Source organism: Miscanthus floridulus, chromosome 7, assembly GCF_019320115.1.
Source record: "Miscanthus floridulus cultivar M001 chromosome 7, ASM1932011v1, whole genome shotgun sequence".
Classification (NCBI taxonomy): Eukaryota; Viridiplantae; Streptophyta; class Magnoliopsida; order Poales; family Poaceae; genus Miscanthus; species Miscanthus floridulus.
The window spans coordinates 99,795,063-99,865,437 of NC_089586.1; the positions used below are offsets into that span (position 1 = coordinate 99,795,063).

At 45.7% G+C, this 70,375-nt stretch overlaps 5 protein-coding genes across 9 annotated transcripts; 3 read left to right on the forward strand and 2 right to left on the reverse strand.

The window, feature by feature from the left end:
- The first annotated feature begins 10,401 nt into the window (after window positions 1–10,401).
- On the forward strand, window positions 10,402–24,385 carry LOC136467424 (probable enoyl-CoA hydratase 2, mitochondrial). 2 transcript variants are annotated; one of them, XM_066466115.1, is made up of 13 exons: window positions 10,402–10,594; window positions 10,725–10,894; window positions 12,130–12,204; window positions 12,414–12,504; window positions 12,607–12,658; window positions 13,291–13,394; window positions 13,480–13,556; window positions 22,689–22,763; window positions 22,976–23,066; window positions 23,168–23,219; window positions 23,567–23,670; window positions 23,775–23,851; window positions 24,039–24,385. In XM_066466115.1, the coding sequence occupies exons 1-13, from the start codon at window positions 10,423–10,425 to the stop codon at window positions 24,213–24,215; spliced, it is 1,317 nt and encodes a 438-aa protein (XP_066322212.1). In that variant the 5' UTR covers window positions 10,402–10,422; the 3' UTR covers window positions 24,216–24,385. The 2 variants fall into 2 exon arrangements, with proteins under 2 accessions (XP_066322212.1, XP_066322213.1); XM_066466116.1 differs by having other exon boundaries at window positions 10,477–10,605.
- LOC136467425 (probable enoyl-CoA hydratase 2, mitochondrial) lies at window positions 14,628–22,681 on the forward strand. Of its 2 annotated transcripts, XR_010761564.1 has the most exons (5): window positions 14,628–15,254; window positions 15,348–15,517; window positions 17,177–17,224; window positions 17,317–17,451; window positions 17,564–17,620. XR_010761564.1 is itself a non-coding variant. In XM_066466118.1 (4 exons), exons 1-3 carry the CDS (start codon window positions 15,089–15,091, stop codon window positions 17,198–17,200), a joined length of 360 nt encoding a protein of 119 aa, XP_066322215.1. In that variant the 5' UTR covers window positions 14,628–15,088; the 3' UTR covers window positions 17,201–17,224; window positions 19,780–22,681. The 2 variants fall into 2 exon arrangements, 1 of the variants encoding a protein (XP_066322215.1); XM_066466118.1 differs by lacking the exons at window positions 17,317–17,451; window positions 17,564–17,620 and adding an exon at window positions 19,780–22,681.
- Window positions 24,386–27,162: 2,777 nt separating the features above from the next.
- On the forward strand, window positions 27,163–32,852 carry LOC136467427 (ubiquitin carboxyl-terminal hydrolase 3-like). Of its 3 annotated transcripts, XM_066466121.1 has the most exons (10): window positions 27,192–27,255; window positions 27,327–27,399; window positions 27,518–27,649; window positions 27,768–27,824; window positions 28,954–29,059; window positions 29,767–29,825; window positions 29,916–29,990; window positions 30,361–30,409; window positions 30,525–30,601; window positions 32,572–32,852. In XM_066466121.1, the coding sequence occupies exons 2-10, from the start codon at window positions 27,349–27,351 to the stop codon at window positions 32,653–32,655; spliced, it is 690 nt and encodes a 229-aa protein (XP_066322218.1). In that variant the 5' UTR covers window positions 27,192–27,255; window positions 27,327–27,348; the 3' UTR covers window positions 32,656–32,852. The 3 variants fall into 3 exon arrangements, with proteins under 3 accessions (XP_066322219.1, XP_066322217.1, XP_066322218.1); XM_066466120.1 differs by having other exon boundaries at window positions 27,164–27,399; XM_066466122.1 differs by lacking the exon at window positions 30,361–30,409 and having other exon boundaries at window positions 27,163–27,399.
- A 267-nt stretch (window positions 32,853–33,119) lies between these two features.
- Window positions 33,120–35,764, reverse strand: LOC136467426 (protein ROLLING AND ERECT LEAF 2-like). Its single transcript, XM_066466119.1, has 3 exons — window positions 34,971–35,764; window positions 34,724–34,869; window positions 33,120–34,283 (listed from the first exon to the last, which is right to left on the reverse strand). The coding sequence occupies exons 1-3, from the start codon at window positions 35,512–35,514 to the stop codon at window positions 33,249–33,251; spliced, it is 1,725 nt and encodes a 574-aa protein (XP_066322216.1). The 5' UTR covers window positions 35,515–35,764; the 3' UTR covers window positions 33,120–33,248.
- An 8,066-nt stretch (window positions 35,765–43,830) lies between these two features.
- On the reverse strand, window positions 43,831–45,239 carry LOC136463959 (ethylene-responsive transcription factor 2-like). Its single transcript, XM_066462925.1, has one exon. It carries the CDS (start codon window positions 45,152–45,154, stop codon window positions 44,177–44,179), a length of 978 nt encoding a protein of 325 aa, XP_066319022.1. The 5' UTR covers window positions 45,155–45,239; the 3' UTR covers window positions 43,831–44,176.
- Between the last annotated feature and the right edge of the window lie 25,136 nt (window positions 45,240–70,375).

Genomic DNA, 70,375 nt, shown 5'->3' on the forward strand with positions numbered 1-70,375 from the left:
TCCACACATGTAAGTGGTTTAGTGAGGGTACTCTTCCTATCCATAACTCATACGATGTTTTGGGCACCGACTTACTTGGTACTCTATTGAGAATATGAATGGCGGTTTTAACGCCTCCATCCACAGGCTCAATGGTAAGGTGGAGTAACTTATCATACTGCGCACCATATCCATCAGGGTACGATTGCGTCTTTCAGCTACTCCATTCTACTGAGGTTCGCCCGGTATAGAATACTGGGCTACTATGCCATTCTGCTGTAAGAACCTTACAAAAGGTCTAGGAACTTGGCCATCTGGGGTATGCTGACCATAGTACTCCCCCCACGGTCGGACCTGACTGTCTTAATCTTTAAATTGTGTTGGTTTTCAACTTCTACCTTAAATATCTTAAATTTATCTAATGCTTCTGTTCTTTCTTCGATTGGATAAATATAGCCATAATGGGAGTAATCATCTATGAATGTTATGAATAAATCATAACCATCCATACTCTTTATAGGAAACGGACCACAGATGTCTGTGTGGATAATCTGTAAAATTCTTGTGCTTCGTTTGGCATCTTTCTTAATTTTCTTTATATACTTTCCTTTTATGCATTCTCTGCATTGTTCTAAATCTGAGAGCTCTAATGGAGGAAGAATATTATTCTTAACTAGTCTTTCTATTCTCCCTCTCGAAATATGGCCTCAACGATAGTGCCATAATTTCGACGACGCATCGTGAGCTCTCTTATCCATCATTTCCTTGGTAAGACACCATATGGGTTGCTTAATGGGAAGAAGCCGGACATCTCCTTCTTTTGGGTGTTTGGTTACAAATGCTACATCTACAAGAAGCGGCAACACCCAGGGAAGCTTCAAAGATGTTGTAATATTGGTTTTCTTGTTAGTTATTCATCAAAGTTCAAAGCATATAGAGTATTTAATCATGCCACCGGCTTGGTTGAAGAAACATATGATGTGGAATTTGATGAATCTAACGGCTCCTAAGGAGCACATGAGAATCTTGATGATGTAGATGATGAACTATTGAGGGAAGCTATAAAGAACATCCCGGTTGGAGACATCAAGCCTAAAGATGATGAAGATGATGTATAAGTGATTGATCCACCTTTATCAAGTGTGCCATAAGGTGATGATAAAGATGTAAGAGTAGAAAATAAAGACACACATATCTCCCATGATCAAATTGTGATACAAGCATAAGATGTTGATGCTCTACAACCTCCTCCTCAAGTGGTCAATAGAAGAAATACACCTCTACTACAAGATCATCCACAAGATCTCATCATAGGGAGTCCATCAAAGGGTGTAATAACTCGCTCACAAAAACTTGCTTCATTTATTGCTCATCACTCTTTTATCTCTTGCTGTGAGCCTACCAAGGTAGAAGAAGCTTTTTAAGATCTGGATTGGATAAATGCCATGTATGAAGAGTTGAACAACTTCACCCGCAATGAAGTTTGGACTCTTGAAGAGCGGCCAAAAGGTGCAAGAGTCATTAGAACAAAGTGGGTGTTCCGCAACAAGCAAGATAATCAAGGCGTAGTTGTGAGGAACAAGGCAAGACTAGTTGCAAAAGGGTTCTCTCAAGTTGAAGGGTTGGATTTTGGAGAGACCTTTACACCGGTTGCAAGACTAGAAGCCATTCGTATCCTCCTTGCATATGCATCACATCATGAAATGAAACTATATCAAATGGATGTGAAAAGTGCATTTTTAAATGACTTTATTAATGAACTAGTCTATGTTGATCAACCTCATAGGTTTGAAGACCCTAGATATTCTAATCATGTTTATAGGTTGTCTAAGGCATTATATGGGCTTAAACAAGCCCCAAGAGCTTGGTATGAGCGTCTTTGAGACTTCCTCATTAAGAAGGGCTTCACCATCGAGAAGATCGATACTACACTATTCACCAAGAAGCTTGATGGGTATATCTTCATTTGTCAAGTGTATATTGATGATATCATCTTTGGATCATCAAATGAAGATTCTTGCAAAGAGTTTGGTGAATTGATATCGAAGGAGTTCGAGATGTCAATGATTGGAGAGATTACATTCTTTCTTGGTTTTCAAATCAAATAAATGAGAGAAGGGATTTTCATCTCTCAAGAGAAATATACAAATGATCTTCTCAAGAGATTCAAGATGGATGAGTGTAAGCCAATCAAGACACCAATGCCAACTAATGGACATCTCAACCTAGATGAGAAAGATAACACGGTTGATCAAACTATCTACTGCTCTATGATTGGTAGCTTGTTATATTTAACCACATCTAGGCCCGACATCATGTTTAGTGTGTGTATGTGTGCTAGATTTTAAGCTAATCCTAAGGAAACTCATTTAATTGCCGTAAAAAGAATCCTTATGTATCTTAAGCACACACCAAGCATTGGCCTTTGGTATCCCAAAGAAGCTATATTTTAGTTAGTTGGCTATTCTGATTTGGATTATACCAGTTGCAAAGTTGATAGAAAAAGCATATCTGGAGGGTGCCATTTGCTTGGTAGATCACTTGTGGCTTGGTCCTCCAAGAAGCAAAATAGTGTGGCTTTGTCCACCGCCGAAGCGAAATACATTGCTGCGGGTGTTTGTTGCGCACAAATACTTTACATGAAACAAACTTTGCTAGACTATGGTGTAGTTCTAGATAAAGTATCTCTTTTGTGCGACAATGAAAGTGCGGTAAAACTTGCAAATAATCTGGTTCAATACTCTCGCACCAAGCACATAGATATCCGCCATCACTTTCTTAGAGATCATGTTGCTAAAAATGATATATCATTAGAAGGTGTAAGGACTGAGGATCAATTTGCGGATATCTTCACTAAACCGCTAGATGAGGCAATATTTTGTAGACTGTGGAATGAGCTCAATGTTCTTGATTTTAGTAACTTCACTAAAAATAAGCTTGTGTTGTCCCTTGCATTGCATTGTAATATACAACATGTTTAATTTTTTATAATGCATATAGGGCTTGTCTAACATGGTTAAGATAACTGCCGTAAAACGTGTGAAGAAGCTTAACCTTAGATCAAACTTGACAAGCAACTAGTTTTACTTTCAAGTATTGCATTGCATATGCATGAATATTGTTTTGTCGTTTATCTTCAATTGCCCTCTTGTTGCCTACTTTTATAAAAAGAATAATAGCCTAAGGTAAAATATTTTTGAAAAATATGAGGGTTTGAGAGAGAGGTCACTCATATCAGTCTCAATTGGTGTTTATTTGGATCTTATTAGAGTTGGGACTTGATTGAGAACAAGCAGCACGAAGGACTTTGAAGATTCACTAGAAAAGGAGTGACTAGATGCTGCATCGGACTCTGATGTCCAGCATCTGGTCAGTTCACAGGTGGTGAAATGCTGCTGCGAAGGAGTGACCGGACGCTGAAATAGTGTTCTCCCAGCGTTCGGTCAGAAGGCGATCCAACGTCCGGTCGATCGAAGACGAAGGAGACTACTTGCACCGGACTCTGGCTGCGTCCAGTTAGTTGGGATCAGACACGTCTGGTCGCGATTCCAGGGGATTTTGACCTCTCTGGAATCGACCGGACACTGGGTGGCAGCGTCTGGTCGCTGCCACCGGAGCGTCCGGTCAGTAGAAAATATGCGGGACCCGGATTCTTTCTCCTTTTCCTTTTCTACTCTACGGGGGACCCCCATATAAGCCGTGCGCCACTTGACCTATTCCCGTACCACGCGTCGACATCGCCGTCCCAAGCTGCATCGCCTCCTTTGCCCGAGCCACCGACCTCTAGAGCCCGCGCGCCGCCTATCCACGCCACAGTGCCCATGCTCCCGAGCCCTGGCCGTGCCACAAGCTTCACCGAGCCATCCTCTGCCGGCCCGCGCACCACCGCTCTGCCGCCCTAGCATCGACGCACCCGCGTGCTTCAGCCGCCCGTGCGCCCGTAGTTCTCAAGCGCTGCCGAGCAAGCCCGTGGCCTAGCATCGCCAAGTCCCTGCCCTAGCGCCGTCAGTGCCCTAGTTACTGTTCACCACTCCTATTCATCATAGTGCATCGCTGATCCATGCCACTACAAACCCTAGCCGACCCGGTGGTTCCCCGCGTGTTGCTTCTTTTATCTTTGGATCGCTGGTTCATCGGGTAGCAAGCCCCCGTTTCAATTTCGTACCTAATTACTTGCTTTCTTAGGGTTTTGTATCTATAGATAAATAATTAAAATTATTTGTATATCATATCTATTCTATCGTGCAACGAGTCGGTGCTGTTGAGGTTATATTTGTAGTTGTCAGTCAACTCAGGGCCAAGCTCGAGGGTACGGATTGAAGCCAAGCCTCGAAAGTGATAATTGACAGTTGTTTCTTATCAGCGGCAGTTGTTCTTTTTAGATCCAACCGATGGTTCACATCAAGAATGTTGGAGGTGGTCCCAGAGATGAGGATCTGAGGCGTCCACCTCGCTTGCCTATAGATCCAAAAGACAAGGCGACAAAGAAGCTGGCAACAAAGAAGCGGAAGTATCTAGATGTAGACATAGCTAGAGCAGTCGTAGTTGTAGAGGCCGTAGATCGTGCTGAGAGAGGAGGCGCTCGCAGTAGTGTAGTTATTGTAGATCAGCTCTCTCCATCTACGAGGGCCGCACTGGAGCAGGTTGATTGCTGTCATGGTGGTCCAGCTGGGACCGTCATGGTTGTGGGACGGCGAGTTGTCTTGGATGAGAGTCAGCCGCAGGGGGAGTCACAGCAGGAGCCATAGGCAGCAAAGCAGACTTAGGAGGGACAGCAGGCCTAGGAGATAGAGTAGGCACCTCAGCCACAGCTTTGCCGCTCTGGTCGTACTCGTGCTCCAGTCACACCGAGGGCAGATACATAGTGGAGGGGTTCTCATCCACCACCTAGACCATAGGGTCCGCCTCCAGTGACTCATCTAGATCTGAGGGCCACCACAGCCAAGTAGGTGCAGCAGCTTAGATTTGTGGAGTTTGAGCAGTGGTTTCCGTCGAGGCAAGATGAGCATGCATCAGAGGGCTTTCTACACACCACTGCAGGAGGATTTCTACAATGCATATCTTAACAGTAGAGATATTTTCAAATCTTAGAGGATGTGCAACATAGAGTCTATTGTTGCAGTAGTTGGAGAGCACATTCGCCCCTACCTTTCTTACCTGCCAGGGTTGACAGACTTACTTGGACGGACAGGATTGTATGTTCTATCTTAGGTCCATTAGTTCTATGCTTCTCTCTGGATTGACCCGCAGCACAGATTCATACACTTTGCATTCAGTGGCAGAGATTATAGGCTGATGAGCACTAGGGTCAGAGAGATACTCAGGCTTCAGGAGCAGCCCATTCGGCGAGGGGTCTAGCAGGACACACAGTGATCTTACTCCCACTGCTAGAGTGCTTGATGCTATTATGAGGAGGACACTGTTTCTGAGGATGGGGTATCACGAGGGCTTGACTCGCATACAGTTGTGGCTACTAAACTATCTAATATAGCAGCCAATGTTTGATATTTAGGATCTCCTTCTACCAGAGATGGATGACACTATTGCTGAGGGGTTCAGAGGTCACCGACAGTTGCCCAATGCCCACTAGATCACGTTTCTGATTCACAGGGCAGTTACAGTGAGGTCGCCTGAGATGCTAGCTGAGTACAGTGGTGCTACGACAGAGTTCCCTATATATAACCTGACTCAGATGATCCGCCATAGTACACCGACTGCACCTAGCCAGCCGCGTCGTCGTCCAGATGTGCTAGAGACAGCAGCCCAGTAGGATGATACTATTAGGGGCATAGCAACTATTGAGGAGGAGCAGTTAGATGCTCAGCAAGAGGGGATGGTCGAGAGCGACTCCAGTGACAGCTCAGATAAGGACTACCATGATATCCCTCAGATGCCTCCTCGACGACATGATCATGAGGCTGGTAGCTCTAGTTCAGCTCCACCTGCACCGTAGACTGACCCTGCTCTACTTGCCATACTTGAGCGGATGAGGCAGGATCAGGCCCGCCAGGCTCAGGAGACCACCGCTACCTTTACACAGTTCTAGGCTCAATAAGATGAGTTTCATCGACAACAGTAGGCCATACAACAGCAGCAGGCCATGCATCAGCAGCAGCTCCTCATGCAATAGTAACTTCTTGGTTTTATGTAGCATGTATTGATAGCTATTGGGGTTCCACCGCCATAGTTTTTACCCTAGCTTGGTCAGCTTGCCACCACTTCTATGACTACAGCATTATAACCTAGTGGGCTTCGGAGTCAGGGACAACCACCAGCATAGTTTGCTTCACCTACAAAGCAGGTGTCCTAGTGGTTTGCTCTGCCCATGTTAGCCCTACAGTTTGCACCTCTCCAGATAGGATTCACATCAGCTCAGACTTCCTCGCTGCTAGTGCTAGAGACTACAGTGTCTAGGAGCCTTGGTGCATCCTTCTGTGAGTTGACATGGCAACCTACTCCACCATATTTGCATGTCATAGGTCCTTCTATCGTTGCACCTATTACCAGGACTACAGAGACGCTCCCTTCATCAGTGGCATCATCAGAGCCAGCTGCTCTAGTCATACCTACATAGTCTATAGTAGCTCCAGTTGTTGATCCGACCCAGACCGCTTCAGTGTCGCTTCTAGCTCCAGAGGGTCAGACAGCTTAGTGCTCAAGGTCAGATGATGATGGCACCTAGTTTTAGCTTGCTCCTCGTACCTCAGCGCCCGACTTGTCCGCTGCAGCCCCGCCAACCGACCCTTAGGTTTTGGTGTTTGACGCCAAAGGAGGAGATGGATCGAGTATGCTAGACTTAGGGGGAGATTAGTTTACTTAGACTATCTATTATATTTGGTTTTTATGTGTGATACACTATTATGCATTCGTCGTGTGTTTACTTTTATGTATTAAACTATTTATGTGATAGTGATATCTATGTGATTGTGATATATGACATGTGTGCTCTCTACTTTGAATTATTTACATGTCATATAAGTTGTGCTAAGCTCATTTGCTCTTGCTTTCGCGTTTTACTCCGATGCGAATGAGCTTTGTTACTTGTACTCATGCTTATTTCATATCTTTTGAGTACATCATGTTGGCTTGGGTCATATAAGCTTGCCTAACATTTTTGTTCTTATTGCCAAAAGCTTATATGAACCAAGCATGTTAAAAACCTCATCTCTTTCACATACTCGAGGTAGTATTGTCATCAATCACCAAAAAGAGGAAGATTGAAAGCATCTAGGTCCCTAGTTGGGTTTCGGTGATTAATGATAATACGTGATTACTGTGACTAATATATGTTTTGTAGAGACAATTAAGTTAGGTTACGGTAATGGAGATCGATTGGGCAATCATGGTGGTCATGCCCCTACGATGAAAATTGTTTCGGTTTTCAAAGGATGGACGACAAGGTTAAGGATAGACTAGTTATAAGTGTCATTTGAAGTTGAAAACACACTTAGAGTAGTTTAGGACTTTATTTTTTCTTTAGCTGTACTATTAAGGGAGGTATGGATGGGTAGCTTGACCTAGGTGAGTCTAGTGAATTAAGTGTGGTGCACACTTGCTAAATTTAGCACTAGGTAGCTCCAAAATAGCCATTAGATCCAATGGAGCAAACTTCATTCATGTATGATCGAGAGTTTGAAGTGAATATAGGGTCAAATATTGACTGGATGCTGGCTTCGGTGTGATCAGACGTTGGCTCAGGATCCGGTCAGTTCATTTGATCGAGGTGTTTTTCGTCTGGTGCGACCGGACGCTGAGGGCCAGCGTCCGGTCGACTTCAGTAAGGTTCCAGAGAGGGGAAATCACGACCGGCCATGTCCGGTCAGTGCTGACCGGACGCTCACTAGCGTCCGATCACACTGTAAACACTAAAGTTCGGGGTGAACTGACCGACGTGTCCGGTCAACATGACCGAAGCGTCCGGTCACCCCGCAGAGGCACATAACGGTTCATTTTTCAGCTCATGTTACAAATACTTCCTCCATTCATGTGTGGGGACACTTTTGCTCATTCCAACAGCTGAGAAACACCTTTGAGAGTGCCAAAAAGAGCAAGGTCCTAGTGAGATGATTGAGATTTGAGAATTCCAAAGAGAGCCTCCATTAGTGAGATCAAGAGTAGCAAAGTGTGCATCCACCCTTCTCATTAGGCTTGTCGTGGTTAAGTGAGAGTTCGTGCTTGTTACTCTTGGTGATCGCCATCACCTAGACGGCTTGGTGGTGATTGGAGAGCTTGGTGATCATCCGACGGAGCTTGTGGATGACCCAACTCAAGTTATGAGCGGTTGTGGGTGATTCACCGCGACAGAGTGTCGAAGAATCAACCCGTAGAGAGCACTTGATCCTTGCACAGATCAAGGGGGAGCTACACCCTTGCGCGGGTGCTCCAACGAGGACTAGGGAGTGGCGACTCTCCGATACCTCGGCAAAACATCGCCGCGTTCCTCCTTCTCTCTTTACTTCGAGCATTTACTTTGAGCAATTTAATTCTTATCATTTATATTCCTAGAATTGCCATGCTAGAGTAGGATTAGAACTTAGGGTGCTAAACTTTTGTACGTTAGATCAATAGAAACACTTTTTAGGCACAAGGGGTTAATTGGGCTAACCGTAGAGTTTATTTATTGGAAGGAAATTTAGAATTAGCCCAATTCACCATTCCTCTTGGGCATCTTGATCCTTTCAGTGTGTCCGACGGATACCGTCGCTGTAGCTTACTTTCGGGGTATTTAGTGTCTGGTGGAAGACGAACGCCTCTGTAAGTGTGCTATTTCAGACGGTTGAGCCGTCCCGCGCCATCACCGGAAGAAGAAGGGGAGGGAGGGGAGAGGTCGGATCCGGCGCGGCGGGAGGAGGGGAGGGAGGGAGGGGGCGACGGCGACGGAGGGGGTCTCGCCGGGGCTGGGGCGGGTGCGGGGGACTGGGGATGGGAGGGGTGGGCGGGACGAGGGGTCTGGGAGGGGATTTTTTCTATTACGGGTGGGTTTTTTTTCTATTTTTGTTTACTTTGCCGAGTGTTGATTTTAAGACACTCGGCGAACCTTCATTTGCCAAGTGTTTTTTCGTGACACTCGGTAAACCCTCTATTTGCCGAATGTTTTTTGTTTGACACTCGACAAACTCCCCTCTTTGCCGAGTGTTTTGTTTGCCGAGTGTTTTTAGGATAGCACTCGGTAAAGAATTTGTTTGCCGAGTGCCCGAGAGAATGTACTCGGCAAACATAAAAACACTCGGCAAATTTAAGTTTTCCGAGGGCCGTGAGTACTCTAATCACCAAGCAAATATGTTAACCCATACACGTATACATGCATCAACGGATGTATTTGATTAATGTACTCTGTAATAACTAGCTTTGTCCCACAAATCATTTTAGCCAATCAAGCAACCTTCTCGTAGGTGCAAGTTCACATAGCATGTATACATATATACCACACGTACCCTACACACGCATCATCTATATATGCACGAAATTATTCCAGGTACCTACATAATGGTGTGCTCACATGCAAATTAAAATACGTGTACTATGAACTCTAAAATATTTGGTAATATTCCACTAGGTATATTCCTTGCATAGGAAGTTAAACTTAGGTTACATTTTTTTCTTTTGCAAGAAATCTCATATATAATACTTGAGTACATGAACTGTGATCTATTTAGTTAACTCCATCACTTAGTAGCACAACTAATAACCCATAAAAATATGGGGTATTACAGGCACGACATCTGTCGGGTTACGCACAACGGACTGACAACACGGGATAAGGCTATGCGTATAGAGATAAGAAGGCATGGGCATTTTAGACCTTTCCACAATATATGTTGCTCTTATTAGTTACAATTACCTGGTTTTGGTCAAATAGTTGGGTAATAACTTAGAAATTTGGCTAAGAATTAGGTAACCTATTAGCCATCATGTTTGGATGGACTAAGGCTAATTTTAGCTACTACTTTTCTCTGTTTTTTACACATCACATTAGGACACGTTTGGATGTTTTGTTGATTACTGTGGTACCTAGTTGGCAAGGTATTTATACAAGCAACTTGTTTAGATGTGCAACAAAATCACCTCAGTGCTTGTGTTTCAAGATTTTTCTCACCAACTTGAGCCAACTAGATAGCTCTCCAGCCAAGGTAACCTCGCCCAACAAGATGAGGGTAGCAGCAAAACTAACACACCTTTAGTTTTATCCTAAGTCAAATATTTCTATTTTTATATAGCTTCTGTTTTATACTTAAATATACGTTATATTTAAATACAATAATAGCACAAAGTATATGAAAAAGACAAAATATCTAATTTGGAACCGATACAGTAGATTCCAGTCTTCCACGTGTCTCGTTGTACCTATGCAGCCACCAGCCAGGGCCCACAGACGTCCGACTACTTTGCCCACATCAGAGTCCTAGCAGTGGCACTCCAAGCTCGTTCCCCCGACTGTTCCCAATGCGCAGTCCGCGAGGCCTCCTCGCCGCCTCCGGCTACCTTGCGGGCCGCCACGCTCCGTCGACCTCCGTATCCACCACCACTGGCCATCACTCCCTATTCGCCCGCACCTTCCAAATCCTAGCCCAGCCGGAGCCCGTCCGCCTCCAGAAGCTCCCGGCACCCAACTCCTGTCTGTGAACGGTGAACCTGCCACCTAGAAGCCACTGTCGGCTTTTAAAATTTTCTTTTTTTTTTCTTTTTTTGGTAGCTGTTCTAAAATTCCTCCTTTTGATTATTCTTTGACCTGGGTCCCGGTTCAGGGATCTTAGAGCTGAGGCTGGAGCGGCCGGAGGTCAAGAACGCCATTAATTGGGATGTGATGAGGAGGCTGCGGAGCGCCGTAGAGAAGATTCAGGCCGACACGACGGCGAAGGTCATCCTTGTTGCGAGCTCCGTGCCGGGGGCTTTCTGTGCAGGCGCCGATCTCAAGGTCTGGACTGTTCAGCTTGTTTTAGATGGGTTTAGCCGCTTGGATGTTGGGACACAACAAATGAACACGAGTTTCGATTTCAGTAGAAGACAGGCAAAAGTGGTTTAGGTGCATGTGCGTATTCCAGATCCAGATTAGTTATGATTAAAGAGCAGTTGCGAAATGCTATCAGCAGAGTTGATTGGTGAACTTTGCGCAATGCTGATATTGATGTTCAGAAATATTGTGTCTTAGATTTAATTGTTAAAAAGAAAAGGAATGGTTGGAGTGGTGTGAAGGCTTGGGGAAAAGAATGACTCATGGCTAAGCCAACACATAGAAGAGTCGGTATCTTGAGGTGCGTCTAAGTATACGAGACAAAAGGATGTTTTGATAGACAATTTCTTTTGCAAAGAATGTTTGAAGGACAACTTTAGAAACTCTAGGGTCTATGATTAGTAAAGACTAGAGTGTGTGGCTTAAAGAGAAACAACCATGACCCCTCATATATATGTTGAACTACTATTATTCCACATGTGACTGTGTGATTGCTCTAGATATGCAGTCTGTTCGCTTGTTGGTTTCAGCCAGCCCAAACTAGCCAGCCAACAGTGTTTTCCTCTCACAATAAATCAGCACCAGCCAGCCCAAACCAGCCCAGAAACCAACCAGCGAACAGGCCAATGATTGTATATAATTTTGGTATGCACCAAATAAAGTAATTTATATCAGGAACCAATGGAAATTAATCTAGAAATCTTAGTATTTTGTTTCTTTGATGGCTTTTCTATTTCTGAAACTCTTTAACTTTTAACAGTGACTAATTGTTTCTACGATTTCTGATTATTTCCTATGAAACATTATGTATAGCATCCTTGAAATGTTCCATACAATTTAATCATGGATATGTCCCACAGTCCCACCAAACTCAGGTCGGATGCTTTTGTATCTTTGGGAATTAAGAATTTGTAGCATATCTTTCCTACTAGCAGCTATAAAATGATTGATGTAATCCTTTATTATGTAGTGACATCATAGTACTGCTAAAGGGATCATTTTTGCACACTCCGCTATGACATTGATTTCTCAACCAATTTGTTTGACATATCATAATTGATACAGTAATACTTGCCTCCTTGCCTCTGTCCCTTGTTTTGACCTTTAGATCAGTTCAAGAATAAAGAACATCATATTCACTGTATAATGACTAATGAAACGACAAGGGCCCCATCTCAGAGCAATACTATTGTTAGCAGGAAAGGAGGCTAATGAACTCTTCTGACGTTGGGGAGTATGCTAGATCCTTGAGATCTACATTTTCATCTTTTGAGGTTTGCACCTGGAACTCAAGTTTAATTTGCCCTTTTGCATTTGTAACATTAAATCAACAAAATGGGTAATGGGTAAACATACAACTACGCGCATCTTTATTCAAGTTGCCCCATGACTCATTTTTCTTATCATTGGCCATAGTTATTTGATGTACATATCAGCATATGTTGTTCTCATGGTACTTACAAATCACAGTTTGTTTCAATAGGCACTCCCTATTCCAACAATTGCTGTCATTGAAGGAGCTGCCCTTGGTGGTGGGCTAGAACTGGCTTTGGCATGCGATCTCCGAATATGCGGTGGTGCCTTTGTTCTGGAGTATTACCAAATTCTGTCCATCCTATGGGATAACTATTTCATGTTGTTTTGGATATTGAAATGCGTACCTACATTCTGTGCAGGGGAAAATGCAGAACTTGGACTGCCAGAAACAGGCCTTGCTATTATACCTGGGTATGGAAATAAATAACCTACACTGTGTTTTACTTTTATAGTTTTATATATGATTTTTTTCAAGAAAATGTCAAGATGCTCTGAAACAAAATGGCCTGAAATACATAGGGTGTCCCCAGCCTGGTGCAATTTTTTAGTCTTGAATTGGGACGTGATAAATCTAGCCGTAATTGGACGTGATTTCATAGAAAATAAACTGCTGGCTTCAACAGGGGGCTGCTCAGGAAGACTTAGCCAACATTATGCCTGAAGACTGACCTTGTAGTTAACGTAGATTTATTCACTTCTTTGACGTGGCTGTCAAAAGTTTGACACAGACTCAAGCATAAGGAACTTGTAGAAGTAAGCATCTACATCAACTTTAAGTGCCTTGCAAATAGTCGATTTGATATGTTGATGCTGAAAAGGCGAAACCGACAAGCAGGACTTTACATGATATGTTTACTTTTCTAGAATCAAAATTTGATAGTGGTTTTCTTTGTCATGACAGAACTTTCCCACTGCATGGTTTGACTATAGTTATTGTACATGCATTTCTTGATGTACTCAACATTGAAAAGTGCACAGAACCTAACCAAAACTACCAGAGTAATCTGCTTCGGTGAAATAACTTCGTTTGCTGTACTATACAGAGCTGGAGGTACACAACGCCTTCCTAGGATCGTCGGGAGGTCCAGAGCAAAGGAACTGATATTCACTGGCCGCAGATGTGGCGCAGCTGAAGCTGTAATGATGGGTAATGCTAGCCTTGTTAGTTGTTACCTATTTGTACCTACTTATTACTTATTGCAACAACTCTTAACTTGGTGTTTGGGTTTCAGGACTAGCAAACTATTGTGTTCCAGCAGGAGAGGCTTACCAGAAGGCTCTTGACATTGCCTGTGAGATAACTCAGAAGGTAAGGATCATTCTTAATCTGATCTTTTAAAGACAGGAATTTCTTCATGAGTTCAAGCTTCCCATCTAAAATCCACAGTATATATTTGCAACAACAAAAAACACAAAGACAGGAATTTCTTGAGTTCACAACTTCACACTTTCCATCTAAAGATTACATGCCACAGTATATATTTGCAACAAAAAAAAACACAAATGCAAATAATAACAAGTTTCTGCCAGGACCAGTCAACTTGCGTGAACAAATTCATCGGAAATTAATAATAAGTTTTTTTTGAGCAACTGGAAATTAATAATAAGTGAAATAATAGAACTACTTGCGGGGCCTGGTGCAAGCGGTAGAGTCTTATCGTCTGTGACCGGAAGGTCCTGGGTTCGAGTCGCGGTCTTCTCGCATTGCACAGGCGAGAGTAAGGCTTGCTACTGACACAGAGCGGGAGCTCTCTGTGCTGGATACGGCCTTTTTTTTTCTGCCAGGACCAGTCAACTTGCGTGAACGAATTCATCGGAAATTGGGTTCATTTCATTGAGATCACTGGTCCAGTGGCCTGGCCCCTTAATCCGCTCTGAACTTGGTTCTCGTTCTTCCAGGGTCCCTTGGGGATAAGGATGGCAAAGAAGGCTATCAATGAGGGGACGGAGGTCGCGGACATGACCTCGGCGCTGGCTATCGAAGGGGAGTGCTACGAGCAGCTGCTGCACACGCAGGATCGCCTTGAGGCCCTGGCTGCATTTGCCGAGAAGAGGAAGCCTGTGTACACAGGAAAGTAGTATCAGAAAGAATGATGATAATCGTCCTGAGAGTCTGCTACAAAGAGTGACTTCAGCGGGCCGTGTTTAAGGAAGGAATGGTTGTGCACTGGGCCCTGGAATTGCTACAGAAGAGTGAAGAGGCCCAACGGGCAATGTTTAACCTGGTTGTTCAGCTTAGACAGGCCGGGGTGCATGGGCTAACACGGCTCGCGTCACGCTGTACCCGCGGCTGCGCGGTGGTTGGACCGGCTGGTCAGCTAGGCAGCTAGCGGTTCCTGCTAGGACGGAGCTGCTGCTCCGGTTTTCCGCAACGAGGGCAGCTGCAGCTCCGCCTCCGCCTCCGCCCGCCGGCGTGCACGTGCTCGTGCTCATACTCACGTCCTCATGGCCGTGGATCGATCCTCTGGTCCCAACGACGTCTCAGAGATTTGGTTCCAGGCGTCCAGCGCGGGGCGCGGGTGAGTGGTGACAGCTCTGAGCTCCTTACAACCGCTCCGCGTTTTCTCATCCGCGAGACGGCGACCGACCGTGATCAGGAGAGTTAGAGCTCAAGAGCTGCTGGGCGAGTATAATATTCGAGCTGAAAACTCGTGAATCGTGCGTGATCTATCCATACGACCATATCAAAAGATGTGTCCGTTGCGTTGCGTCTGTCTCCTTCCCCTCTCTGCCCATCTCTACTCTACCTGACACCGCGACACCTCGTAACTGCCCAATCAGTGTCTCAGTATTTACCCGGGTGCGGCTCCTCCGCACCTGGTTCAGTCCAGCTCTCCCAACATGCTCGGCCTCCGGCGCCTCCTCGCTGTCTCCGGCCGCCACGCGCCGGAGGTCACCTCCGCCTCTGCGGCCTCCTCCCACAGCGCCGTCTTCTTTCGCGCCCTCCAAATCCTCGCCCAGCCGGGTCCCGTCCGCCTCCAAAAGCTCTCGGCTCCGGACACCGACCGTCTGTACTGAACCCGCCCCCCCCATCTCAACGAAATTCTGCATTTGTTGCTCGTAGGGATTGTGTTTCCCGGCCGTGATTCGTTGGCTACAGGGATCGTGGAGCTGAGGCTGGAGCGGCCGGAGGCCAAGAACGCCATAGGGAAGGAGATGCTCCAGGGGCTGCGGAGCGCGATCCAGGAGGTGGAGGCTGACACGGCTGCAAACGTCGTCTTGGTGGCGAGCTCGGTGCCCAAGGTTTTCTGCGCGGGCGCCGATCTCAAGGTACCAGCTGCAGCTGCACTAGCTCTGTTCTGGAAGTTTGATTCTGCTCATTACTCATTAGGATTCCTAGTTGGTGAGTTGTGCTGACACACGGTAATTTTCAGTGGCAACAATTGCTTATTGCCACTTTAGTTGCTATAGGTCTATCACACATACGCCTTCTTGTTTTCGTTAGACATAGTATTGCAATTTGGATGTCTACAACACATGCTGACACGGACACTGCCGAAGCTTCACGTAAATGTTAGAGGGGGCCATTAGTGCTAAAAGAGCTAGGTTACCAATGTTTAAGCATGATTAAGTATAAAACTTCAAAACAATGACCTTTTGGCCTCAATGAAGCTCCGCCAGTGGACACGGATATTTTTGTGAGATTAATCTTGATTGCATTATTCCCCACACTTCCAAGTCATTGCTGATGGACTAGTTGCTCATATTATGTGCAGGGAGAATTGATTATCCCGGGAAGACATTTGTGAAATGTATGTGATAGAGGTTTAGGATTACCTAGTTGCAGATCTAGCGGGTGTATACTTGAATTTAGAACATGGCAAACCCTAGAACATAAGCTAAAGCAAGAAGCAAAGAGAGAGAGGGTGCGGAGATGCAAACCATCGGCCGCCTTCGAGGAAGACGAGCTGGCCATGGCGGTGCTTGTTGGTGACGCGGTGAAGTCCGACGGTGAAGACGCGGTTGTAGTGGCGGCGGTGCAAAAGCGGCGGTGCTTCCCGTCGCTGGCGTCGCCCTCTCTCTAGATCCCTCTCTCTAGATCGGCTAGGGTTAGGATGTAGGTGGGGTGTCTGGCGGCTCAGGTGAGCCTCGTGTCCACCTCTCTTTTTATGGCGCTGTGCGACAGGGGTCCACCAACCATGGAGCGGTTGGGCGCCCCGATCAGGGTGCGGATCCAAGGGCCCAATTGGCCATTAAGCCAATTGGTGGAGATCAATCTAACATTCTCCCCCTTGATCTCACCTTATGACTTAAACTTAATTTAGTTACTTTATCTTGTTCCCACCTTATGACTTAAATTTAACTTACTTACTTTATCTTGTTCCTATTCCATCACAGATCAGTGCATAAAGCGTGCCTCATCGTCATGGTCAGTTGTCATTAGATTAAACAGCTACAATGCACCTCTCTGTTTTAAAATAGATTCTCAACTAGTCCCTCATTATCCAGGAGTCATAGGCTTTCCCTTAAACCCATCCCGACTAAGTGTTCTCTGAACATACTGGATGGTAAGCCTTTTATAAGCGGATCTACAAGCATATTTTCGGTTCTTATATGCTCAAGACTAATTATATGATTCCGGACTTTGTCTTTCACAACATAATACTTTATGTCAATGTGTTTAGCAGCATCACTTGACTTATTGTTGTGAGCATAACATACTGCCGGATTATTATAACAGTATAATTTGAGTGGTTTATGTATGTCGTCTACCACTTTCAATCTGGGCATGAATTTCTTTAGCTAATTCACCTGTCCTGTGGTCTTATAACATGCTACAAACTCGGCATATATTGTGGACGATGTAGTGACGGTTTGCTTTGAACTTTTCCACAATATAGCTCCTCCTGCGAGAGTGAATATGTATTCTGATGTGGACTTTCTGTCATCTCCCGTATAATCAGAATCTGTATACCCCTCTATGTGCAGGGAATCAGATCTTCTGTACGTTAGCATGAGACCCTTCGTACATTGCAGGTAACGCAAAATTTTCTTTACTAATTTTCAGTGTTCTATTCCTAGATTACTCTGATATTTGCCAAGTAACCCGGTAACAAATGCTAAGTCAGGGCGAGTACATACTTGAGCATTCTGTAAACTTTCGACGGCTGAACTATATGGAACGACTTTCATTTTATTGATCTCATATTGGTTCCTGGGACATTGAAATTCCCCATATTTGTCGCCCTTGACTATGGGAGCAGGTGAAGACTTACAATTTTGTATACTGTATTTCTTTAGAACTTTTTCTAACTATACCTTTTATGATAATCCTAAAACCCCTTTTTCTCTATCTCGGTGAATCTTTATTCCAAGGACGAACGAAGCTTCACCGAGATCCTTCATATCAAACTTCGAGGACAAGAACTTTGTTTCAAGTAGTAGATTAACTTCACTACAAGCAAGCAAGATGTCATCCACATACAAGACTACGAAAATATATTTCTCATTCTTGAACTTTGCATAAACGTAATTGTCCTCTATATTTTTTTAAAACCCAAACTTTCTTATTGTACCATCAAACTTCAAATACTGGTCTTGAAGCTTGTTTTAATCCATAAATGGATTTATTCAGGCGGCATCCCATGCGTTCTTTTCTTTCCACAATAAAACCTTTCGGTTGTGGCATGTAAACATTTTCCTCCAGATCCTCGTTTAGGAACGCCGTCTTTACATACATCTGATGTAATTCTAAATTGTAATGTGCTACAAGCGCCATTATGATTCTAAAAGAATCCTTACATGAGACTGGAGAAAATGTCTCATTATAATCTATGCCTTCTCTTTGCGTGAAACCTTTCACCACAAGTCGCGTTTTAAACCTTTCTATATTTCCTTTGGAGTCATGTTTAGTTTTGTAGACCCATTTACAGCCTATTATCTTGGCTCCTTTAGAAATTGTTTCTAAGTCCCAAACACCGTTGGTTTTCTTTAATTTTATTTCATCTTCCATGGCTTCAAGCCACTTGGATGAGTGAGCGCTTCTCATGGCTTCTTTCAAATGAGGTGGGATCATCCTCTATTTAAAATTCCTCACATTCATAAACTTCGTAGTCATCAGGAATGACTGATCTTCTGACTCTTTGAGACCTTCTAGGGGCCTCGTTAGATGACACTTGTTCTATATGAGGCTGTTGTTGCTCTTCCTCATGTGTGACAACAGGTTCTAGGGGATCCTGAAGGACATGTTACTCATGTTCATTCATTGTTGCCACAGGAGAACTAACAACAGGTGCTGTTACTACAGTGTTTTTTACTGTTGGTACAGCAACAACAGATATCGTGAAGAATGGCTCCTGAACCATAGGAGTGGGCACGTATTCCGCTTCACTTCAAAACTAATTTCTCGCGCTACCATGCTCCTCCTGATCATATCATCCTCAAAGAAAACAACATGTCTTGTTTCTACAAACTTCGTTTGTCTGTCAGGACAATTGAAGCGATAACCTTTTGACTTTTCTGGATAGCCAATGAAATGACAACTGACTGTGTTAGAGTCTAGCTTTCCTATATTTGGGTTAAAAACTTTTGCCTTAGCTGGACAACCCCACACACGTAAATAGTTAAATGAGGGTTTCTTTCCTGTCCACAACTCATACGGTGTTTTGGGTACCGACTTGTTTGGCACTCAATTAAGAATATGAATGGCGGTTTTTAACGCCTCCATTCTGCAGAGGCTCGCCCGGTGTAGAATATTAGGCTACTATGCTATTTTCCTGTAATAACCTTGTAAAGGGTCCAGAAACTTAGCCATATGGGGTGTATCGACCGTAGTACTCTCCCCCACAGTCGGACCTTACTACCTTAATCTTTAAGTAGTGCTGATTTTCTACTTCAGCCTTAAATATCTTAAATTTATCCAACGCTTCTGATCTTTCCTTAATTGGATAAATATAACCAAAACAAGAATAATCATCTGTGAATGTTATAAATGAATCATAACCATCCACACTTTTCACAGGAAAAGGACCACAGATATCTGTGTGAACTATTTCTAAAATTCCTGCGCTTCGTTTGTCATCTTTTTTTATTTTCTTAACGTACTTTCCTTTTATGCAATCTATGCATTGTTCTAAATCTGAAAATTCTAAAGACGGAAGAATTGATTTCTTAATCAATCGCTCTATTCCCCCCCCCTCCGAAATATGGTCTAAACGACAGTGCCATAATTTCGATGATGTATCATGAACTCTCTTCCGCTTATTGCTTGCATTCATAGACGTGGAGACATTTTCATGCTCAGTGCTCACATCATTCACATTCTCAGAAAGTGATAATAAATAAAGCTTGTCTTGTCGGAAGGCAAGACCAACACACTTATTATTATACACAATCCGACATTTGCCATTACCAAAATGGCAATCATAACCATCATCGTCTAATCTTGAAACACTTACTAAGTTTCTACGCAAAGAGGGTACATAAAGAATATCTGAAAGCTGAAGTCTAAAATCATCATCTAATTCTAGTGAGAGATCTCCAATGGCTTCAACTTCATTTGCAACTTTAATTCTTCTTTCTCCTCTTTGCAGGGTCCTCGTACGGAATCTCTATAATGAATTTACAACATGAACAGTTGCACCAGAATCAATCCACCAAGTAGATTTTGCATAACTTAAATACAAGGATTCATCTATGAATGTAATGAAATCCTCACCTCTCTTTAGGAAGTTTGGACAGTCTCTCTGGTAATGTACATGCTTTTTGCACCATTTATACTGATCCTTCTCAACTTGAGCATTGTTGTTCTTCTGATGGTGGTCATTCTGAGGGGCTTTCCCTTGAGGTTTGGCATTTTTATTGAAGTTCTTCTTGTTGTCCTTCACAAGGTTAGCAGAGTCACCCTGTGAGCTTTTCAGCCTCTCCTATTCTTGAACACACATTGCAATGAGCTTCTCTATATCCCATTTGTTGGGCTGCATGTTGTAATTAACAACAAAAGTTTCGTATTCCTTAGGCAAGGAAGCAAAAATCAAATGAATCAGGAACTCATCCTTAGCCCCAAATCCATGGCTTCAGCTTCGAAGCTGTGTTGCTCATCTTCAGTATGTGCTCTCTGATACCGTCACCGGTGTATTTCTCATTGAATAATTTCTTGATCAAAGTACTGACATAAGCCTTTGAAGAGCCAGTGAATTGACTCTCCACTTTCTTAAGATACTCTGTGGTGGTATCACAATCTGGGATAGACCCCCTTATTGCATCTGAAATTGTGGACTTAGCCACCATCAAGCGCTTGCAGTTTGAAATGTCTCATTTCTTGCGTTCGAGGTCATATTTCATCCGCACTTCTGCATGATCTCGCTGCCAAGCAGTGAAATCAGCATCAGACTAATTTTCTTCCCTCACCGGGTCCACTGACTCAGTAGGACACGGGGAGGTAAGCGCTAGGTCATTTTCAGACAGCCCAAGTGCTAGTTCATACTTCTCTCGCCATACCCTATAGTTGCCCCCTTCAAGAGGTGGTATGTGCGAGATAAATACCATTGGGTTGAGTCCTGAAAAACACTGTCAGAGATAGTGAGAAAATATGTCATAATAATTGCATTCCTTAATTTAACGTTGGTCAAAATTAAAACGTTCAACTTTCTTATACACTAATTCTACATCACCGTTGGGCAGAAATAAAATTAATGCATGGAAAAACTTATGAATAATCATTACAATATTGCTATTATCAACATTGGTCAGAAAAATAACAATATTATAATTTACTGAATAAAATTGAACTGCTCTTCAAATTAAATTCTCCCGTTCATTCAAATTTAATTAGAAGATAATAAACTTTAACATCGCTGCGGAAACATGGAAAAATTCTTTATCTACTTTTCGGAAGCATTCATCTACTCTCTGAAGAAAATTATCCCGTTGGTTCAAATTTTGACAGAGATTTAAACTAGTTAAAAATCATCAAAATTTACTTTTGAAAATTAAAAAACAAAAACAAAAAAGTTATTGTGCAACTTGGGCCGAAACTGCTTGCGCGATGCGCACTGTCGCGGCCTAGCAGCGAATTCGGCCTGCGGCGACGGCTCGCGCCCGCGCTCCCCCATGCCCAAGCCGCAACATGGGCCTGGGTCGGGATTTCACTCGCCCGCCTGGGCTGTATCCGGCCCGATGGCTCTCAGCCGTTCATCGCGATCGGACGGTTGTTCGTCGTTCTCGGCGGATCAAAACGTGTTCGTCCCGAGGGTGAGCGCGCCGCCGTCGAGCGGGCTTGTAGTGGCGCCCTCGACCGGTGCTCGCGCGCACGGCGACGAGCGCGGCTTGGCCGTCTTCTCGCGTGCCGGCGAGGCAGCGGCGGTGTCAACGGTGGTGGAGAAACCAGGTAGATTCCTCCACCTCTCCGTCCGTTTCCCTTCTAGGGTTAGGGTTAGGGTTTGGGGTCTCGGGTGGGGTTTCAATCCGATTCGAATCGAGTCCCCTCCTTCTGTTTTCTTCGTTAGCTCTACCCCAAAGACTAGATCTACATCTAGACCAGGCGACTGATACCATCGATAGAAGTTTAGGATCACCTAGTTGCAGATCTAGCGGGTGTATACTTGAATTTAGAACATGGCAAACCCTATAACATAAGCTAAAGCGTGAAGCAGAGAGGGAGAGAGAGAGAGAGGGTGCGGAGATGCAAACCATCGGCTGCCTTCGAGCAAGACGAGCTGGCCATGGCGGTGCTTGTCGGTGACGCGGTGAAGTTCGGCGGTGAAGACGCGGTCGCAGTGGCGGCAGTGCAGAGGCGGCGGTGGCCGGTGGCGGTGCTTCCCGTCGCTGGCAGCGTCCTCTCTCTAGATCGGCTAGGGTTAGGATGTAGGTGGGGTGCCTGGCGGCTCAGGTGAACCTCGTGCCTTGTGCCCCGGCCCCCACCTCTCTTTTTATGGCGCTGTGCGACGGGGGCCCACCAACCATGAAGTGGTTGGATGCCCCCGATCAGGGCGCGTATCCAAGGGCCCAATTGGCCGGTGGATATCAATCTAACAGTATGGTCATTTTGATTTCAAAGAAAGAAAGAAATGATTGTAGGTGAAAAACTTTGGCTTTTTGAGTTTCTAGAGCACATAGAGGACTTTGGTATTCAAATGGTGAAACGGATATCAGAAAAAAAAAGTATATAAAAAAATTAGGAACATTTTTTCATATTTTTATTGATAAATTGAGAAAAAAAACAGAGTCAACAGGTCAGACTTATGCTCTATCAATAGGATGATTGGTGATGAACTCCAAAGTTAGCATAAATGTACTACATTTGGAGTAATTTAAGTGGCTATGGCTCTTTGTGCACTGTTTACGGTCTTTCTTTATGAAGAATTTTGTTTGATTTGCTATTCAAGTGCTGGCCATTTGTTTATATTTGACCTTTGTATATCAGTTATAAAACTACACCATGTATCCGTTTTACAGAAAATGACAGATGCAATGATGTACTACATGTCTTTTATGTTGACAGGAAAGGAGATTGATGGGCCCTACTGAAGTTCGGGACTTCGTTAATTCCTTAAGGTCTACATTTTCATCCTTTGAGGTTTGTTGTGAAATAACAATATATTCTTCTATACTATACAGTTGCTCTCAGATTTTTAGAAAATTAGGAAATCCATGGTGATGAAAAGTGAAACTTTAGATAAAGTTACCCAGACCAATGTTCATGTCATATGCATTCTCAATTGCATTTTAACTGACAGGTGTTGCATAAATCCTCCAATAAATGTAAATTTTTGTATCATGTTTAAGCAGGCACTGTCTATTCCTACAATTGCTGTTGTCGAAGGGGTTGCTTTCGGTGGCGGGTTAGAATTTGCTCTGTCATGTGATCTTCGCATATGTGGTAGTGATTTTAATCTGCATCAATCTTATGCTTATGGAAACAGATTTTGCTCATTTCTTTCACCAAATGAATCTTTTTTTTTCTTGTCAAAATGATGCAAGGCGAGGATGCAAAATTCAGTTTGCCAGAGACTGGCCTTGCTATTATTCCAGGGTATGTCACCAAGTCTGTTCTTTACTTTGTAAGCTCTTTTTTTTTACATGCTGTTGGTGTTTTCTCTCAAATGAAGTTGGAACTGCAGTAGCCATGTGAATTTAATTATAGCTACAAGTCAAACCTGTTCCTGCTATACAATTTTTTGCCTTAATGCATACATTCCACCCTTCATAACATTGTTAAAAATTTCAGCCTTGATTCTGATTTTCTTGAAACATAAAGGCTGTTGTATTGATCATTATACTTGAGTGGCATATCACAGTGAAATTACCTTGAGAATTATTTGCAGGTCCAGTTTCAAATGATATTTTCAGCTCTTGACGTCCATTTGATACAATATACAGTGCTGGAGGAACACAGCGCCTTCCTAGGATTGTTGGAAGGTCAAGAGCAAAGGAACTAATATTCACTGGTCGCAGATTTGATGCAGTGGAAGCTGTAACTATGGGTCAGTTTAACATCTTCAGATTTGCTTCCTGCTGTTATGACTTCCTATTCCTCAAGGACACCTTTTATCACTTCTTAGAAGGGTTATGTATGCTCACATGGCAGGAGTAGTAAACTACTGTGTTCCTGCCGGCGAGGCTTATCAAAAGGCTCTTGAACTTGCGCGGGAGATAAATCAGAAAGTAAGAAACCGCTGAACATACTACATGCTTTATTTGGCAGAAGAATCAGCAGAGTTATTGCCATATGAGAATTCCCAGCAGATACTTTCTTTGTCTGTGTTCGTTAATTTGCTTCAATTGATTCATGCTTGTCGCAAGATCACTGACCCGTCATTGTAAATATTATGAGCTTGGTTCTATATTTCAGGGCCCGGTAGCGGTAAAAATGGCTAAGAAGGCCATCAATCAAGGGGCAGAGGTAGACATGCCCTCGGCATTGGCTGTTGAAGATGAATGCTACGAGCAAGTCCTGCACACTCAGGATCGTCTTGAAGGTCTAGCCGCATTTGCCGAGAAAAGAAAGCCTGTATATAAAGGGAAGTAGGGCTGTAGATGGTCTCAGATTCATAATAGAAGGTCACATTAACATGCCATCCCAATAATATTGGCATGATTGCATGATATGTGCAAATTCATGTATTTCTCTGTAACTTTCAGAAAATAAGATGCATCTGGTCTGCTACCTACGTATTTTGAAGTGAATTGGACTTAAGATAGACTGATTAGACCAGATTCTCCTGGGCTGAATGCAGTCCATTTCCCCTACAAATGTGAGATCTGAGTTGGATCTCAATCTCATACTCTCTAATCACTACTGATCAAAACAAGCCATCCCGCTGTGAGATTGTCCAAATTAGCATAGAGCTAATGCTTAATACTAGTTTCTAGATTGTCCAAATTAGCATCGAGCTAATGCTTAATACTAGTTTGTAGCATTAACATGGAGTTACCCAATAGAAATCGCTGGGACCCGGAGGTCCGATGGGATAGGATTTCATTGGACGGTATCGAACGGCCCACCAGAAATACACCGCACTCACTGTATCCCTACAGTCCTTCCCCGTCAGCCCCGCACGCGTACCCCATCCCCGTCCGCCTCGCCTCGCCCCGCGCCCACCGCTCCTTTCCCCTGACCCCCTCCTCTCTCTCCGTGCGGGCGGGACCCAGGAGCCGGGATGAGGCCGAGCACGCCTCGTCCGTAGGACCCTAGGCGCGCTGCACGCTCCATCCGCCGGCATCCGGCTCGCCGCGCCCCTTCCCATGCGCTCGAGCCGTGCCCCAATGACTCTCTCAACATACCTCTAAAACACGAAACACTTGAATGCAACATACATCCGAAGCAGATGAAACATTTGGAACATACACTTGCAACATGCGTGTGAAACATATGCAACATCCAGATAAAAACACTTGCAATATGAAAACACTTATTGCAACATAAGACTGAAACAGCTGAAACATTTCGAACATACTCTTGCAACATATGTGAACCATATACAACATCCAAATAAAATACGCTTGCAACATACTTTTAAAACAGATGAAATATTTTGAACAAACACTTGCAACATGCCTCTGAAAAACTTGCAACATGCCTATGGATCACTTTGCAACATATGCAACATTCCGATCTACTTTTGCAGCATATCTTTAGGACATCTGAAACACTTGAAACATACGTTTGCAACATGTCAGACGTGACACTCTAGTGGGAGACGACCACCATGTCAGGCGCGTTGAGGAACTCGATAATCGCCTCGATAGGCGGATCGAGGCTGGGAGGTGGCGGAGCGAAGAGCACCATGGGCTTGGTTGTCGCGAGCTTCTTCCGCTGGGGCACCAGGGCGCATGGAGCCTCGATGCGAGCGCGAAGTACGGCACGGTCGTGACGCCCTCGCGGTCCCCAGCCACAGGAGGAGGTGACAAGGAGGATGCCGGCACCGGCTCCAGCAATGAGGGCAGGGGCGGGTGGTAGGCGCGACTCTAGCGGTGCAGCCTGGCGCCGTGGAGGAGAGCGAGGTCCCCGGGGCGGAGGAAACGTCGCCGCTGGAGAAGCTGAGTGGCGGGTGAGTGGTAGGGAATGTCGTGATAGCTATGCTACTTGGAAATGTTGTCGTCTTATTTATTTATTTGGAGAAACGGTGAAAGAATGAAAGTAAATGAAACATGCTTATTTGACTGCTAGTGCACAGGGCACAACAGTCAATTTTTGCGCTTTCTGAATGGACCAAACTGAACCAGAGAACTGATCAGCTAGCCTAGCCATTACATGAGCTGCCTCATTGCAACTTCTCTGAATGTACATAAAAGATACAGAAGCTTCACATACTAAGTTTTTTATATCACACATAGTGGCTCCAACTTGAGATCTATCTAGATGCGGTGATTGTATTTTTTTGATGATGTTTTGACAGTCAGAAGCCACAATGATATGCTGAAGATTTCGTTCTTTTGCATACAAAATGCCACATCGAATTGCTAAAATTTCAGCCAACTCAGGATCTTGAACTCTGTTCATCTTCTTACGAATGCCATTTTGAAATCCCCAATATGATCACGAATCACTCCACCTATTCCGATACGAGAAGTATCTTTAAAGGTGGCTGCATCTACATTGAGCATCAACCAGCCATTCGGCGGTGGAGTCCATTTAGGGGCCAAGCAATTAGACTCACACCTATGGGGGGGCGGATTGTTTTGTAGAGTGCATTGATATCATCTCTATGTAAGCTTTTGTTCGTTCAGCAATGAAATAAGGATGCAACATATTCTCTCCATTCCTAACTGCATTTCTTGCCTCCCAAATGTGCCACACAGTGATTGTAAATGATGTGGCTTCATTTCCTTTGCTCTATCTAAGAAATCAAAAAGTCATTGTTTGATATGTATAAAAGCATGAGGCTTGCAATTTATATTAAAACACTTTTTTATTTGGCGCCATACCTCCGAAGCATATTGGCACATTAAAGTGACATGCTCCACTGTTTCTTCTCTTCCACAAAAGCAACAAGCTTCAGAAGCAGGAATATGTCTATACTTTAGTTGCGCTTCTATTGGCAAGCAATCATGAGCCATTCTCCATAGGATTATTTTCATTTTGTGTGGTGCTTTGATTACCCATAGTCGCTTCCATAATTTAGACATCTCATGTTGCTCTGAAGGTTCACCTCTGCCATTTAATAACTTGCAAGTTTATTGGGTATAATAACTCTATGTCAAAACGAAACTATATGGCAACAAACAACAGCCCACGGGCTGTTGTCCGGCCCAGCTAAACTTCTAGCCCGTGCGCCGCTTAGCCGCATGGGCATGTGCGTGTCCGCGTGTAGCGTACGCCACCTGCGTCCGCGCGTTTTCCATTTCCACCCCGATCTCATTCTCTTCCCCGCCCGCCTCAGTTTTATTTATTTTTTTATTCTCGTAGGATCTGTTACACACGTACACCTCACACGATATACAAATAAATCTACGACTTATACTAGACAACGAAAGCAACACTCAAGATCACTCCGAGGTGAGGCTCTGGGTTGATTCCAGGAATCGATCCCAGGACCGGCCGCTCAAACCACAGCGAGCAAGCCAACTGAGCTACGGCTCGTCCTCCCCGCCCACCTCAGTTCCTTCGCTAGTCGTCAGGCTCCGCCGCTCTCCTTCTTCCTCCGCCGCGCGCCGACAAGATGGGGAAGCGCTGGATCCCGCTGGAGGCCAACCCGGACGTCATGAACCAGGTGAGCTCGCGCCCCCCCGCCCCGGCTCCTGCCTCCGCCGCCGGCACTTGCTAGGGTTTCGTTTCCTCCCGTTTCGTGCTGCTCTCGCTGATTGCTGCCGCGGAGTGGGCTTGTGCAGTTCATATGGGGGCTGGGAGTCCCCGAGGGGGATGTACAGTTCTGCGACGTCTACGGCCTGGACGACGAGCTGCTCGCCATGGTGCCCCAGCCCGTTCTCGCCGTCCTCTTCCTCTACCCGCTCACCTCCCTGGTAAGTACTCGCTTTCATTTCCCCATTGGGTGGTGTGATCAATGGCGTGCTTGGCTTTGCTTTTGGTTGTGTGATGCCAAAGCGAGTATTGATGGGTTCGTTGTCTTTTGTTGACCAGGACGAGGAGGAGAAAGAAGAATCAAGTGCCTCTACCACATCGACTGCAGGGGGCAAGGTGTGGTTGTGTCATCCTGTTCTGTTTTTCCTGTCCTATGATTGTAATTGTAATGTTTTCGGCACCATGACTTGGCTACTTTAGTGATGCTCTCCGTGCCCTGAAGTAGGATAGAGAAGGTTTAATTCTAATTGTGCTAGTACCTCTTTCAAAGTTTGAGAATTGAGATTTTGATTTTTGTTGTTAGAATTGTATGTTGATTATCTTGGTGATATTTGTACATGTTACCAGTGTTGGTCCTCCAGTCCCTGAAACAGATTTTGTGATTTAGTGTGTTTTTCGCTGCAATATGATCTTGTGATTACACATATCCACTTGTGGTTATAGGTGATAGATGCCCAGAAATTGGAAAAGAAAGTAACTGTAGCTGTTATTTAGGTAACCATATATTGAATTGTACATTTTTTTCACTTGTTTATTTGTTGCTCTAAGCTCTATCCACGCTGCCACACTGGTTTTGTTACTGGTTGAATCAAGTACAGTACTATGTGGAGGTGGTATATTACTTATTAATGAGCCCTTCACGAACTGATCCTTTATGCTGTTACTAAATGAAATACTCAATACTCAAGGAATACCTACAATTTTTAGATCATCAAGTAAATCTCCACTGACTGCTTCTGCATTGTGGTACCACTACCTATAGATAAATTGCTACATAAAAACCTATCAAGATACATTCATTTTCTTTGGTTAATTTGCTGGATATGCACTAATTTTTCTGTGTCACATCACAGCTTTTCACTGGGAAAATACAATGTTAGATGCTCTATGTATCAATTTCGTAATACTATGAAGTATCAACTTCTTATGATATCCAGCTTTTGTTCTTACTTCACTTTTTTGTAATACTCAATAAACTATCCGTTTCATTTTTCAAAGAACCAGTTTATTCACATCTGGCTCCCATTTTCTTATCATTCCATTTAATGGTATGAAAGCAAACAGATACATGTGCTTCTTCTTGTTTACTTTTTGAGTTTTGCATAATTTTCTGATGGACATCAATTCACATGTATATTTGTCTTCAATTTGAACAAATGTTAATTTATTTGAATTTCCTTCTTACCTTGAGAATATTGCTGAGTCAATGTTGGATCTATATTTTTCTATCCCTGAATTTGTGTAGGAATTGAGCAAGAAGGTATACTTTACGAAGCAGACTGTTGGTAATGCTTGTGGAACAGTTGGTGTTATTCATGCAATAGGAAATGCAACATCTCAAATCAAGCTAGGTAAATTTGGAACTTCAGATTTGCATTGAGCTAATGGTGTACTGTCTTACATTTTACAAGTTGCTGTTTTGAGTCACTATGAGTCATAGAAGGCTGAACTTCTCCTGTTCTTGTGCCAATTCAGCTAGTTTGCTCGAATGTAATTAGTAACTAGTAGGCAATAGGCATTCAGGTCTATTTACCAACAGTTAGTACTATTTATGATACGAGGCTTCAGAGTAAATACTTTGCTTGGATTTATGAAACTTCATTTTGCCCTCTTGTCTCTGTCACTAGTCAAACTAAAAATAGTTTGACTTAATCACTTAATCAAGTGGGTTTAGCTTGAGACCTGAGGGCATGGTTACTGGCCAATCAGCATATGATGGAGAAAACTGCAATGACACTCTATTCAGCTCCTTGTCTGTTTCGCCTTATGTTTCCATGATCTATTATCATAAATTGGAAAATTTTCATATCCTGATCAGTTTTTTTTTCAGCATAATATTATTGATGTATAGTTCATATTTTCATGAAGGTAAGTATTGACGAATTGTGACTTGTCCCAGTAGCTATGCACACTTTTCTCTCTCTGTATGTTGTGAACTTTAATTTGTTTTTATTGGACATGCACCTTAAATGGAGTAGTTTGAATTTTAATTACATTTGAGATTTGACTTGCTTGTAGCATGACTTCATGGCTTCATGGGTACCTTTCATATTTGCAGTTGAGGGGTCCTATTTTGAGAAGTTCTATAAGCAAACAGCTGATATGGATCCAGTCCAGGTTAATATTCAAATATGTAACTTCATTTTTCCGTACTCTTCATGGTCAAATTTGTTTTGTTCTCATGTATGAAATATTTGCTGCCACCAGCGTGCTACCTTTCTCGAGGAAGATGACGAGATGGAGGATGCACATTCTGTTGCTGCATCTGCTGGTGACACTGATGTAAGCCCACCCAAGCAGTTTCTTCTGATATGTATATTATTTGAGTTCAGCATTAAATTTTATTCATTGGAGTATGAAGTCAGTTTTGCCTCTTGACATTATTGTTGTTTCAACTCTTTTTGTTAAATGTTGCTGACAGAGTGCCATTTATAAGAGCCATAGTTGGTAGATTCTTCCATTTGCTAGTTCAGGTGGTAACCTGCAGGGCACTCAAATAATATGCTCCTTGAAGGAATGTTCAATAAAACTAAAAGCTCAGTGCAATAATGGTAGATAAATAATTAAATGCCCTTGATAATAGTAGTCCTCTATTCCTCTCTAAATTTTGTTGTCTTTTGTCATCTTAAAATTGTCTTGCTTTCATGTGCAGGCTAATGTTGATGTCAATGAACATTTTGTATGTTTCTCCTGTGTTGATGGTAGGTGGTGCCAGTATTGCCCCCAGTAAAATAGTTCATCTTACAGTTTGTAGCGCACATCTATTTATTTATTAGTAAGCTTCTGATATATATATTTTTCCTTTGCATGCATCAGGTGAACTTTATGAGCTTGATGGACGAAAATCACAACCCACATCCCATGGCCCTTCATCACCTGAAACCTTGTTGCAGGTACAATATTTCCTTCACTTTTGCTTGCTTCTTATCTTCAGCCTTTTGGTTTAAGAAATATGCAGATTTCTGCGACTTGTCATGTGGGTTGTTTCTTTACCATATAGTTTGGTGCTTTTGTACCTTATGTGAATAAAAGTTTATGAGTAAAATGCACTGCTGGTCCTGGAACTTGGTTTGGTGCCATCCAGGTTCCCAAGCTTCCAAAACGCACATCCAAGTCTCTAAAGTTACTAATCGTGTTGTGTGAGGTCCAAATTACTATAACTTGAATTAATCAGCCTGCATGTCATGCTGATTGCATGATGAGTTGACATAACCGACATCGGGGTCTATAAGCTGGTCTTATCTCCTTCTCACCTATCGGCATGTGGGCCCCATGTCTGTCATTTCATTGTGCCATCAGCGTGCGACGTAGATGTATTAACTCAAGTTATGGTGATTTAGACCTCAAGTGAGTAAGTGACATAATCAGTAGGTTTAGAGCATCTCCACCAGTCTCCCAATAATCTATCCCCAATATGTATGTATTAGGGTTGCCTAGTATTATTTTTGTGAATATTGGGGGAGTTGCTATAGCAGTAATCCAATATATCTCCCCCAATACCAATATGAAAGTTGGTTCCCATAGATATGTATGGGAAAAGATGGCTGAAAAGTGAAAGTTAGGGTGGGCCCTATGCTATTGGGGAGATGCAACTTCCCTTTGTTTGAGGGCAGACAATGGAAATATTGGTGGCCACCAAAAAAAGTGAGGTATTGTGGGACTGTTTAATAGGGATAGGGAAGGTATTTGGGGGGACTGTTGGAGCAAGAGAAAAACATAGTTACTTCCAATATGATAGTTTTATTTTATGGGGATATGGGAAGGTATTAGGGACTGCTAGAGATGCTGGCCTGGATGTGCATTTTAGAAGTTTGGGGTGCCAACGGGGACCTAACTGGCACCCAGGCCAAGTTCTAGGAACAAATGTGCATCTTATGAATAAAACTGAAGGGTTTAGTGCTATTGTTCCTTTTATGAATAAACTTTATAAATATGGAGATGTGCATGTGTTGGGGACCAATACTAGGGTACCTAAAGAGGAGGAGCTAATGACCATCACCATCGACTCATCCGAGCAGTCAAGAGCGTGACTACAACTCCAACCGACCCCAGGTACGCGGGCCCCGCCTCGCCCGACCTCTGGGGGCGGGCCCCGCCTCGCCCGACCTCTGGGGGCGGGCTCCGCCTCGCCCGACTCCGAGGCCGCGGAGGGCGGGCTCCGCCTTGCCCGACCCCGAGGCCGCGGGCTCCGCCTCACCTGACGGGGTCCCATACCGCCGCCAACCACTCCAGGTCTAGGCGTATGAAGGAGAAGAAGGACCCGGCGATCCTGAAGGACGTCTTCTCCCCCTCATTCTTCTCTTTTCCTCCGCTGTAACCCGTGCTTTCTTTTGGCCTATAAAAGGGAAAGCATGGCGTCCCATGGAGGGGATGGACCCATCGAGGACCGATCGAATCACCCCGAACCGATCAAAATACGAGATAAACACACAAGAACACGACACGAACACACGGCTGAGCAGCGATCGAGCTCTCAACACCCGTTCACTCTTTCCACCAGAGACTTGGGATCCTTTCCCTCTCTCACCCGTTTGTACCCCCTACTACAAACTTGTAGTGCTAGTAACACGAGCAGCAGCGACGAACTGGACGTAGGGACTTTCTGCCCGAACTAGTATAAACCTCGTGTCCTCCAAGCACACCATCCGAGCCAGACGCGCAATATTAGAAATTTACTCGTCGGTGGAAACTCGAAACACCGACATCATGCTAATGTTTATTTGCATTTTGCTTTGTGTATTATCTGTTTTGCCTAATGCAACATGTGTAATTGTTTATGTACCGATGTATCTTTAATTTGTTTTCCTTTTTTTGTTCTGTCATAGAAGAGCGATCTGATTGTGTGCTTTAAATCTGTCCACAGGATGCTGCAAAAGTCATCAAAGCTAGAATTGCAGAGAACCCTAACTCGATGAACTTCAACGTCATGGCTCTTTCAAAGAAGTGAAGTCTACTGTGATGGATGGGTTTTCTTTGGCAGAATACGGGCCCCTTTTCCTTACACTTCCGCTGGGCACTGCACCGAGTGGAAGGTTTGCATAGGGGAAACATAGGAAGAAACTTTATATGACTTGAGATGTTTGTTTGATGACACGGTGTATTCTCGTGCCTTCTTGATGGAGAGAGAAATGGTTTTACACGATTTCACCTTTTTCCGGCGTATTAGTTATCAAATGGAGACTTGCATAGGACGAGTTTCTCTTTGTTGTATCTGAACCATTGCAGCGTCCTCCGCAAATCGATTCCATAATAAAGCTAGCATTTCTATGTTTTCCGTGCAAATGCATGTAGTTTTCTGCAGAATGTGACTCTTATTAAACGGAATTGATAACCCCTGGCAAACCAATGGAAACATTGTGCGGGGTGATTGCATGCATTTACAAAGGGTAACAACACAGCCAAAAACACTACGATAATGTGCCTTATTCGTATTTCTATGTTCTCTCTTTGTGTTCTGTATTGTATGTATATATAGGTGCTGAAAACATGAAAAACAAAATGCAAACGCGAAAAAGAATGAGCGGGTATTAGCTACTACTACTACTGCTGCATGTTGGTGTTCTGCTGTGGAGCCCTGCACGCGGCCTCCAGCGAATTCGCAAGCGACGCCGAGAACGCGGCCATGGACTGGAACACGGCAGGCAGCTTCCCCTGCACGCCGGTGACCGTGGCCGTCCTCGTGGCGTCGATGGCCTTGGCATGCCTCCGCATCTCGTCCTCCACCATCTTCCGGCAAGCCGCGATCTCGTCCCTGCGCTGCGCCACCTCGTTGCCCGCGTCGCGCGCCTGCATGTGGTCCCTCCACGCGGGCCTGCCCCATTGCCACATCGACATGAACCCGGGCAGGTACGAGTCGTAGTAGCTCTTCTCGACCTGCCGCAGCATCCGGGACTTGCGGTCCAGCTCCCGGGAGCACTGCCTCACGCGCCGCGCCACCCGCAGCTCGTCGCCCTGGAGCGCGTGGATCGCGCGGGCCGCGCCCGCGAAGCTCTTGATCGCCTTGAGCACGTCCACACAGTGCACGCGGTCGAGCACCTTCCCCCACCGTTCGACGAACGCGGCGAGCTCCGCCGCCACAGGGGAGGCCGCCGCCTCGGCGGCGCCGCTGACTGGCGTCAGCGTGAGCTTGAGCCAGCCGTGGACAGCGTGGACGTAATCGCGCTGGTGCTTCGCCATGTGCGCCATGGCCGCGGACCAGGCGTTCATGGCGGCCTCGAGCGCCCGTGTGGCCTGGTGGTGGATCTCGGTCGTGGGGTCCATGGACGTGCGGCTGCTCAGCCCGCGCAGCTGCTGCGCGAACAGGCTCTGCGCTTCGTGGTGCTGCCGCATCGCCCGCCACATGTCGAGCGTGGCGTGGCAGAGCTCCAGGAGCTGGCGCGCGAGGTGGGTGTCCCGGAGCTGGGCGATTGCGGACGAGGTCGCGTCCATGGACTGGGAGGCGGTCTCCAGCTGCGCGCGCGCCCTGTCCCACGCCGCCTTCAGCTTCTGGATGTCCACGTCGAGCTTCCGGCTGTACTCCTGGTCCCGCAGCTCGGCGAGCTTCTTGTCGTGCCTTATTTGCATTTTCACCCTGGCCTGCATGGTATCGGTATAGTAATACTGTAAGGGGCTGATTGGTAGAGCTTTGTCTTATTCTGATTCTTTATGAAAGTTGATTCCACGAGAGAAGTGATTATATGGCTGAAAGTAATTCTGTTTGATTCTTTAGCATAAACCTTGAATTCTTTAGCATAAACCTTGAAATCATGACGAAGAATCACTTCACAGAATCAGGAGAAGCTACTTTTTTCAGAGAATTATTTCATAAAATCAGCAGAGAATCACTTCTCTTTAGCGAACTGTTTGGTAGAGCTCCTGCATTCAGGAAAGAATCAGCTCTAGGAGCTTTGCCAAACGGGGCCTAACATCACGTCTTTCTGGTGGTAAGACAAGCTAGCTATATTATCATCGTGACTGCTTTTAGCAATTAGCAACAATAATGCAAGAAGCAATTGTGTTTTTTTTTGTTCGATCACCTTGACATCCTTGTAGAGCTGCTTCTCCCATGCGAGGAGCTCCTGCAAGGTGGCGCTGTGCCTCTGCCGGCTGCTCATGCTGTCGATGCGGTCGAGCGGTGGCGCCGAAAGGCAGCCGAGCGCGCCCAAGAAGCTGTGTGAGCCACCTAAGCAAATTCAGGTGGTCAGTCAGTGACACACGCCTTCTCATCCCATTGGCTAATCAGTGAAAAAGTTACTGTGAGTCGTCTGCGACGCGGCGGCTTACCCTTGAACTCGGTGGTACTGGCCTCAAGCAGGCTGGACACCGTGTCGCCGGCGACGCTGGCCTTGACGAAGTACTCCTCCAGTCCCGCCGCGACCTCCGCGAGGCTACGGTGCCTCACCACCATCCTCAGCTCCTCCTCGGCACCGCCAACGCCGACGCCTTCCGTCCGCGTAGGCGCCGCCGCCACTCCAACGTCAGCAGAAACGCCGCTGCCCCCTTCCTGCTGCCGCGCCTCGCCCTGTGGCTGTGGCTGCTCGATGGCGCGGAGCAGCGGCGGCGGCGAGGAGGGGACGACGACCGGGCGGTGCGCGATCACGGCGGGCGGGGTGTGGTCGGACACCGGGAGCGGCTCGCCGACCGCGAAGCGCGTGAGCGCGGACGCGACGACGCCGAGCGACCGGAGGTACGCCGCGTGCGACGCCGCCAGGTGCCGCCGCAGCCGCACGGCCTCCCGCGCGAGCCGCCGCCGCTCCCGGCACCGCTTCGTGTGCTCCCGCGCCGCCGCGCGCGCCGCGTCCCCTTCCCGCGACGAGGCGGCTCCCATTCGATCTTGCTTCGAGGCTAAGGCGCTAAGCTGCAAGCTAGATTATGCGAGGAGATCAGGCGAGCAGTGGAGAGAAGCTGCCGAGTAGGTTTAGGAGGGTTTAGTAGTAGTAGCAGCAGCAGCAGCATTCGAGGGAGTGTACTTATCGGCGTCGATCATCTTGATGGCGCGTTGGTTATGAACACGCACTTAACAGGGTATAGAAAGGAGGACATGGAAGAGGAGAAAGGCGATGGACGGGATCAGCGAAGACGGGAAGGTGGTGGGAAAAGGAGGGGCATCGCGCCTATTCATATGGAGCTTACGCGTATCAAATGCGTGGCGTTTTTTTTAGGGTTCGGTGGGTGCACCAGACAGAATCCCAAAGCCATCCACGTATCTCTGCTGCTTTGCTGATTTTGATTTACCAGCTCACTCCAGCTGAGTACCTAGTGTACAACTGCGTGTTGCTGCTGTAACCTGTAAGCTGACTCGTGTCAGTACGAGCGAACACTCGATCTGTGCATATGAGAAAACTAAAAGCCGTATGTATGATCTAACATTGTGAACAGGTCATCATCCTCAAAGTATGTATGTCGAATTGACCAACAGTTCAACACTGTGCTATGGGCTATGGCTTATGGGTTAAGGCCGAAGGCGCGTGCATCAGCTGAATTGAACGGTGAGGATTGCTCCATGCACAGGTGTCCTCGTATTAATTTGAACTGAATATATGCTGATTGTGCACGTGTTAGCCAGAGGTCAAGTCAAGGTTCTGCGCGCCGGTGGTTCTAGCACTCCACGAGGAGTCCAAATTCTCGTTGCACACGGTAGACATCCAATTGAACACAAGCACAAAAGGTAGTCATCATCATCATCCTAATCCAACATTCCAACAACGACTCAAGCATGTCTGTGGGCCTTTTTCCTTAATTCCTTGCACACGTTAAAAAATTCGAATCGTGGGCTGTCGGCTCGAAAGCGAGGAGGATAAGAGAGGACGATCTCGCACGAAGGATCCAAATGTATACTAAAAAAATCCTTTGAACAACAGAGGATCTAAATATTCATGGTTAAGGAAACCGAGGATGAGCCATACTAGTACCATATACTAGCTTATCGGTAGGTAGGCCCTCTAGAGCCATCGTGTCATCTCCCACTGTTTCCCCTGTTCCTCCGCTTTGCTTTCGCGCTCAGTGCGCCTGCTTTTGCGACGGGCCCCCTTTTTTTTGCCAAAGCCGTTGGACGAAGCCGTATGAATGAATGGTTCATGACTGATTGGTCGTCTACGTACGAGCAGCGGCTCCGAAAGCGCATTTTGGTGCATGCAGTCTGCGATTTGGGGATGACGACGGAGGAGAGGAGAAGAGACGTCTATCGCAACGGAGGAACTTATCAGTTAAGCCTTATCAGTTAATATAGTGTTTTTCTCTTACAATAAATTAACAAATAATATTTTCAGCTTGATTTTTCAGCAGAACGAATAGGGCCGAAAAAGTTGGAACGTCCGTAAGGCGATTGGCGTTTACTGAGACACGAAGCAAAATTTTACAGATCCACCGATGGGCTTTGCGGTTTGACAGCATGAAAGCTGACGAATGAACCCAAGTCCAGGGAATTTTGTTCAGCACAGCAGAGCACGACTGAACACTGATCGGCTCACAGTTGACAGAGATTATGTACGCTGGTTTCTGTAGTTGTGGGATTTTGCTTACGTTTATGTGCACTGATCTCTATGGGCTTTGAATTGAGGCCCATGAACGCATGGATACGTCCATGATGGCCCGGGAAACAGGGAAGGAGAAATTCCTAACAGCCAACGCCGCACCAGGCAGTGAGGCAGGGACGCAGGTAGCTAGGCAGCCTCACCGCGGCAGAGCCGTCTAAAATAACTCATTTTTTAGAGGTACTTCTTTTTCATTAAACACTAAGCACCTTGAATGTGAGCTACATCAGACAGTTCTGTCGAGCACACCTCATGGAAGAACAAAAAAATCTACATTTTTCAACAGAATCATAAATGAGAGAATAAAGCTTACAACATTTTAGCCATTTTTTACATTACTTTCCATGCAACGTCAGAGTATAATATTTATTGTTTATAACAACGGACTATAATCATGTTATCAGAGTTTCAGCGGAAATAAAATCATTTAATGACAAGTTAAACATTAACATGATGATCCATTATATACATCATAACATGTTATAAGTTTTTCCATGGTAAAACATTTTGGGTGGAAGTTTCAAATAAACTCTATGTCCGCAACGCTAAGGAAATCCTCGCTGAGCCCATCAGAAGGTTTCCACACATAAGTGTCAGCTCTAGCATCCACCTGTCACCTGCAACAAGGTAAAACAAACCCTGAGTACTCAATTGTACTCCGCAAGACTTATCCGTCAGGAGGAAAGAAAAGACTCCAATGATATGCAAGGCTATCTGGCTTGTGGATTTATTGCATCTACAGGAGCATTACTAAACGTGCGTCCTTATAGTCAATTTTATTAGCAGTCATCATTAGTCCATTAGCTAATCATCCTATGTAAGCACCTATGCTACTTTTCAAGCAGGTGGTAAGCAATCGGAACTATTTTACCATCTTTTATATTTCAGTTCATACTATGGTGCTAGATCGAAGCCAAGTCGTACCGTATCACACGGCGGTTCGCGAACCAATGTATTCTAGCTGGGTACCGCGAAACACACGCCTCGCTTGTAGCCCAGGCACAAGCAGGACCAACCCACCACTCTTCTGTCAAGGGGTCCAGGTCTCCATCCAAACTTGGACTCCAAGCCCCCACACCTGACTCCCGAACTCAATGTGATGCTTAGACCTCCAACATTCCCACCTTCAATCAGTCGGTCCGGAAAGAGTCGGAACCCACGACAAGAGAGCAACGAGCCTTTCCGCTCCCATAAGCAAGTATGTGCTCAGGATAGTAAGTATGTGACCTGACTAAAATCCAATGCAACGGACGGTCCTCAATCGACACAGGCAGAACAAGTGCAATTCGAGCCTCGCTCGAATGCTAAACCAAGTCTAGATCTAAAGTACCATTTCGTCCGGTCTCCAATTATCATTCATATATATTTTTCAGGTGATAGTAATATAATAACAACCTCTCGCGAGTGACAGGCAATACTCGACTTCTACCAGAATCCTATAGCATAGAAATATGCACGATCCTGTCATACTAGTAAAACTCATAGGATAATGATATATATATGCAAGTGGGTTTTATTCAACTCCTTAAACTTAATGCACAAGCATAAAATAAAATGCAAAATACTAGGGGTTATGTACCAGGGCTTGCCTGGGTAAGATATAATCAAAAGTTAGCATTCTATCATAGTGACACGATCATCAAGGCACCATCTTTTTCGCTACTTCGGTCATCTCCGCGATCCATCGTTGTTCCTATTATGATATACGTGGATGCAACGCAGAGACGCAATTAATCAATAATAACTGCAACTCTATAATATGATTACGCTCCACGAGCTAAAGAGCTAGCTTAATGACTAATGTACTAATCTACATATCCATGTCGCCAAGTAAGGCTCGTTTCCGAAAAATGTTTTTTGTCCTACAAACCCCCAAATTTTTTTGACATTTGATTGATTAAATATATATTTTTGTACTATGGCTCATTGAGTTACCTTAACAAACTAATTTCTATGGAGCTACAAAAATTATAGTGAGCACTAAATAATGTGAAAAATTTACTGTGAAAGTTTCAGAGCCAACACACTATCACCAATTCATCACAACAATTCCTACAAGTTTATATTTTGACAATATTAAGTATCTCAATTTAATTATATAACTCCTAAGAATATTATAAAACTATGTGAACAAAATACATTAGCAGATAGGTCATGATTTTAGGGACTTAACAAAATTGGTTTCACAATTTTTAGACATCTACACAAATTTATCTTGACTTTACAAATTTACCTTTAGAAACTAAATTAGAAAATGCTTTAGAAAAAAAAAGGGCCGGTGGCCAACGATTCGGCCCAGCAGCCTAAGCGGCTCACGCATGAGCAGCCACACGCATAGCAGGCTGGCCCACCAAGCGGCCCGTGGTAAGGAGCCCGCTCGCGCTTGCCTAAAAGAGGACTCGCACTCTTAGAAAATCAAACGATACAGTACAACACTGTTTCACCAGACTAGAGCTTTTCACAAAACACCCCGCAAAATGTTGTCTTTGCAACGGGGCGGTCCCTAGCGTGCCCGCTCGCGACGACGCAGCTCACCGACGGCAACGGTGGTTACATCGGGCAACCAAGACCCGCAACGGCAGGCCAAAAGGGCCGATCACTCATTATGGCTAAACCCGCAGGGGTAGGCGGCGGTTAAGAACTCGGCGACGCATAGACACGAGCAGCAGCGGCGTGTGACTAACTGCGGCGGCGGCGCGCCCGTCCCGACGACCTACGACACTATCGGGTGGTGGAGATAGCGGGTAAGCACCAGTAGCTCACCGGAATTCATATTGCGGTGGCGGTTGAGGCGGCGGAGTGCCGAGGTGGCCTGGCCACGTGTGACCGCTCCGCGCTGCGGCGTCCCGAGCGCGTCACCGCACTGCTGGTGAGCACCCTGGACAAAATAACGCGAGCACCGGATGGAGGGGGTCAAGGCGAGTTCATGGTTACAAACAATCGAACTACTACCGCCCCAATCATACCTCTCCCCAAAGTTCAAGTTTACGGCGACATCTCGACCGACGACGATCTAGATGCCAAATTGGCCGACCACAATGCCCAGCTGCGCCTTGGTGCGGGCCAGGCTACTAGATAACCTCCTAGGCTACTTGCTGGTGCGAGGAATCGAGTTGCGGAGCCTCGAGCAAGGTGAATTGGGAGAGCGGGAAGTGCGGTGCCCCTACTGCTGCCATGTCGCAGAGAGGCACGCGGGTGGGCCAAGCGGGTTAAAACGGAGCGGTACAAGCACGTGCTCCTAGCTGACGAGGCAGGGAAGAGCTTGGTGTGGTGCGCATGGCTTGAAGCGGCGAGACTCGAGCGGGCCCATAGGCGTCGTCGAGTGGGGCAAGCAAGGCAGAGGAGCATCACCTCTGCACTGCGACTGGACCAGATGGCCACGATGCAGCGGCAGCGGCACTAGCTCACGGTAGATGATCCGGAAGGCGGGTAGGTGAAATGTGTCGCTGAGACACACGCCACGTCGGCAGACGGCGGCCGTCGTGGCATCGGCCCGCACCTGCGCGCGGCCTAGCGACACGACGCGGGTTGGCCAGCAAGAGGCAAGGAGAGGCGAGAGACACGCCACAACGTTAGTTGGCACGCGACAGCTGCACACACGCTGGCCCGAAGGGAGAAAACCCGCGGCTGACAATAGTCGAGCCCGGCGCCCGCCATGCGCGTGCACTCGGTGACCGCGAACTCTGGCCGAGCGGCTGCTATCAGTGATGCGCACGAATTTTAAAGTGAACCAAAGGCTGTCGCTTAACTCAACTAAAGACCAACTAACTGTGCTAACCCGAGGACGGTACTACCCACTAGCTAACGAAGCAAACCTCATGCCCGAGAGCAACTAGAGAGGAAGATAGAAGCATGCCAAAATGAGCTCGTCGCGCCGGCACCAGTTCACGAACAGAGCCTTGAAACATGATCCGTCACGCGTTCTAAGGGGCTTTGGACAATTTTTACGAGTTCCACGTGACAACCAACACAACTTCGACCGACACCATGCTCATGTACTCACTTTGACGCAATCGACAATACCAAAACATGCAGCTAGTGTTTAAATATTTTTGTTAGAAATTAAATGTCAAAATAGCATTGTCTTACTACTTTTCTATAGTTAGAAAAGTTAAGGATTTCGATTGAGGTTAAGTAACCATTAACTCTTTTGTCGCAATTTTTAATAGATCTAAACTTTGTTAACTTCAACCAACAATTACTTCATGCAATAGTTCATACCTCTAACCCGTAGGAGCAAAATATTTAAGCATTATTTAACTATTTTGCTCAATATAATTCGTCAAAAATGGTACTTTAAACATAAATTATAGCTCCCAATAACACTAGTTAACCACATTTGTTTTCACAAATTATAGCTGCATCTTTAACTACACCACTTGCTCGTCATCTTTACTTAAGTATTACACACAAGTTATATTTTATTTTTATTTATATAAATTGTTTTTCGTGCCAAACAATTAGAACGACTTACCATTTCACGTGCGTAATAAATTTCTGAAACCCGAAAACTTGTTTGACTAATCCCTCGTATCTAAATCTCGGTGCTAAGCAAACTCGTAACACTAGGGTGTTACACCACCCTGGTGTCAACAGCGTTGGACGCGCCGTGCTGCTCCTAGAGAGCCCTAGGAAAGGTTACTTCCACGACGGCGGCGGCCCGGTTGCTGCAACTTTCGACGTGTTTCCCCGACGGGACGGACTCTCGCGGAGTCGTGGTCGCCGGAGCGCCACCGTGCGTTACCCTTACCCGGGCAACCACGTTCTGCGTCAAGATAGCGTCAACAAGCTGACTCGGCGGCATACCCTGCTTTTGCACGGGCTGATTCGGACGCTGCGTGTGCTTCACCTGCTCTCCAGGAGTCTCGAGATCCATTGCTCTGCACGAGTGTAAAAGGATCTTGCTTACTCCTCTTCCTACAAGGGGGAGTGAAAATGAGTGTGAAAGGCCCCGGGTCATCGACGGCCAGAACACGCTCGATAAAACCCTCGGCAGCCGATGCCAGGCTGCCACCGGTCGCTGTCTGTTCTAGAAAGCGTCATCACATCAATCCTCTCGGCTCGTGCGCATCATGTGGACTCGTCGATCTGTCGCCCGTCACGTTGAATCAGCAGTGAGACCGGGGCAACGAGGTCTGGAGAGCTGATGCTGAAAAGATCATGCCGACCGTCTCTTTGTCTTTGCTTCGGAAGAAGGGCGAGGGCACGAGACAGGATCACTTCATGCGCTTATCTGATGGCAATGGCATGCCCTTGCCGTCGTTGTCGGCTATTCGTCTGCAATATGCAATGCAGAAGCGCTATTTTTTTCTTTTTGAAAAGTAAAACTTCTACTGCATCACAAATATGTTACAGACATGTTCCAATCGTTATTTTGTTGCACAAGCTTGATATTACAAGTTGCATGATGTGCAAGTGGCTGACAAGAAAAAAGACCTGAACGTGAGATGTTCGCTCGTCTTGCCTTTTTAGCAGCTATCTTATTTGCATCCCTACGAATCTTGTGTACTGTGTAGCCTTTTACCCAGATAATGTTCTGTATTTCTGTGAATACGAGAATTGCATGGCACGGCCGACTGTTTCATCTGAGATTCGGCTAGCTTTTCTGTTTATTTATTTTCATTGTCATATGTCCTCAAACAAATAAATTAATGTGCTAGTCGGCAAATGGAAACCTCGGCTGTCTTCAGTTCGGCTACATCTTCTTCTTCTTTTGACGAAAAGTTCGGCTACATCTTCCATTGCACGCACGCAAGCCCTGATCCTACGGGCTTTTGAAACCTTTGACGCTCCGGAAATTGAAGGCCAGCTGTTAAGCACAAAACACCATCTAACGCCTCATTTTCAGTTCAGTGGAACCGTGACCCCCTACCATCAATCATGGATAAGCACGAGGTCATTATTCAAATCAATTCGCTTCCTCATTGGCTAGGATACTAACATTCCGGCCTGAATTAAAAAAAAAAAAGGATAACTAGGCCTGTTTTGTTCTGTGCCCAATGCTGCTGCCTCATGCTGCACCGAGCCACCAACCCATCAGCATCGCACCACACAATTTGCCAAAGCAACGGTTTGGTTCGCCCCGTAGCTACTAAATTTAGTAGCTTTTAGTCACTTTAGTAACTTTTTAACTAAACGCTATGACTAAAAGCTACTAAAAGAGCAGTAGTTCTCTCTAGTAACTCTGGAGTTACTAAAAGTGACTAAATCGTTTAGTAGCTACTAAAGTTTAGTAGCTCGAACCAAACCCCCCTCTGAATTCTGTAATCTGAATACGGCTGCTGTCCTGCTCGTCTGGTTGGTTTTGAAATGCTCGTCTTCAGTTTGACAGCAGTTTCCTCCCTCTCGTCTCATGTGACCATTCTATACGAGCCAAGTGCGTGATCGCTAATGGTAAATATAAAGGATTAATTATTCTTTGTAAAGTATATATATTGAGTACCAAAAATTAGTGTGCGTTGGGTTACTAAACAAAAAATTAATGAGGAAACGTCCAATGAAATGGTAGCGTTGGACTCTGCGTCAGGATCAAGCCAACAGCAGCGTGCACGTTCCAATTAGACAATGAACTAGAATTTGCTGATTTCAAAGGAACCACTTTGAACACCAAAGAACAAAGAATAATATCCATTCTAGAAATGCTGATGCAAATTTGCACCAGGACCACCATCAGCCTCGCACAGAGAAGCTTCCGATTTCAACTCATCCGAATTCAATGCAATGACGCCACAAACCGGTTCTCCACATTACAAGCTTCTCAGGACAGCACACTAGCGACCGTGGAGGAACCAATTCCATGCGATGATGCAAACCAGGAACATCCTGATGACGATTTCGTCGAGCTCATAGCACGCATTTCTTGGAGCAGTGTGTGCTTGACGCGCATCTTGTTGCTCTGTTCTTGACTTCTTGCACTGAGCTGAATCCATCAACCGCATCCCATTGATACAGCAATAGTTAGCTCACTAGCTGCTGGACCGGGCCGGCGGCGAACCATGGATGGGCCGGGAGGGTCAGCTGGACGGGAGCCTGCGCCGGCGCCGGCGGGGGTGGGACAAGGGCCATGGCCATGGTCGCGGCAGCGGCCTCGCCTCTCTTCCTCCGCTTTGGTGTCCCAGAGCCAGAGGACGAGGAGGATGAAGGGGAAGAAGAGTCGGAGCTCGCGGTCGGCTCGGGGGACGCCCGCTTGTCTCCCACAGCAGGGGCAGGGGCAGCGGTCGCGGCGGCCGCGGCCGCGGCGGCGATCTCGGAGCCGATGCGGAGCGGGAAGTTGAGGAGCGCGCGGGAGCCGCGCATGCGGTAGGCGGCGCGGTCGTAGGCCACGGCGGCGTCCTCTGCGCTGTCGTACGTGCCGAGCCACACGCGCGCGCCGTTCTTGGCCGGGTCCCGGATCTCCGCGGCGAACTTGCCCCACGGCCGCTGTCTCACCCCGCGGTAGTGCTTCCCCCTGCTGGCCACCGCCGCGGCGGCGGCCGCGGCCTCCTCCTCGCTCCCGCCGGGCGTCATCGCCGCCGCCTGGGTCGGCGTCTCAGGCTCCTCCTCCGCGAGAAGAAGGCCGACAGCCGCGCCACCAAGGTAGGAGGAATAGGATCCGTGCTCGTAGGGGGAGTCGTCCGGGCCCGGGGACGCCGCCAGGGGCTCGGGCTTGACGGCGGCGAAGGAGCCGTCGGGGAGCCAGCCCCGGGAGAAGGCGTCGCGGAGCGCGCCGAAGACCACCATGTCGTCGGCGTCGTCGGGCCGGAACGGGAGCGACTCGCTCCACTGGTCCGCCACCAGGCTGCCGAAGCTCGTGGTGCGGCAGTACACCGGCCGCGGAGCCGCGCTCGCGCTCGCGCTCATGGTCGCCACCGCCGACGACGCCGCGGGCTCGTCCAGGAGGTGATGCCGGATGCTGTCCAGCGCCGCCGATTCGCACGCCGGGTTAAGCAGCAGCATCTTTGTTGGGGCTGCGTTTCCGTCACGTGATGTTGTGGTTTGGAGGGATTTTAAGCGTTTGTTCGGAGAATTTTTTTGGATTCGGAGGAGGTTGGGCACGGGCCGGGTTTATATAGCGGTGACCGGAGTGGTGCAGCCGCATTGCCATTTGTCGTCGCGCTTCTAGGTGACCTTCCTTGAATTTTCCGGCGTTACTGTCACGTGGTTCGATCGTTTTCGAAGCTAGGGACGGAAGAAACTAGTATAGCAGCTTTGGTTCTGGTGGCACAAATTATAAATATGTTTGACTGTAGTATATTACTCCGTACTTACATATATAATAAGGAAATCAATACATCTTGGAATTCATTACCAACGCATTTATAGTTTCTGTTAGGATTACCTCTGTCAAAAAGAATGTAACTAGGTGTTGCATACTAGTTAAAGTGGTTCATATTTCACCAAATTTTCGGTGTCACATTTATGACTCCAAATTAATTTATTATGAAAATACATTTCGTAACTAATCTTGGGATATTTATTTGATATAATAAATATTAATATTTTTTATTTATAATTAGTTAAACTTATAAGATACTAAAAATATGAAACTATGCTAGAATTCTCGGAGGGAGTATTATATAAGTTTCATAATGACTAAACTTGTTTGGGATCCACAGGCGGAGGATGGGATTTTTCAAGTTCCCAATGGTAGATCTGTTTGAACTCCGCTTGTTAATATATAGCCACGAGCGCAATGTTCTCGATCATTCCATGCTCAAATGCCTCTCAAATGCCTTACTAATTACCTACACACTCCTTTAGAACCTTCGTCTTAATCTTTATTAGGCGTTTTAAAAATAGATTAACTAATTCTCACAAAATTAGAATAACCGTCGAAGCATTATTGACAATAAATAACCATTGGTTCTATTAAATTTTTTCTAGAACGGTCGACCACATTCACCGTTATTGAAAGACTGTAACACATCTGGTGTTACGAGCTCGCTAAGCACTGAGACTATGGTCTGAGAGATGGATCTAATAAATATAGTGAGCAAGCTTACTTAAATGCCTATATGTGTTAAATGAAAAATCCTAACGCAAAGAGTAGGATATGTAGTTCTAAACAATGGCACGCGTATCTTATATGACTCACTTCTGTGGTTAAGAAAAATAAAATGAGTGTTGTAAGTTAGTTTATTTTAGGTGAGAATACGCTAATGAGATCCTAATATGAAAAACTGAATAAGCTGTTTTAATTGTTGGCATGAAAAATAATTTTTATAAACCGAAGGGTAATATAACTTCGGATTAAAAAAATACCATTTTTGGAGGATTATTTGATACAAAATAATTAAACAATGTCTACATATTTTGTTTCTATAAGTAAGTACGAAGTACGGGCTACGCCACGGTAGGTTTGTTAGTTGAAATCGACAAGGTTTAGATCTATTAAAACTTTGCGACAAAAGAGTTAATGGTAACTTAGCCTAAATTGGAATCCTTAACATTTCTAAGTACGTAGAAGTAGTAAGACAATGCTATTTTAACATTTAATTTCTAACAAAAAATGTTTAAATACTAGGTCTATGTTTTTGTATTGTTGATTGCATCAAAGTAAGTACATGAGCTTGGAGTAGGTCGAAGTTATGTTGGAGATCACGTTGCTTTCGTAAAAAATTGCCCAAACTTCGTTAGAACGTGTTGCGGTCAGGTTTTAGGGTTCTGTTCGTGAATCAGCACCTGGCTTGATGAACCTATTTTGGCGTGTCTCTATCTCTCTTGGTAGTTCATCTAAGTTTGCATTTGATGTTCCTTGGGGTAGACTTTAGGACCCTCTTGAGCCTTGGCAAATTGGTTTGGTCTCAACCGAGCTGGGTTGGTTTTGGTCGGAGCTTTAAAATTCGTGCACAACATTAGTTCGGTCGTTCGGCCCTGCGGCCACGGTCATCGTGCCCTTGCCCTGGTGCCGCTGTGTTTGGCCGCGTTGTGCGTCGGCTGTGCCACACAAGGGTCGGCTGCAGCTATTCTGCACGACAACGTTGTCCGGCCCTGGTTGGCTGCTACCTGGCCAACGCCGTCGCTGCTGTCGTGTCGCCCCAGAGCTGTCCCTCCCTGTCCGTGCTGTTGCAACTGCCGCCAAGCCGCTGCGCCGCGCGCAGGGCCGAGCCAGTGCCTTGGTGGCCGCCGTTGGTCGATGTGGCGCTCGCTCTGCTCCTCATTCTACCTACCGCACCTGTCTGTCCCTTGGAGCCCTGCCACCATGTCACAATGGTGGCCATACACAGAAGCAATGGGATGTTTCCCTGCCCCGCTTTGCTTTGACTCGGTGGTCGCCGTGGGTGAGCCCCGCTCGCGTCCGGTCACCTTGGTTCAACGCGTCAAGCCGATCTTATAGGTCCCGTCTCCTGTGAGCATGTGTGCGTGCTGTTGCTAACCGAGCCGTGCCGCTCCGTTTTAACCCGTTCGTGCGCCTTGTCCACGACATCGCCCGCCCAGAGCACCACGTCGCCGCCCACCAGTCCACCTAGCTCTAGGCGTTTATAGCCCAGGCCTTCATGCATGAGAGTGGCTTAGGAAGTTAATTAGGCGCTCCATCTTCCTCATCTCCAGCCAAGCGCTATCGACAGCCAATTTGGCGTTTTCTCGTCGCCGGCCATGAAAGCCACCGCAACAAATGGGCTAGGGGGTAAGTCCCAATACGAGGGGAGAGAGCTCCAATTGGTGTTGTCTCTGGACTCGCCTTGACTCCCTTCACCCGATGCTCGCATTGCCTTGGCCTAGCAGCCCATCGATGGCGCGGTGACACGATGGTGTCATACTCGGAGCGCCGCCGACCTCACTACATGCACGTGGCCAGCCCTCTTCGGCACTCCTCTACCCCAACCGCCACTATAGCGGGCACCATGGTGAGCCACTGATACTCATCCGCCACCCCTACTCTACTGAACGCGCGTAGTTTAGTCGGAACAGTCACGCCGCCGCACGATTTTGCCCGTCGTCGAGACCTGGCTTTGGTAGTGCATCGTTAAGCTCCCAACCACCACCCGCCCTTGTGCGTTTGGCCATAGAGCCCGATCGGCCTCCCTGTCTCATCGGAGTGTCGCTAGGTTAGTCGGCATAATCGTTGTGGGCCATCGGTGGCCTGCGTCGCCACGCGCATGCTCTAGGGGGCGAGCCGTTGTAAAGACGGGTTCTAGAGGGTGTTAGATGCAAAGCATGTCTCTTCTGCAATAGTGCGCATGGGGCCGCGTAATAAATGAATAGATCAAGGTCTTTTCTGCAAAATAGCCACGGGCGTGTGGTATCCCGTCATGGGCCGGCTTGCTGCGCACGCGCCGCGTTCTGCGTGGGTCAAGTCGGGCCACTAGGCCAAATTGTTTGGCCACCGGCCCTTTTCATTTTCTCAAGCATTTTCTAATTTAGTTCTAAGAGAAACTTATAAATTCAATATCAATTTGTGTAGCTGACCAAAAAATTGTGAAACCAATTTTGTTAAGTTCCTAAAATCATGGTCTACTTGTTAGTGTATTTTGTCCATAAAGTTTAGTATTATTTGTAGGGTTGCTAGAATTATTTTTAAATGCGTAGTTTTAATAAGAAATGAACTTGTAGGAATTTTTGTGATAAAATGCTGATAGTGCTAGCTTTGGAAATTTTATAGTTGTTTTATAGTTTTGTTATGTGCTCTCTGTAATTTTCATAGCTCCAGAATAATTAGTTTGCTAAGGTAGCTAATGAGCCCAAGTTCGATTATATATTAAATCAATGAAATGGATAAAGAAAAGCACCTAGGGATTTTATTACTAAAACATCATGGAAAATTAGCGCCTAGTTCGACAACCGTAGCCTAGCATGTTAGAGCTATCTCGTTAGCATGCGAGGCGGAATCGAATTTCAAAGAGTTTCGGTTGTTGTTGATAATTTACATCTATGCGTTGCATCCACGTATATCATAATAGGGACAACGATGGATCATGGAGATGACCGAAGTAGCAGAAAAGATGGTGCCTTGAAGATCGTGTCACCATGATGGAATGCTAACTTTTGGTTATATCTTACGCAGGCAAGCCCCGATGCATAACCCCTATTATTCTATACTTTATTTTATGCTTGTGCATTAAGTTTAAGGAGTGGAATGAAACCCACTTGCATATATATATAAACTCATAGGATAAGGATATATATATATATATCCTTATCCTATGAGTTTTACTAGTATGATAGGATCGTGTATATTGCTATGCTATAGGACTCCGATAGAAGTCGAGTGATTGCCTGTCACTCGCAAGAGATAGGAAAGATATTATTGTTGTTATTATATTACAATCACATAGAAAATATATGAATGATAATTGGAGACCGAGCGAAATGGTACTTGGATCTGGACTTGGTTTGGCATTCGAGCGAGGCTCAGATTGCGCTTGTTCCGCCTGTGTCGGTTAAGGACCGTCCATTGCATTGGATTCTAGTCAGGTCAAAGACTTATTATTCTGAACACATACTTGTTTATGAGAGCAAAAAAGGCTCATTGCTCTCTTGTCATGGGTTCCAGCTCTTTTTGGGCTGACTGATTGGAGGCAGGGATAGTGGAGGTCTAAGCACCACACTGAGTCCGAGACTTAGGTGTGGGGGCTTGGAGTCTAAGTTTGGACGGGGACCTAGACTCCTTGACAGGAGAGTGGTGGGTTGGTCTTGCTTGTGCCTGGGGTACAAGCGGGGTGTGTGTTTTAGGGTACCTAGCTGGACACATTGATTCATGAATCGCTGGGTAATCCGGTATGACTTGTCTACAGTCTAGCACCGTAGTAAGAACTGGAATATGAAAGATAGTAAAATGGTTCTGATTGCTTACCACCTTCTTGAAAGTAGCACAAGTCCTTACATAGAATGGTTAGTTAATGAACTAATGATGACTGCTAATGAAATTGAATATAAGGACGCACATTTAGTAATGCTTCCTGCAGATGCAATAAACCACAAGCTAGATAGCCTTGTATATCCTTGAAGTCTTTTCTTTCCTCCTGACGGATAAGTCTAGCGGAGTACAATTGAGTACTCAGGGTTTGTTCTACCCTATTGTTGGTGATAGGAACATGTGGAGCTGACACTTATTTGTGGAAACCTTCTGGTGGGCTCAACGAGGATTTTCTTAACGTTGTGGACATGGAGTTTATTTAAAACTTCCACCCAAAATGTTTTACAATGGAAAACTTATAACCTGTTATGATGTATATAACGGATCATCATGTTAATGTTTAACTTGTCGCTAAATGATTTTATTCCCGCTGAAACTCCGATAGCATGGTTATATTCCGCTGTTATAAACAATAAATATTATACACTGATGTTGCATGGAAAGTGATGTAAGAAATGACTTAAGAATGTTGTAAGCTTTATTCACTCATTTGTGATCCTGATGGAAAATATGGATTTTCTAGTTCTCCCTTGGGGTGTGCTCAACAGAATTGCGTAATTTAGTGTCCTCCCTTGAGTACTTAGTGTTTAATGGAAGATAAGTATTCCTAGGAGGTATTAGATTAGACGGTTCTACCACAGGTGGTATCATAGCATAAATAAGGAAATAAAGCTTCAAAATCCTTTTCTAAACTAAAATTTGATAACCTATTTTTGTAGAAAGTTAGGACATTTGCATACGAAGTATATAAGTAGCCCTATTGTTATTGTTAAATATCTGGAATAGGTTTAACTCGGTTCTCTCTGGAGGACTGACTCTCGCATAGTATACGATCTTCAAGTCAGTCATGCTAGTATTGCCTTAGTCGTCGTGACCATATGGCGGGTAGATGCGCCCTTCATAGATGTCACACGCGTCGTATTGTGCACGACTGACTCGTCCCTGTTTAGGAGTTACTGTTCAACTGTGGCTTCGTGTTTCGCATTCGCCTGTGGTTCACGCCTGCCGTGACCCGTGTCTCCCTGTACTCTTTTATGCGCTCTTGTCGGACCCTTGACCTGCAGTCATATTAGTCATTAATGGCCTTGGACATCGCTCTTCTCGAACGTGCAAAAAATTTTGTCGACCTATTGGCAGTGATCCCACACAGGAACCTTGGTGGACCGCGCCAAGACCATTGACCGCTCTGCCATTATAAGCAGAGCCTGGCCAAGCCAGTGGTACCACCACCCGGTGCACTCCAGCTCGCCTAGCTTTTCCTTTTGAGCAAGCTTTTCGCTCAAACCTTTCTTGCAACCACCCGCCAGGGATGGCAGGAGCCTGGGTTAGTAGTTACTGCTTGAACACTGAGGGCTTTCCCAAAATTTTGTATGCCACCCTGCAAAAGGTTAGAGTTAAGGATCGTCCCGAGTATGAGGGCCGGGAGTATGAAAAGCATGGCACTAAGCGGTGTGAAGTTACCATTTATATTTAGAAGAGTGAGGAGTTTCCCGACATCACTAAAGCCTAGAATGTGACCGCAACCGGATTTCGCTTCAACGACACCTACCAAGTTGTGGCCCGCAAAGCCTTACGGCACCTTTGCCAGATCTATGAAGAGCCCATTGCTTGTACCCCAATGTGGTTCTTTCCACCTTTGGAAAAAGAATCGATGAGTTTGGAGGGCTTGCATGGACACTTTGCATGGGCGGGATGCGTAAGAAGATAGTCCAACCATGGTGCACTTGACCACATACCTGCTTGCTCTGGATGAGTAGTATGACCGATAAGCCTCAGACCTATGGAGGTGCCTCTAGTGAGCCGAGGAAGCCAAGATCTTCTCTAGGATGTTCTAGGTGCAGCTTGCTGAAGCGCATATCAGTACGGTAGCCGCAGAGAGTCGGGAGACTACCATGTCAGAAGCCCTAAAGGAGGCTAAAGATCGGCATGCCCATCAGTTGGGAGAGGCCTACCTTGTCACCAGGGCCAAACGAAGGACGCTGGCTGCTGAAAGGCAGGATTCCTCGATCTTGGAGGGAATCCCTGTCCACCCGCCGGAAAGAAAGAGAATCGGTGTTGTAGTTCCACCAGCACCTCCACCCTCGAAAGTGTCAGAAGTAAAACTCTTGATTCCCCTCACTTAGCCACTGCCAAGAGAGGAGGTAGATCTATAGCCAAGGCGGTAGAAGAATCTGCCGAGCCCGAAAATGAAGATGTATGGTCCAACAAATTAGATTAGGTGTCTTGGGATGATGTACCTGTAGTTAGTAGTGTCTTTCGTCACTGTCCTCTAGTATTGTAATCTTTCCGTTGTATTTCGTCCGTAGTTTTTTAGGTCGTCCGATCGTAGGGAAGGTGAAGGATGTGTCAAGATTGGGAAAGTGAGTGTCTGTACATTGTACTAGCATAAGGACGTTTGAAATATGCAATTTATTTATTTTGCTATGTTTATTGTGTCCATCTATCCTTAAGTCTCGATTAGACGTGCTTAGGGTTTTCAAGGGTGATGTTAAGTGGGTTACAAGAGAAGTTACCATTCAGATAACAATAGACCAGCCGTGATTTGATAACATAGGATACTGTAACGACTAATTGTGGATGTCCTAGCAGAACACATGAATCTTTTTAAATCAAATCCGTTGTAGGATTTGAATTCTTTGTCCCTTGTTATGAAAGGAACCCTTGTTGTCTGAATCTTCCCTTGTAATACTCCTTTATTTCTATGGTCTATGACCCCACTGTTTTTTCACTATGTGTAAGTTGGTAAAGGGGCCTGGTTAATAGCTTATGGTGCTGCGACGAAACCGAGGGCCCCTGTGAAACAGCTGCCACAGGGTGACACTAGTTGGCACGTGCTGGTATCGAGGTTGTTGACAAGTACCTTTGCTAGGTTATACCACTGTACCACTCTTGCTATAAATTATTCTCCTTGGAAAATATTCGAGTGTTTGAACGGAAAATCCACAAGGGGTTGATGAAATAGTGTCTCCTCAAAGAAAACAAGAGAATATGGTTTCGAAGAAAGCATGTATGTTGCGATCTCAGTTCATACAAAAGGTTGGCGTATATTGTGGACAAGGGAGGGAATAAAAAGAAGAAGAACACGGAAAGTTAACCTCTGGTAGTAGAGAGTGCTTCGAAAAGCCTGAGTGGATGTCAAGTCCCAAGCTCTGTGTCCAGATAGACCATGCCTCGCGTGCCCTGTGGACGCCGTCTGTGTCGGGCCCTTTAGCACCCCGTTCTCGCGTGGCCGCGACATCGTGCCGCACTTGCCACCCTCGCATACTGTGTGTTTCCCCTCCTATCGGCTCTCGATGCCACGCCCATGTCCCCGTATCGGACCCCCTCTCTCTCCTTTTTCTTCTTTTGGAGACATGGTCGCCCGCACGTCTTCCCCGCCGAGCTAATCCCCTCCCCTCTACCTTATCCTCCCTCCGCTCGCTTACGTAGGGAGCGCACCATGGCTGACTTTATCCCCATAGCGTGAACCGTCAGTGTTTCACTTCCACGCCGCCTCCACTTCCGGTGCGCTGCACCCCATCTCCGTTCGCCACTATAAGATGCCCTTGGTCCTTTTCTCTCCTTTTTCATCTCCATCCCCTCGAATCCGAAGCTGAGCTATGAGATCCGGTCGTCATTCGTGGGACTAGGTTCGTCAGTTAGAGGTGATTGTGTAATCTGAGAAGAAGGAATCTGGTTTTTGAAGAAGTTCAAGTCTGCCGTTGGTTAGTTTGGTCTTAGGGTTCACGATGTTTGACTTCTTAGTCTTCTGTTTCTGGATCTGTTGGACATACGCCCTGTTTTGCATAATCATTTTCTTGTTGTTTCTCCATTGTCCTCGTCTATCTTGACTTCTGGATTAAGCCTTGGTTATATTAGGTTGTTCTTAACCATGTATCCCTAAATCCACATGTGATTTAGTATTCGAAGTCGTGTAATTTTTCGTGTAATTTTAGATCTACGAAGTGTAATCGCGTTCTCCTTTTTGGTTCTCGCTCTGAATCTCCGGACGAGATTCTTTTGAAGGGGTGGTTGGTCGTGATGCTGTGGTTTGGAGGGATTTTAAACGTTTGTTCGGAGAATTTTTTTTTTTGGATTCGGAGGAGGTTGGACACGGGCCGGGTTTATATAGCGGTGACTGGAAAAGGTGGAGCCGCATTGCCATTTGTCGTCGCGCTTCTAGATGACCTTACCTTCCTTGAATTTTCCGGCGTTCCTGTCACGTGGTTCGATCGTTTTCGAAGCTACGGACGGAAGAAACTAGTACAGCAGCTTTGGGATTGTGCTAACACAAATTATATATAGGGTTTGACTGTAGTATATTACTCCATACTTACATATATAATAAGGAAATCAATACATCTTGAAATTCATTATCAACGCATTTATAGTTTCCGTTAGGACTACCTCTGTCCAAAAAAGAATGTAACTATGTGTTGCATATTAGTTAAAGTGATTCACATTTCATCAAATTTTCGGTGAATAATATTCACATTTATGACTCTAAATTAATTTATTATAAAAATACATTTCGTACCTAATCTTGTGATATTTATTTGATATCATAAATATTAATATTTTTTTATCTATAATTAGTTAAACTTATAAGATACTAAAATATGAAACTACGCTAGATTTCTCTAGGACGGAGGGAGTATTATATAAGTTTCATAATGACTAAACTTGTTTGGGATCCACAGGCGGAGGATGGGATTTTTCAAGTTTCCAATGGTAGACCTGTTTGAACTCCACTTGTTAATATATAGCCACGAGCGCAATGTTCTCGATCATTCCATGCTCAAATGCCTTACTAATTACCTACACACTCCTTTAGAACCTTCGTCTTAATCTTTATTAGGCGCTTTAAAAATAGATTAACTAATTCTCATAAAATTAGAATAACCGTCGAAGCATTATTGACAATAAATAACCATTGGTTCTATTCAATTTTTCTAGAACGGTCAACCACATTCACCGTTATTGAAAGATTGTAACACCTCTGGTGTTACGAGCTCACTAAGCACTGAGATTATGACCTAAGAGATGGATCTAATAAATATAGTGAGCTAGCTTACTTAAATGCCTATATGTGTTAAATGAAAAATCCTAACGCGGAGAGTAGAATAGGTAGTTCTAAACAATGGCACGCGTATCTTATATGACTCACTTCTATGGTTAAGAAAAATTAAATGAGTGTTGTAAGTTAGTTTATTTTAGGTGAGAATAAGCTAATGAGATCCTAATATGAAAAACTGAATAAGTTGTTTTAATTGTTGGCATGAAGAATAATTTTTATAAACCGAAGCGTAATATAACTTAGGATTAAAAAATACCATTTTTGGAGGATTATTTGATACAAAATAATTAAACAATGTCTACATATTTTGTTTCTATTTGTTAGTTGAAATCGACAAGGTTTAGATCTATTTAAAAATTTACGACAAAAGAGTTAATGGTAACTTATCCTAAATTGGAATCCTTAACGTTTCTAAGTATAGAGAAGTAGTAAGACAATGCTATTTTAACATTTAATTTCTAACAAAAAAATGTTTAAACAATAGGTCCATGTTTTTGTATTGTTGATTGCATCAAAGTAAGTACATGAGCTTGGTGTAGGTCGAAGTTGTGTTGGAGATCACGTTGCTCTCGTAAAAATTGCCCAAACTTCGTTAGAACGCGTTGCGGTCAGGTTTTAGCGCTCCGTTAGTGAATCAGCACCTGGCTTGACTATGGTAGAACCGTCTAATCTAATGCCTCCTAGGAGTGCTCGTCTTCTATTAGACACTAAGCACTCATGGGAGAACACTAAATTACTCGGTTCTGTCGGGCACACCCCAGGGGAGAACCAAAAAATCCATATTTTTCCATCAGGATCACAAATAAGAGAATAAAGCTTACGTCATTTTTAACCATTTCTTACATCACTTTTAATACAACATCAGAGTATAATATTTATTATTATAACAGCGGAATGTAACCATATTATCAGAGTTATGAATAATTTAATTGAACAGCGGAATATAAACATGTGATCAGAATTACAACGGAAATAATTATCTAAGCATGACATGATGAATCATGGATATGTAAACTATGACAACCGATTATAAAACTTTTATTTATAAAAACATTTAGTGAGAGTTATAAATAAAGAATATGATCGCAGCATAAAGGAATCCTCTCTGAGCCTAATAGGAGGAATCCAAACACAAAGGTCCTCTCTAGCCTCCACCTATCACCTGAAACAGGGGGAATAAAACCCTGAGTACTCAATTGTACTTAGCAAGACTTACCCGACAGGAGGAAAGAAAAGACTCTAAGAATATGCAAGGCTATCTGACTTGTGGGTTTATTGCATTTACAGGAAGCATTACTAAGCGTGCGTCCTTATATTCGATTTTTGTTAATAGCCGCATTGGTTCATTAACTAACCATTCTATGTAAGCACATGTGCTACTTTCAAGCAGGTGGTAAGCAATTAAATTTTCTTTTCCCATTTCATCTTTCATCTTTCAGTTCTTACTACGGTGCAAGACACGAAACAAGCCATACCGGATCGCCCGACGATTCGCGAATCAATGCCCCCAGCTGGGTACCCAAAAACACACGCTCCGCTTATACCCCGGGCACAAGTAGGACCAACCCATCACCCTTTTGTCCTGGGGTCCTAGGTCCCCGTCCAAACTGGGACTCCAAGCCCCTGCCCCTGAGTCTCGGACTCAGTGCGGTGCAAGGTCCTCCTCCACCAAAAAGAAACCCTGACAATTGGCCGAGAAAGAGCCTAAGCCCACGACAAGAGAGCAACAAGTCTTCCAAGTGCCCATACACAAGTATGTGCTCAGGATAATAAATCTGTGACTTGCCCACGATGCCTTATGCAACGATCGGTCCTTAACCGACACGGACAGGGAAAGCAGCGTGACTAAGCCATGCCCCACGTCCACGGCGACACAACCTGTTACACCCACCAATACCCAAACTATATCCCTACCCGGTCACCATTTTCCTTTCCACCATTTTTATATATTCTAAGTGATAATAATGCGGTAATATATTTCCTATCTCTCGCGAGTGACAGACAATCACTCAACTTCTACCGGAGTCCTGTAGCATAGCATTCTACATGATCCTGTTATACTAGTAAGACTCATGGGATAAGGGTATATATGCAGGTGGGTTTCATTCAACTCCTTAAAACTTAATGCACAAATAAAATTTAAACTACAGAAAAGTAGAGGTTATGTACCGGGGCTTACCTGGTTAAGATATATATTAAAAAGTTAGTATCTGCATTGTCAAATCATCCACCATCATCTGAATAGAAAGCCTATTGCATCATCTCCTAGAGAGAATACCATTACACCATCTTCGGATTCCCAATCATCCTTCAATTGATCCATTGATCCATCATCGTACCTATATGATATGCATTGATGCAAATGCATAGATGTAAATAATCAACGACAGCCGAAATGCTTAGAAATCTGATTACGTCTCACAAGCTAATGAGATAGTTCTAACGCGCTAGTCTACGTATCCATGTTGTCAAATAAAGCGTCATTTCCCAACAATTATTTTAGATATATAAATCCAAGTTGTTTCTTTATTTTATTCTATCAATTTAATCTTTATTCTCAATAGGACATCATTATATATCTAGCAAACTAATTATTCTGAAACTACAACAATTACAATGAGTACCTAATACTGCTAGGAACCTACTGTAGAAATTTTAGATCCAACACTATTACCAATTCATCATAGAAATTCCTACAAGTTTATGTCTTAACGATATTAAGTATCTCAATTTAATTATATAGCTTCTAAAAATACTATCAAACTATGTGAACAAGGTATACTAACAGGTAGATCATGATTTTAGGAGATTAACAAAATTTGTTTTATAATTTTTAGACACCTACACAATTTTATTTTAAATTTACAATTTACCTTGCAAGCTAAATTAGAAACTACTCTACAATTTGAAAATGCCGGCGTCAACGAACTGGCCCAGCCGCATGGCAGCCCAGTCGGCACCAGTCCAACCCAGGTGGACGGCGCGCGGCTGCCCAGAGCACAGCGCGCACATGTGGCCCAATGCAGGGGCGAACGGCCTAGGCGCGAGCGGCACCAGGCGAGCCCAGCAATGCGGGAGCATGCTGGCCTAGGTGCGACGCGGCGCGCGGCGCGAGCGGCCAAAGGTCGGCCCAGCATGGGCGAGCCCTAGGCGTGCTCGACCGATGGCCCAGGTGGCAAGCCGCAACGGCGCGATGGCCCAGCAACTGGGCCACGCGCGGCCTGCCCATAGAGGGCACACAAATACGCAAAAAGAACCCTAAGCTTACCTGAAATTAGCTGAGCCCCTATTAGCAAATCTATGAGTCTAGCACTTTTGCGAAATGAACCCGGTAAGACTCCTATTTGTGCTTGAGCCCCTCTTTCTACCTTAAAATAGAGCCGCGCAAAGGCAGGGGAGACCGACCGGCGGCGGTGCTAAACATGACGGCTCCTAGCGGCCTGACGCCGACAACCCGGTGTAGCGGCACTTGACTCAGGTGAGGTTGCTGTAGGTGCAGGCCCCTGACACGAGCGGCCTGGCGGACATGGACCAGGATGAAGGCGACCGAGGTCCGGCGAAGCAGAGGAGCTTGGCACGGTAGCCATACACGGGGATGACGCCCAGCGGCCTAACCACGAGGAGGTGTAGTGAGGCAGGGTAGAAAAATAGGAGCTAGGCTGTGGCTCCTATGTGGGCCAAGGAGCAGTGAAATCAGGGGGGTACGCGTGCATGGAAGAGGCAGCTGGGCATGAGCGCGCCTGGCCACGGTGGCGAACCAAGGCAAAGGGGGAAGGATGGTGCTCGCGCGTGGTGCAGCGCTCCAGGCGCAGCGGCTGCGCAGTGGCGGCACACGCACACGAGGAGGAAAAAGTGCGGGGCGGGGCACAGCACAGCGGCCCACGTGTGGCCGCGGTAGGTAAACCAGCAATGGTGGCGGGGAGGTGCGTGGCCACGAGGCAACGCGGCTGCTGTGGGTACGGTGGGTTCAGCAGCGAGGCTTAGGCTCATGGGCATGGAAGGAGCGCTCACATGAGCCAAGGAGACAGCACGCCAGCCACGACGACATCGGTGCTACATGCGGAAGAGCGTGGCACGAGGCAACGCCATACGCTGTAGCATAGAGGTGTAGCTGTGGACCCCGAGATGGCGTCATGGTGCTGCGGAGTCGGAGCCCCATCATGGCCATGGAGGCACGCGTGCGCTCGCATAGGGGAGGGGCCGGCACCGGTGGGCGTGAGACGCGGTCCGGCGGTGCGCAACCACAGCGAGATCATGGCGCGGGGCAGCGCGGCCAGCAGCGACTGTGGCCACAGGCGCACGATGCAAGGAAGGGACAGGCGGCGCTATCACAGCGATGGTGCTGGCGCATAGGGCAAGGGAGCGGATGCTAGGGTACCAAGCACAGGGGGCGAATAAGCAAGGACCTACTGCTGCTAGATGGCTCGGCTAGCGCTACGGCGTACGCGACAAGATGTGCGATGCTTGTGTGCGTGCCTAGCTCCGATGGTAAAGAAAAAAGGGAGCAGAAGCAGAGTCAGACAGAGGCCGCAGAGGTAGGCAAGACAAAAACAAGCAAGGCAGGCAGCAGAGGCAAGACAGATAGCGATGTCGATGGTGAACGCACGAGGGCAGCAGCTACAAGTGCGGCCATGGTCAGAAGGACGAGAGCGGACAGGGACAACACAGAGCAAGCGCGAGGAGCCGTGCGGTTCACCACCAGCCTCGTAACACCACGCAACTCGATCATGTGCCTGGACAGAGACTAGGCATTGCAAGAGCTAAAGGCTAGATGTCCGTTCTACTAAGCCTGATGAGTGGTAAGCGCTGCATGTACTCACTGAAAACTTCACATGAGCCACTGTGTTTCTGTACGGCGGATGACACGTCAATCGCAGCAATCGCTGCTCGACATGTTGCTGATGCTGATAATATAATAGTAGTAAAGGCAGGCAATGGCGCTGCGACGAAGACAATAACACGACGAGACAACAGAGGCAGACAATGGTACTGCTGCAACGACGATATCTAGCGTGCCCGCATACACGGCGATGGGGCCGACAACACGACATGACATTAATAATTCGGATGATGGATTTATTCAGAGCAGGGGAGATGCACCACTACACTCAAACGTCCAGAACGACAGTGCGGCAAGGACAACGGCGCTTTTAAATATAATTTCATATTTCTACCATGGACGCAAGAAACTAGTTTTTAAATTTTAAAATCTAAGAAAAAAATCATTTCGGAAATTTTTCTTAGGCCTAAATCTTGGTGCTAAACGAGCTCATAACACCAAGGGTGTTACAACCAACCCCCCTTAAAAAGAATCTCATCCTGAGATTCGAAGCAAGAACAAAAAGAGGGGAAACGCGATTACATTCCGTAGATCAGGGATTACGCGAAAGATTACATGACTTCGAATGCTAACCCACACAGGGAATTCAAAGATACATAGTTACGAGCTACCTAATACAACCGAGACTTAATCCAGAGGTCGAGATAGACGAGGGTAATGGAGAAACAACAGGATAATGAGTATCCAAAACATGGCGTAGGTCCAACAAATCTAGAAATAGTCGACTGAGAAGTAAAACATCATGAACCCTAAGCTTGACCACCCCGAAGGGAACTTAAACTTCTTCGATAAACTAGATCCTTTCTTCTCCTTAGATTACACCATCACCTCAGACTGACGAACCTAGCTCCACAATGGTGACTGGATTTCGTAGCTCTGCTCTGAGTACGAGGGGAATAGAGATGAAGAAGAAGAGCAAGGACCACATGTATTTTATAGAGGCAAATGGAGGTGGGGCACAACACACTAGGAGTGGAGGCAGCGTGGATGGGATACATAGATGGTTCATGTTGTGGAGATAAGGTCAAACATGGTGCTCTCCCTACACAAGTGAGCGGATGGGAAATAAAGGAAAGGAGAGGGGGAGGTCCGCTCGATGAGGTAAGCGTGCAGGCGGTCATGTCTCCAAGAGAAAAGAGAAAGGGGAAGGGGGGTCTGGTACGAGGGACGAGGCGCGAGAGTCGAGAGCCGACCGAATGCCAGGGAAAAGGAAAAACGCATGGTGCACAAAGACGGCGAGCACCACGATGGGGCGCTAAGGGCCCAATACAAACAGTGTTCGTAGGGCATGCAGCGAAATGACCCAGCATGCATAGCGCGGTCAACTAAACTCAAGGCTTGGGACATGACATCCACTCAGGCTTTTACAATTACTCCCGACTATTCAAGGCTAACTTCCCTTATTACTCTTCTTAATCTTTCCTTTACTCGACCACACCCATCTTTCATGTAGACTGAAACCATGTCATACTTTCTTCCCTCAAAACCACATCCTCTTGTTTACTCAGAGAGAACACTATTTCATCAACCCATTGTGGATTTCCCGTTTGAACACCTGAACATTTCCAAGGAAAATTTATTTTGCTAAAGTAGTATGACGGTGTAACTTGGCAAAGGTACTTGGTTAACAAGCTCGATACCAGCGCATGCCGAGCAGCGTCGCCATGTGGCAGTTGTTCCACAAGGAGCCCTTGGTTTCATCGTGGCACCATAAGCTATTAACCAGGCAACTACTATCAACTTACACGCCATGAAGGCGGTGGGGTCATAGACCACAGAGTAAGGGGAGTATTGCAAGGGAAGATTCAAACAACAAGGGTTCCCTTCACAACAAGGGACAAGAAACTCAAATCCAACGATGGATTTGTTTAAAAAATTCAAGTGTTCTATTGGGACATCCACAATTAGTCAATATAGTGTCCTATGTCATCCAACCATGACTGGTTTGCTGATATCTGAATGGCAACTTCTCTTGTAACCTACTTAACATCGCCCTTGAAAACTTTAAGCATGTCTAACGAAACTTACGGTAGATGAACACAATAAACCTAGCCAAATAAATAAAATGTGTATTCCAACGGTCTTATATGTGTACAACGTACAGGCATTTAGGCCCCCATTCATGACACAGCATTCACCTACGGTCGGACAAGCTCAACAACTATGGACGACAACAACGACAAGAGTACAATACCGGAGGGCAACAACAAAAAGCACTACTACTATGGGTATAGCATTCCAAGGCAACTATGCTACTCTAGCAACACATCTTCATTCCTGGGCTCGGTGGATTCTTCTACCATCCAGGCTATGGATCTGCATCTTCTCATGGCAATGGCTGAGTGAGAGGAATCAAGGATTCTATATCTGACACTTCCAAGGGTGGAGGTGCTGGCGGTGCAGCAACATCGATTCTTCTTCTTTCTGGCGGGTGGATAGGGATCCCTTCCAAGATCGGGGCATCCTGCCTTTCAGCAGCCAGCGTCCTCCGCTTAGCCATAGTGACAAGATAGGCCTCACGCAGCTGATGGACATGCCGATCTTTAGCCTCCTTTAGAGCTTCTGACATGGTAGTCTCCTGACTCTCTGTGGCTGTAGCACTGGCATGCACTTCGGCGAGCTACACCTAGAGCATCCAGTTGAAGATCTCGGCTTCCTCGGTTTGACGGAGGCAGATCCTCAGTTCCAAGGCTTGCCGGTCATACTGCTAATCCAGAGCAAGCAAGTACGTGGTCAATTGCACCATGATAGGACTATCTTCTTGCAACTCCCGCCCTTGCAAGGCCTCCATGCGAGCCCTCCATGCCTACTGATTCTTGTCCAAAGGTGGAAAGAACCTCATGGGGGTACGAGCAATGGGCTCCTCATAGATCTGGCAGAGGTACTACAAGGCTTTGTGAGCCACAACCTGGTAGGTGTCGACGAAGCTAAACCCGGTTGCGATCACACTCCAGGCTTCAGTGAGGTCAGGGAACTCCTCACTTTTCCTGATGTAGACGGTAACCTCACATCGCTCGGTGCCATGCTCCTCATACTCACGGCCCTCATATTCGGGATGATCTTTGACTTTGAGTTTTTATAGGGTGGCATGCAGGATTCTAGGAAAACCCCCAACATTTAGGTAGTAACTACTAACCCAAGCTCCTGCCATTCCTGGCGGTGGTGGTAAGGAAGGCTGAGCGAAAAGCTAGCTCAAATAAAAAGCTAAGCGAGCTAAAGTGCACCGGGTGGTGGTACCAATGGCTAAGCTAGGCTCTGCTTATAAAGGTGGAGCATTCAGTGTCCTGGCATGGTCCACCAGGGTTCCCGCGTTGGATCGTTGTGAATGAATCAACAAAATTCCACACGTTCGAGGCGAGCGATGTGTGATGCCATTACTGACTGGTACGACTGTAGGGTAGGTGTCCAACAAGAGCGTAGAAGAGAGATACGGGGAGACATGGGTCATGACAGGTGTGAACCACAAGCATACATGGAGCACGAAGCCATAGTGTAGACCTAACGCTAGAACAGGAACGAGCCAGTCGTGCACAATACGACACGTGTGACACCTATGGATGGCGTATCTATAAATAATACGAATGCTACAATGCACAAACAGGATACGCATGAATGCATGTCATATACGTCCTTCCACTGTTGCCAACATATAGGGCAACCGTTCTTAGATTTTTGGCATAGTGTTCTCTCCCTGTAACTAGTCAATACTATCAGACTATGCTCGAGTCAGTGTACCTGTAGAAAAATTGATTATGTCTACCTAAGTCAGCAGAGTGTCATCTATCCTTGATACATAACCATAGTAATAGGGCTACTTATATAACTTCGCATGTAAACGCCCTATCCTTTTGAAAATAATTTGTTGTCAAATTTTATTTTAGAAAAGGTTTTCGAAGCCTTATTTCCTCATTTACGCTCTGATACCACCTATGGTAGAACGCCTAATCTAATGCCTCATAGGAGTGCTCGTCTTCTATTAGACACTAAGCACTCAGAGGAGAACACTAAATTACTCGGTTCTGTCAGGCACACCCTAGGGGAGAACCCAAAAATCCATATTTTTTCATCAGGATCACAAATGAGAGAATAAAGCTTACATCATTCTTAACCATTTCTTACATCACTTTTAATACAACATCAGAGTATAATATTTATTATTATAACAGGAAATGTAATCATATTATCAGAGTTATGAACAATTTAATTGAACTGCGGAATATAAACATATGATTAGAATTACAGTGGAAATAATTATCTAAGCATGACATGATGAATCATGGATATGTAAACTATGACAACCAATTATAAAACTTTCATTTATAAAAACATTTAGTGACAGTTATAAATAAAGACTTTGATCATAGCATAAAAGAATCCTCTCTGAGCCCACCAGGAGGAATCCACACATAAAGGTCCACTCTAGCCTCCACCTGTTACCTAAAATAGGGGAATTGTACTTAGCAAGACTTACCCAACAGGAGGAAAGAAAAGACTCCAAGGATATACAAGGCTATTTGGCTTGTGGGTTTATTACATTTACAAGAAGTATTACTAAGCGTGCGTCCTTATATTTGATTTTTTGCTAATAGCCGCATTGGTTCATTAACTAACCATTCTATGTAATCACATATGCTACTTTCAAGCAGGTGGTAAGCAATCAGATTTCCTTTTTCCATTCCATCTTTCATCTTTTAGTTCTTACTATGGTGCTAGACACGAAACAAGCCGTACCAGATCGCTTGCGCGATTCGTGAATTAATGCCCCCAGCTGGGTACCCCAAAAACACACGCCCCTCTTGTACCCCGAGCATAAGCAGGACCAACCCATCATCCCCCTATCCTAGGGTCCAAGGTCCCCATCCAAACTAGGACTCCAAGCCCCCACCCCTGAGTCCTAGACTCAGTACGGTGCAAGGACCTCCTCCACTAAAAAGAAACCCTGATAGTCGGTCCAAAAAGAGCCGGAACCCACGACAAGAGAGCAACAAGTCTTCCAAGCGCCTGTTACAATATGAGGTAGGCTATGGTAGCACAAAAAAAATTCTACCACGTAAAATAGGAACACTGTTGTTATAGATCACGGGATTACCACTAGACGCGCTGATGCGGAAGTTGATGAAGCGCGTCGGGGCAGTGTAGTCTATCACCTTCACCTCAAACGTTCAGCGGCGTCCTCCTCGTGCAGCGGCTCATCCAAGTGTTGCATATGTAACACCTCCAAGGTATCCACACATGCGGGGAGGAAGCATCGCAAACCGGACTGCTAGATCCACGAGTGCAACTCGGTGATGGCGTGGGAGATGGACAGCTGCTGGGTGTGGGAGATGGATAGCTGCTGGGCGTGGGAGAGCAGCAGCTACGCCAAAAGGGTCCAAACCCTAAGCCGCCCCTACCCCTCAATATATAGAGGTCTCTGATAGGCCTCTAGGTCCGAGGATCATTAGTACTCCTAAATTTGGTCCAATTCAGATCAGATCCTCATTGGGCTTCTAGCCCCTTAAGTGTGTGACCCTATAGGTTCACATACGTATAGACATGACGTGAGTACTTCTACTCAGTCAATAGTTGGTAGCGGCCTCTAGCAAAACATGCCAACTCCTATACGCACACAAAGATCATATCAGACGAACCATCACAACATCATGTACATATTATTCCCTTTGCCTCATGATATTTGGTCTAGCTCCAAGCCGACCTCTCTTTCTTGATCCGATGATTCAAAATCCCTGTCTAGGTTAACTCTTAACCTCACGTAGCATGGCCATGCATTTCTGGATTCGATCACTCGAGGGGCCCAGAGATATCTCTCTCAAGTAGAGAGGGGCAAATTCCATCTTGACTGATCATACCTCACAGCATACTTCTTGACAAACCCGAAAGCTACCTTTATAACTACCTAGTTATGGAGTAGCGTTTGACAGCCCCTAAGTAAGTCGATTCACATCTTGAGTGCATGCAAAAATCTCAAGTCTAAGGACAAAGCATACACATTGTGTAAAGAGAACTATGTAACTATATCTCATGTTGGGTTGGTCCTAGCACATGTCTCTACACGTGCCCACATTATTAGTTTGACATTTGCATGTCCATGACTTGTGAAACATAGTCATCAGCTAATACATGTACTAGTCTAATATTCATGTGTGTCCTCACATGAACTCCAACTAGGGACAATTTTAGAATAACCATACAAGTAAAGAGTTTCACATACAATTCACATAATTGCAAACAATTCAAGTAGCCTTTAATGGATATTCAAGGAACACAATATGAAACATGGATACAATGGAATAGCATCATCTCTATGATTGCCTCTAGCGCAAATCTCCAACAGATTGCCCCTAGAGCATATGTCCAACAGCGCCCATACACAAGTATGTGCTCAGGATAATAAATCTATGACTTGCCCACGATGCCTTATGCAACGACCGGTCCTTAACCGACACGGACAGGGAAAGCAGTGTAACCAAGCCATGCCCCATGTCCACGGCGACACACCCTCTTACACCCACCAATACCCAAACCATATTCCTACCCGGTCACCATTTTCCTTTCCACCATTTTTATATATTCCAAGTGATAATAATGCGGTAATATATTTCTGATCTCTTGCGAGTGACAGGCAATCACTCGACTTATACCAGAGCCCTGTAGCATAGCATTCTACACGATCCTGTCATACTAGTAAGACTCATAGGATAAGGATATATATGCAGGTGGGTTTCATTCAACTCCTTAAAACTTAATGCACAAATATAATTTAAACTATAGAAAAGTAGAGGTTATGCACTGGGGCTTGCCTAGGTAAGATATATATTAAAAAGTTAGTATCTGCATCGTCAAATCATCCACCATCATCTGAATAGAAAGCCCATTGCATCATCTCCTGGAAAGAATACCATTACACCATATTTGGATTCCCAATCATCCTTCAATTGATTTATTGATCCATCATCATACCTATATGATATGCATTGATGCAAATGCATAGATGTAAATAATCAACGACAGCTAAAATGCTTAGAAATCTGATTATGTCTCACAAGTTAACGAGATCGTGGCGCGACGGCTGGCGTGAGATGCGGTTCGGCGGCGCGCGTGAGACACGATTCGGCACCGGTGGGCGTGAGACGTGGTTCGGCAGCGCGCGACCATGGCAAGATCATGGTGTAGGGTAGCGTGGCCAGCAGCGACTGTGGCCATGGGCGCGTGAAAAAAGGAAGGGACGGGTGGCGTTGTCACAGCGGTGATGCTGGCACGTAGGGCAAGGGAGCGGACGCTTGGGTACCAAGCGTAGGGGGGCAAATAAGCAAGGACCTACTGTCGCTAGATGGCTCGACTGGCGCTGCGGCGTATGTGACAAGATGTGCGATGCTTGCGTGCGTGCCTAGCTCCGATGGTAAAGAAAAAGGGGAGCAGAGAAGCAGAGTCAGATAGAGGCAGTAGAGGTAGGCAAGACAAAGACAAGCAAGGTAGGCAGCAGAGGCAAGATAGATAGCGACGTTGATGGTGAATGCACGAGGGCAGCAGCTACAAGTGCGGCCATGGTCAAAAAGGATGAGAGCAGATAGGGACAGTACAGAGCAAGCGTGAGGAGCCATGCGGTTCACCACCAGCCTCGTAACTCCACCAACTCAATCATGTGCCAGGACAGAGACTGGGCATTGCAATAGCTAAAGGTTGGATGTCCATACTGCTAAGCCTAATGAGTGGTAAGCGCTGCATGTACTCATTGAAAACTTCACGTGAGCCACTGTGTTTTTGTACGGCGGATGACACATCAATCGCATCAGTCACCGCTCGACATGTTGCTAATGCTGATAATATAATAATAGCGAAGGCAGGCAACGGCGCTACGACGAAAACAATAATGCGACGAGACAACGGAGGCAGACAGCGGTACTGCTGCATCGATGATATCCAGTGAGCCCGCATCCACGGCGATGGGGGTCGACAACACGACACGACGTTAATAATTCAGATGACGGATTTATTCAGAGTAGGGGAGACGCACCATTCCACTCAAATGTCCAAAACGACAGTGCGGCAAGGACAACAACGCTTTTAAATATAATTTCATATTTCTACCGTGGACGCAAGATACTGGTTTTTAAATTTTAAAATCTGAGAAAAAATTATTTCGGAAATTTTTCTTAGGCCTAAATCTTGGTGCTAAACGAGCTCGCAACACCAGGGGTGTTACATTGACGAACCTATTTTGGCGTGTCTCTATCTCTCTCGGTAGTTCATCTAAGTTTGCATTTGATATTCCTTGGGGTAGACTTTATGATCCTCTTGAGCTTTGGCAAATTGGTTTGGTCTCAACCGAGCTAGGTTGGTTTTGGTTGGAGCTTTAAAATTCGTGCATAGCTTTAGTTCGGCCGTTCGGCCCTGTGGCCGTGGTCACCATGCCCTTGCCCTGGTGCCGCTGTGTTCAGCCACGTTGTGCATCCGTTGTGCCACACAAGGGTCGGCTGTAGCTATTCCACATGATAGCATTGGCTGACCCTGGCTGGCTGCTGCCTAGCCAACACCATCGCCGCTGTCGTGTTGCCCCAGAGTTGTCCCTCCCTATCCATGTTGTTGCAACTGCTGCCATGCCGCTATGCAGCGCGTAGGGCCGGGCCAGTGCCTTGGTGGCCGCCGTTGGTCGACGTGGCGCTCGCTCGGCCCCTTGTTCTACCTACAGTGCCTCTCTGTCCCTTGGAGCCCTACCACCGTGTCGCAATGGTGGCCATATGTAGAAGCAATGGGACATTTTGCTGCCACGCTGGCCACCGTGGGTGAGCCCCGCTCGTGTCCGGTCACCTTGGTTCAACGCGTCACATCGATCTTATAGGTCCCGTCTCCTGTGAGTGTGTGTGTGTGTGTTGCTGCTAACCGAGCCGTGTCGCTCTGTTTTAACCCGCTCGTGCGCCTTGTCCATGACATCGCATGGCTAGAGCACCACGCCGCTGCCCACCAGTCCACCTAGCTCTAGGCATTTATAGCCCAGGCCTTCACGCGTGAGAGTGGCTTAGGAAGTCAATTAGGCGCCCTATCTTCCTCATCCCCGGCTAAGCGCTATCGACAGCCAATTTGGTGTTTTCTCGTCGCCGGCCATGAAAGCCACCGCAACAGATGGGCTGGGGGGTAAGTCCCATTATGAGGGGAGAGAGCTCCAATTGGTGTTGTCTCTGGACTCGCCTTGACTCCCTTCACCCGATGCTCACATTGCCTTGGCCTGGCAGCCCATCGACGGCATGGTGACACGATGGTGTCACACTTAGAGCACCGCTGACCTCACTACACGCACGTGGCTAGTCCTCTTCAGCACTCCTCTGCCCCAACCGCCACCGTAGTGGGCACCACGGTGGGCCACTGATACTCATCTGCCACCCCTACTCTACTGAACGCGTGTAGTTTAGTCGAAACTATCGCGCTGCCGCATGATTTTGCCTGTCATCGAGACCCAGCTTTGGTAGTGCACCGTTAAGCTCCTAACCACCACCCACCCTTGCGCATTTGGCCATAGAGCCCGGTCGGCCTCCCTGTCTCATTGGAGTGTCACTAAGTTAACCGGCATAACTGTTGTGGGCCGTCGGTGGCTTTCGCCGCCGCGTGCACGTGCCATAGGGCGAGCCGTTGTAAAGACAATTTTTTGAGGGTGTTAGATGCAAAGCATGTCTCTTCTACAATAGTGCGCATGGGGCCGCATAATAAATGAATAGATCAAGGTCTTTTATGCAAAATAGCCATGAGCGCGTGGGATCCCGTCATGGGCTGGCTTGCTGCGCGCACGCCGCATTCTACGTGGGCCAAGTCGGACCACTAGGCCGAATCATTTGGCCACCGGCCCTTTTCATTTTCTCGAGCATTTTCTAATTTAGTTCTAGGAGAAACTCGTAAATTCAATATCCATTTGTGTAGCTGACCAAAAATTGTGAAACCAATTTTGTTAAGTTCCTAAAATCATGGTCTACTTGTTAGTGTATTTTGTTCATATAGTTTGGTATTATTTGTAGGGTTGCCAGAATTATTTTGAAATGCATAGTTTTAATAAGACATGAACTTGTAGGAATTTTTGTGATAAAATAATAACAGTGCTAACTTTGGAAATTTATTGTAGTTTCATAGTTTTGTTATGTGCTCTATAATTTTCATAGCTCCAGAACATTAAGTTTGCTAAGGTAGCTAATGAGCCCTAGTTCAATTATATATTAAATCAATGAAATGGATAAAGAAAAGCACCTAGGGATTTTATAACTAAAACATCATGGGAAATTAGCACCTAGTTTGACAACTGTAGCCTAGCACGTTAGAGCTATCTCGTTAGCTTGCGAGGCGAAATCAAATTTCTAAGAGTTTCGGTTGTCGTTGATTATTTACATCTATGTGTTGCATCCACGTATATCAAAATAGGGACAATGATGGATCGTGGAGATG

Coding starts and splice junctions, on each gene's coding strand:
- LOC136467424 (XM_066466115.1), top strand. CDS start 10,423: ATGCGCAGTCCGCGAGGCCTCCTCGCCGCCTCCGGCTACCTTGCGGGC. Junction 23,067..23,167: donor ATGTGATCTTCGCATATGTG/GTAGTGATTTTA, acceptor AAATGATGCAAG/GCGAGGATGCAAAATTCAGT. Junction 23,671..23,774: donor AGTGGAAGCTGTAACTATGG/GTCAGTTTAACA, acceptor CTCACATGGCAG/GAGTAGTAAACTACTGTGTT.
- LOC136467425 (XM_066466118.1), top strand. CDS start 15,089: ATGCTCGGCCTCCGGCGCCTCCTCGCTGTCTCCGGCCGCCACGCGCCG. Junction 15,255..15,347: donor CTCGGCTCCGGACACCGACC/GTCTGTACTGAA, acceptor CGTTGGCTACAG/GGATCGTGGAGCTGAGGCTG. Junction 15,518..17,176: donor GCGCGGGCGCCGATCTCAAG/GTACCAGCTGCA, acceptor CTCTATGTGCAG/GGAATCAGATCTTCTGTACG.
- LOC136467427 (XM_066466120.1), top strand. CDS start 27,349: ATGGGGAAGCGCTGGATCCCGCTGGAGGCCAACCCGGACGTCATGAAC. Junction 27,400..27,517: donor ACCCGGACGTCATGAACCAG/GTGAGCTCGCGC, acceptor GGGCTTGTGCAG/TTCATATGGGGGCTGGGAGT. Junction 30,410..30,524: donor ATGTTTCTCCTGTGTTGATG/GTAGGTGGTGCC, acceptor TGCATGCATCAG/GTGAACTTTATGAGCTTGAT.
- LOC136467426 (XM_066466119.1), bottom strand. CDS start 35,514: ATGGGAGCCGCCTCGTCGCGGGAAGGGGACGCGGCGCGCGCGGCGGCG. Junction 34,870..34,970: donor CAGTACCACCGAGTTCAAGG/GTAAGCCGCCGC, acceptor GAATTTGCTTAG/GTGGCTCACACAGCTTCTTG. Junction 34,284..34,723: donor AGCTCTACAAGGATGTCAAG/GTGATCGAACAA, acceptor GATACCATGCAG/GCCAGGGTGAAAATGCAAAT.
- LOC136463959 (XM_066462925.1), bottom strand. CDS start 45,154: ATGCTGCTGCTTAACCCGGCGTGCGAATCGGCGGCGCTGGACAGCATC.